Raw genomic sequence first — 71,811 nt, 5'->3', positions numbered from 1 at the left:
ATCTCCTGTCACAAAAATATCTTCAATGTCAGTGTCTCCTTCACAATGCAGCAATGGATCTTCTCTCTTCTTTCTCATCTCCTCAATCCTCCCATTAATTTCTATCTGTTCCCTTCTCCTCATTTCTTGCATCATATCAAAATCCTCCTCTCCCATGTCAAAGTCTTCATATGCTTCATTGTTCATGGCCCTTTCTTCATGATCATCATCAACTGTCGACAAGCTGAATTCCCTTTCCTTTCGATCATTGATGCTCTGTTGAGTGCACACATATGGATTTTGAGACCAACCTTCAGTAGGAAAGATCATTCCTTGATCATCAACGAGAGAACACGGGAGGTGGGTCGAGATCATACACAAATGCGAGGTGTATAATTAATTAAGCATGACGATTCTTTGAGAGGCGGCGGTGCATTCATCTACATTGATAACCTCCTTAGCCACGAGGTTTTTCGCCTGCCCCTCTTTACAATCAAACTCAACACTTGATCTTCACTAAAATGCTCCAACAGTTCATATATCTGTGTGTTGTTCTCAATCAATTGCAAGTCCCCATCCTTTCTACAGTAAATAGAGTCACTGAAACCATAGCCCTTTGTCTCAATCAGCGCAACAAGATTCATCACTGTGATATCGTCACGACCAATCGACCTCTCAATATTGTCCATGTCATCAAAATGAATTCTTATCTCCCAAATCTCAGGATCCAAGCTAGCAAAATGAAAAGGAAAAAATCCCCAACTCGGTAAAACCCCAATTACGCAAACCCTAACCCTAAAATCTAAAATCGCAATACGGGAAACGAAGTAAGACGGATAGATGGGGAGATACGTACTCAACTCCGTCGAGGCCGCTCGTGAATCGTGAACTCGACGCCGGATTGTCCATCCAAACCTGGGCAAGCATGGCCGCCGCCGTCGATGGCCGCGTCGGCCAAAGCTCATCCAGGTCGTCGGCGACGATGCCGGCTTAGTCGCCGCCGCCTCCGGTTGCGTGAATAACTGCTCCGGCCTCCGCCACCTCCGCCTGGATTCGTCGGCTCCTCCATCTCCGGTCGGCGGGCGGGAAATGTGGGGAGAAAGGGGGAAACGAAATCAGGCTGCTCGTCCCCTTCCGACCGACCGCCGCTCCATCTTAACCAGACGATAGTAACGGCGCAGCGAACGGCCGTCTGCCTACGTGGCACCTGACAGTGGGTCCAACGAGGTTAAAACGCTATCAGCTGCCGTTTTGCGCAATCTGTAACTGCTAGCCCAAAAAGTTGTATATTTCTGAAAAAATTACCAAAGTTGGTACTGACCTGTTAACCTAGCCTGAAATGTGGTAGTTTTCTGTAATTTACTCGTGCGTTGGCGCTATTCGATGGGATGCAGGCACAATCATGGACTTCCGAATCTGTGGCACACACAAGGGGATTTTTTAAACGGTGTGTGATCTTCGGCAAGCGTATTCTGTATATTTTATTGGAAACAACGGTCCTCTCTTTCATGGTGTTCTTTCTTCTGTGGTATTTCCTGGTGTAATAATTGGTGGTGGACGACAATTGACTGCCGTGGGGACTAAACAAAAGAGTAGGCGATGATTCGTCGAGTATTACTATTTAGTATGCTCGGGGCAATATTTGATTAGCCTATATAAAGATCCTGGCCTATATATGATTATGACACATATTTTTCCTGGAAAGAAGGTTGAGACCCCTGTCTCTATGTCGACGAGATGCATACAACCTGAGCTTACATCAAAACGATCTGAAGCCACCACACTACCTACAAACTCGATATTAGCCGAAGAAAATGGCATCAAGGCCCTATGCCTTAAAAACATAAAACAACACCCTACCAGGTGGGGGTACTACAGCACAGAGTCACCCTATAAAAAAACAGGAACACTTCTTCAGACAAGCAGGCCCTCACCGAGCACCCGAGCACCTCATTTCCTCCCTTTAGAAGTCATCACCTCCCTCGAACCGCTGAGCCAACTCCGGAACAGAGATCCGCCAAGCTCTTGCTAGGCTGCCATCGACGCCATACGACACCAGACGTCTCCTCTACCCTACGCGAGTCCATCTTGGCACGCTCACCATGCTGCCAGGACTCGTCATCTGCGACGTGATAGATGAAACATCGTTTGATGACTAAACCTTTACATCCAAAACTAGTTCCAAAACGATGCCCTAGTAGGAAAAATGACACTGAAACTGTCGTCGTCGTTTGACCTGGGAGACCTAGATCTACGGTTCTGTTACCCACCAAAACCCACCGACGGGCAATGGCTAAGCAACACGAAGAGCCGAGAGGCTCCCAAGGCCGCTTAGTGGACCCTGGCACCTCGGGTCGTCCCGCAAATCTTCCAGCCACGTCCTGGCGGTCGCTAGGGCGTGCCACCTGACCTAGACCCGATCAGGAAGGTGTTAGAGTGCTTCGATTGTTCCTGCATGGTAGACACGTAAACATTAAATACGATCCCTATCGGCTCTTCAGGTTTCCCTGTGGATCGGCTCAAAGAGCCGATCGCCCCATGGTTCACGTTGGATTTACAATGACATGGGGATCCTGCTTGATCAAAACAAAGCTAAAGCGATCCACGACAGTTTAGGGTTTTCACCGCATAACCGGAACGTCCTACGTGTGATCGGGCCTAGCAGCTACGGAAGATAATGCAAACTACCCCTACGAGAGGCCTAAAAACCAACATAATGTTGATTCCCGGAACATCCCTTGCAGGGACGGTAAACAACATCTAACGCACTACCGGATCGTCCGACCCCAACATAAGGCCTAACTATGCAGATATTAAACTAATCCTTGCAGGGCAAGGAGCAACTACAACGGATCGGATCTACTAAGTAACGAACAAGCAAGATGCTGCCCTTACACCTGGATAGGTGTAAGGGCAGCTAGGTGTCGAGGGACGGCATTGCCACGTAGATATGCACGAGAATGCAAGCCCCTAAACACCTAAGGATAAATAGTACTGCTCTCCATCAACAACGCTTCAGCACGAGCAGTACAAGGTAGACGAATAAACGTATACTGCCTAGATCGCTAGATGCGATCTAGGCAGCATGGTGCTTACCCGGGAGAAACCCTCGAAGAAAGGGGTGGCGATGCGCCTGATTTGTGTTGGTTGAACGATGATTGTCCTCCTTTTCCGATAATCCTAGATACATATTTATAGTCCAAGGGACTTTCTAATTGAGGCGTGCACCTAACCGTGCACGGGCCAGACTCTATCTCTCAATCTAAATTACAATGCGATCTACTATATTACAAATACACGGGCAGCTAAGCCCAAACTCTTAGTGCAAGGCCGCTTCGAAGATACTCCACGTGTACGTCCTTCAAGCCCATCTTCACTTGCGGCCCATCTCCTGATTTGGCCAAAATCGGGTGGTAACACATGCCCCCCTGGTTTTGATAATGATAATTGCAAAACCATCTGTCTCCTTCGAAGGGTCATGTCGTGGCAGAACCGTCGCAGTTTTCTTCACGATGACGTCTTGCCTTCTCAACTCCCCTGCACGATTTGACAGTTTTGGCCCCATGTCCTCGGAAACTGCTTCGACAATTAAATTTCCATCTCCTTTTATTTAACCGCATCGAACAGTTCTCCTCTTCACCCCTCTGCATCAGCACTTCCAAAAACCCTTCTCCGCCGCCATGTCTTCTTCTTCTTCTTCCTCCACTTCGTCGGGTCTCTCCTACGTGTCCTCTCCCATCCGGGAATCAACACCAGAGTGGGGTACGCAGGCGGCGTACGATATCCTCGCCCCAACAGCGTGGGACCAAGAAGACCACGACTTCTCGTACGGTCCGAGGATGACAAGTCCTCAACTGACGGGGAAAGTGACCTCCGCTTCCTCGCCAATGAGGAAGCAGTGGAGGAAAGCGACGACGACCGCCTTTCCTGGGAGGGGGTCACCTCCTCCGAAGAGGTGAAGGAGGAGGAGGACGACGGCTCCTCCGACGAGCCGCTGGCCAAACGCCATTGCCCCTGGCCCGGGAACCTCAGCGACTTCGACAGCGAGGACAACGATGCTGACGAGGAGGATGAGGACAACGAGGGTCCTGCCGGCGGCCGCTACAGCAGCGACGACGAGCCAGTCGGGAGCAGCGCCGATGACGGCGATGGTGACGACGACGATGAGGGCAGCGATGGCCCCTAGATAGGAGCTTATCTTAGGGCCAACAGTAGTAGATAGGGCAATGCACCCCTAACCCTTCCTTTTGAGAGCAATCAGCTCTTTATGTAAGAAATCTTGTTTATCAATGAAGAATTTCCCCAATTTGATTTTGCCGATTCCTTGCCAAGTGATTTAGCCGATTCTCCCTTATATAGATTTTGCCAAGTGATTCCCCAATTTGATGCCTTCAGGAGAACTCTAGGATCATTGCTGCAAATCTCGATCGCCTACAACCTTCGCCGCGATGCTTTGTCTCTTTGTAGCAACAAACTGGCCCAAAGCCTATCAATTATGATGGCTCCCTCCACAAATTTCTCTCACCAGCTCCGACAGTTCCCTTCTGCGATAATTCACCACCTTTCAAACGAGCAGTGATGTAGAGTCAGCGGTGATGCAGAGTCAGCCGATCCCAACGAATCGGCTGCGACGAGCGAGGAAACCTTAAGGGCGAAGCGCCCCCAGAGCTTCAACCCGGGCGAGGATAAAAGTAGACCAGCCAAAGGAGCCATCATCGGCCTACCATTTGTAGTGCAACGTCGGCCCGATTCTAACCAAATCGGCTTTTAAAAGCGAGAGAACCTTCAATGTGAGCTGCCCCCGAGCTTCTTCGGTCCATCGGCGCAATCTGCGGTGAGAACACGGTTTTAGTCCAAGCTGGACGCTCGTCGGCTGTTCTCATGATCCTGGCCTGATCTGCATGTTCATACTGTTCTTCTTTGTTGGCCCGGGCTGCGATCCTCAAACTTGCCGGCAAATACCAACAGCTTAAATGAGAGAGAAGGCCGTCTTGGACGCCCGAACTGATGCTTCTGCTGGTGCTGCCGAGCTTGGAGTCTTGCAGAAGGAGTTGGAAGTCCTTGAAGAGAGGGCCTGAGTCACCAAGCAATCCCAATGAGGGGTTCCTCCCGTAAAGCTTCGCCACGTAACTTGATGACCGCTCCATTAGGCTTCTGCTCCCTTGAGTCGATGGTTGTGCACCGGCTTTGAATTCTTAAGTCGATGTCTATGCATCGGCTGTGCCCAAAAATTTCTGTATTTTCGATTTTTTACGGCCGATTTGTTTACGTATCGGCCCCCATATTTGAGCTGTTCCGCTGGGCATTTGATATCTACTCCGAGCTTCGTATCCTCGTGTCTCATCCATCTATGTGCCCCCCGAGCCGATTCTGTCAAGTAATTGATGGTATCGGCTCTTCGAGCTATCTGTTGGATCAATGCTTGAACACAGACAAAAGTATGTTGAGGATAATTTTGGCTGATTGCGGGAATCGGCCTCCTTTTCCGTTGCACTGCTTGACGATGGTTTGCAACTTCTTGGATTTCCATTGTAGCTACGTGGCATGCTGGAGATAAGATCCTTTGTTTTTCATTTTTTGAGGGCCGATCTCAGGGATCGGCCTTGCCACGTATGTCCAATGTCTTGGACCTGCTACTCTGTTAGGACCACGGATACCATGTTTGTATCAGCCGATGCCTCTGCATCGGCATCGGCCCGATGCTCGTGCATCGGCTTTCGCCTGTTTTGGGCGCCATACTTTCTTTGGCGGGCGCGCCTTCGTCTCCAATGTACTGCTGAATTTTCGCGGCCAGGTCGGGCCGCGCTCTTCTCAACGTGTACGAGTGCGTGCCTCGGCTTCTTCCGGGTTTCGCGGCCGCTGCACCCTACGCTTCGAGAATGGCTGAGTCCATCGAGGCACCACCTTGGTCGGTGATACCTATCTTCTTCTCCATCTGACTCCTCGAAGTCCTCTTCTTGAGATGACTCAGCTCGCTTGTTAATAGGTGGGAGAGGCCCTAGACGTTCGAACACTGAAACTTCGTTTGTCCTTTTCCTTTGCTGTTTGCATCCTGGGCAATTCTCGATTGTTGGCAATCGGCTCATTCTCGAGTCCCGGCAATGTTTGAAGAAGGGACAGGTCCAGTGCTTATCCACGTTGTCTTGCTCCCTTGACCTCCCTCTAGCGCGACGTTCGTACCCGTCGTTGTTCTGTCATGCCGACGATACCTCCTGTTTCTCGCATCGGACCGACGCTATCTTTCATCGTCTTCGTCGTAGCGCCGACGTCGGTCGTCTTGCTGCTCATATTTGTTGAGGAGATGCACGGAGAGTGGGCGCTGATACCGTATGCTTCTCACCTCCTCCTCGGTTAGGTACCGTCTATCATCATCTTGGGGCCGGTCGCGTGGAACGGCCTCCTCTTTATCTTTGCCACGAGAGTGGCTGCTCTCTGCTTTATCTTTGCCATGGCGGATCACAAACCCTGCCATATTGACATCAAAAGAGAACCACTGGCTCCCTTATGGAGTGGCTTAGGTCCACCATGTTGACGTCCGGAAACGGACGCATGTCTACCTTCATGGCAAACTGTCCGAAAGTTAATCGGCCTGATTCTATCGCCATCTGAATTTGTGTGCGCAATACTTTGCAGTCGTTGGTGGCGTGCGTGAACGTATGATGCCATTTGCAGTATGGCCTTTTGTTCATCTCTTGTGCCGTAGGGATCTTGTGGCCTTCATGGAGCTTCAACTGTTTCTCTTTCAGTAGCAGATCGAAGATCTGTTCAGTTTTGCTCACATCAAAGTCCAACCCTCTTGGAGGCCCTGGCGGGTTCACCCATTTGCAGGACACAGGTAGTGGCGTCCGAGTCCACTCGGCTACTGCGACTTCTTGATCTTCCGCAGAATCTTCATCCTCATCAGCGTTGACCAGGGTTATCGCGCGCTTGAACTTGTCCTGGTACAGTTCTGGATGGCGCTCGTTCATATAAGGTCGGTCTATCGACCAGGTGCGTCAACGAGTTGTACTCCACTTGGAACGTCGAGATCTTTGAATGACGGCTGCAAGGCCTGCCACGGCCAGCTCGTTGCTTCTTTCTCGATTAAATGAACCGAATAGCATCGGTTCTTGACGGTTCCGAAACGCTGAATGTACTCGGACACTTGTCTCTCCTCGCCTCTGCCGAACTCGTGCTAGTTCGGCAATACCAGCTTCGGTAGCTTCGAATGATATTGGGTGTGAAACTGTTCCTCCGATTGCTTCCATGATCGTGTCGAATTTGGTTGCAACGAGGTGTACCATCCAAAAGGCTGGACCGGTGAGGGATTGCGAGAAGAACCTCACCCGTAGCTGATCCGATGCCGAAACCATGCCCGGTGGGCCAAGTATCGGCTCACGTGCTCGATGGAGCTAGATCCTTCGACCCACTGAATTTGTTGAAGTCCGGAAGCCGGTACTTAGGTGGTAGTGGGATCGGGTCAAACTCATTGGGGTACGGCTTGGAATAGCCGATTATCTTCTTCTTCGGCAAGATGCCGAACCGATCTCTCGGGGCCGCACCGATCTGATCTGCGGTGGAGGTAGTGGCGGTGAGCTTTCTGGGCTCGGTGCGGTGGTATACTTGGCTAGCCACGCTGTTTCTCAGCTTCCGCTCCCAAACTCCCCGCTGCTGCAGTCGTTCCTCCTGCCGGAACAATGGCTCCTGCTCCGGCAATCCCTCCTGTTGGAGCCTGGATCGCTTGTGTCCAGTTGTTGCAGTCCGGCACAAACGTGCACACGTATCCGTGTGGGATCTCCTTGGGCGGCTCATATAAGAACTGGTAGTCGCCCGGATCACCTCCGACCTTGTAGACAACGTATGCCGGTGAACCTTGTTGCTTTGTGGAGCTGCCATCGCGTACGGCAATGGTGGCACTGGTGTGGAGTTGCACCTCTCCTTGGTGAGTCCCTAGAACAGGTCCTGAAGGGAGTACCGACGCTCCATGATCTCTTGCACCACACGGAGCGCAACGCGCTCCAAAGAATTCACCGAGGCTCTCGGAATGCCGATGCGGTGAATGAGCCACCACGTAGTTGATTTCTGTCGCGAGCTGCGAGTACGTTCATCTGAAGGGAGGGATAAATCCAACCCATCGAGGACACCTTGTGGCGTGAATCCTTTGAACCTGATGCCGTGCGAACGGGTCTTCTCAAATGAGCCGATGAGTTCGGCTTCAACGATGGCCTTCAGCTCATCGTACTTCTTCTTATGATCAGGAGGGAGATCCTCGTATGTGATCTGTTCCTCTGCCATCTCGGATGTCGGTGTTGACGTGGATGTTGCAGAAGATGTCCCACCGAGCGTGCCAGAATGTGTTACCCTCCAAAACCCACCGACGGGCAATGGCTAAGCAACACGAAGAGCCGGGAGGCTCCCAAGGCCGCTTAGTGGACCCCGGCACCTCGCGTCGTCCCGCAAATCTTCCGGCCACGTCTGGCGGTCGCTAGGGCGTGCCACCCGACCTAGACCCGATCAGGAAGGTGTTAGAGTGCTTCGATTGTTCCTGCATGGTAGACACGTAAACATTAAATACGAGCCCTATCGGCTCTTCAGGTTTCCCTTTGGATCGGCTCAAAGAGCCGATCGCCCCATGGTTCACGTTGGATTTACAATGACATGGGGATCCTGCTTGATCAAAACAAAGCTAGAGCGATCCACGACAGTTTAGGGTTTTCACCGCATAACCGGAACGTCCTACGTGTGATCGGGCCTAGCAGCTACGGAAGATAATGCAAACTACCCCTACGAGAGGCCTAAAAACCAACATAACGTTGATTCCCGGAACATCCCTTGCAGGGACGGTAAACAACATCTAACGCACTACCGGATCGTCCGACCCCAACATAAGGCCTAACTATGCAGATATTAAACTAATCCTTGCAGGGCAAGGAGCAACTACAACGGATCGGATCTACTAAGTAACGAACAAGCAAGATGCTGCCCTTACACCTGGATAGGTGTAAGGGCAGCTAGGTGTCGAGGGACGGCATTGCCACGTAGATATGCACGAGAAAGCATCAATGCAAACCCCTAAACACCTAAGGATAAATAGTACTGCTCGCCATCAACAACGCTTCAGCACGAGCAGTACAAGGTAGACGAATAAACGTATACTGCCTAGATCGCTAGATGCGATCTAGGCAACATGGTGCTTACCCGGGAGAAACCCTCGAAGAAAGGGATTTGTGTTGGTTGAACGATGATTGTCCTCCTTTTCCGATAACCCTAGATACATATTTATAGTCCAAGGGACTTTCTAATTGAGGCGTGCACCTAACCGTGCACGGGCCAGACTCTATCTCTCAATCTAAATTACAATGCGATCTACTATATTACAAATACACGGGCAGCTAAGCCCAAACTCTTAGCGCAAGGCCGCTTCGAAGATACTCCACGTGTACGTCCTTCAAGCCCATCTTCACTTGCGGCCCATCTCCTGATTTGGCCAAAATCGAGTGGTAACAGGTTCCCCGAAACATTTGTGTGGGGCTAGAGATTTGCAGCGACGATCCTTTCAACAAAGTAACGACACATGAGGGCGCTGCCATTGCCAGCCTCAACCGAACGGAGCTTCGCCTCATAAAGCTGCAACGTGCGGTAGAAGGAAGCCGTGGAAGGTGCGCCACCAGAGACCAGGCCACACCACCCAATGGATCCATTTACTGCAATGATGTGACTTTATTGAAAAATTCACAAAAATACTATGTTCAATGTAGAACATAGGAAAAGCATGTCATTTCCAAAATGATTAGAAAAATTAAAAAAATATAGTATGTACAATGTAGAACATAGGAAAACCATGTCAATCTCTAAACAATTTTTGTAAAATCCAGTTTATGCAATAGGACTTCGTATGGGAATTATCTTTACTATTATATGTGAGTTCGTACATCGTCAAAAATGTTTGATGTCAAAGATTGGAGACATCTGAACCGTCTAAACTCCAAGCCCGATCCTGGAGCTCCTCCGGCTTCTCGAGTCCGGAAGGCTCCTACAGCCGGTCTTTGGTTCTAGCAGCGCCCCAAGCTCCAAGCGCTAGAAGGTTACAAGCACCGGGCCACCGCGGAAGAAGAAGCAGAACACCATTCCGACCTCCTCCGGGTAAACTTCATTAACGCACCTTTCCGGTTTAAGCTTTCACTTTTGATACCTCTTGCGGCTAACTTCTATCTTCTTTTATCTCTCAGAGCTCCTCTTGAACTCACCAGTGAGCCCGGTATGACCCGGGAGGCTCCCAAAGATACCGGGAAAGCTCAGGATACTCCTCGGCAAAGTCCACCACACTCTGGTGCCGGCAAGACTCCTTCCCCCCTCGGGAACCCACGGAAAGTGCGGGGAACGCGGCCCCTGAACACGAAGATCACTGCGCCGAGGAGGATTTTTCTTCACCTCCTGAATTCGAAGACCCCGGAGCTAGCAACATGGGAGCCGGTTCAGATCAAACCGGGCGGTCGGAACCTTTGGTTCCGCCCGTCCTTGAGAAAACAATTGAAGCACCATCTGCCTCGCCAACCAAGACTTCCTCCTCTACACCACCAATGGCACCTTCTCCGGCCAAGGCCCCAGCTGTGCCGCCGCCGGCCTCTTCCAGGAAGCCTCCTCCTGCTCCTTTCGGCAAGAAGCTCTCCTCCCGGAGGAGCACCGTAGTTACCGCGGAGCAACTTTCCGGTGCCGTCCAGGCCACGGTGGCCCAGCCTGCCAGCTCCCAGAGCCTCACACTCCACGCCGACCGAGCTGTGGTTGCAGTCAGCGAGAAGATCTCGGCGCAAATAGGCCGGATCATTGAGCTGAACCGTGGCGCGACCAACCTGGGCTCGCTTCAGAAGTACGTGGACGAGTGGAATCTCTCGGACATGACTGAAGCAACCCTTGGCCTCGGCAAGGATGGGCAGCTCGCGGTGGACAGCCGCGGTCCCCGGAACATGGTGCAGCACATGTACCGGCTGAAGCTCAGCATGCGCGAGTTTTACAATGCATGGCACGATGTTGACAAGAACGTGCATGTAATTTTCTCATCCGAATTTGAATTTTATCCATATACCGAATTGTTTTCAACTTAGACCTTATAGATATATCCTCATAGTCCCCGAGTTTCGGGCTAAGCACGAGTACTTAGCGCGAAACTGCTCAAAAAGCCGGCATACGTAGTCCCCGAGTTTCGGGTTAAGCACTTAGTACTTAGCGCGAAACTGCTCAAAAAATCGGCATACATAGTCCCCGAGTTTCGGGTTAAGCACGCAGTACTTAGCACGAAACTGCTCAAAAAACCGGCATACATAGTCCTCGAATTTCGGGTTAAGCACTTAGTACTTAGCGCAAAACTGCTCAAAAAATCCGGCATCCCTCACGGTTTCTTTTAACTCTTGCAGGGCGTGTTAGACTCGCGCAAGAAGCTCTTCGAGCAGCTACTGTGGGAGCATCGCGACCTCACGGAGGCCTTCGCCGCACTTCAACTTACCCACAGCCAGTGCCAAGGTTTGCTTTAGCTAACCGGTTTCTTTCATACCGTTTTTGGTTCTGTAGAATTTTACTAAATGGTTTCTTTTGTGCAGCCGCGCTTCCGGAAGCTCCCTCGCAGGACGAGCTCATGAGCCAGATCGCGGCCCTCCAAGGTTCGTTGCCTCTCTCAGTTTCTTTTTCCTTTGTCAATTTTTTCATTTGCTAACTTATTTCGTTCCGATTTTAAGCCGAGAAGGATAAGCTCGCCCTCCAGCACCAGAATGCTCTGAAGGCTCAAAAGAATGAGACTACAAGACTCAAGGAGGAGCTGATCCAGGCCGGGCTGCGGCATGACAGTGCGCTCAAGGAGGTCGTCAAAGCCGGCAAGGCCGAGGTTGAGGAGGCCAAGGAGCAACTGCGCCAGGAGCTCGAGGAGGAGAGGAAGCTACGGGGGCTTGAAAAGGAGTGGAATTAATGATGAACTTGCACTCGTCCAGACCTCGCTTTGCCAGATCATAAAGGTCCTAGATGACAAACCTCGGAGTGAGTACATTTCCCTTTGCTTACAAGCTTTCTTTTCTTGCCGGTTTATTATTACACCGGCTTCCTTTGATCATTCCGCAGAAATCTTCCCGGAGTCTCAGGAACGTGCCGAAGCGGCCGTTGCCGAAGTCCGGGTCGAGAGTCCGGCTTCCGATGCCAGCCCCCCTTGGACCACGGAAGATTACATGACAGCTCTCTCTTCCCGCATCACCCATATGAAGAAGCTCGCGAAGCTACCGGACACCGCTATCAAAGCCTTCAAGTGCCTCTGAACCCGTTCCAGATAGCGTCGGTTCCATTGACTCCCGGCTTCTGGAATCCGGCAAGCGGCTAAGCGAGTGGCGACGCTCTGCTTCGCGGGCTGGTGCTGACACAGCCCTGCGGTTCGTGTGCTCTTGGTACGAGGCTTTGGATCTGGACACCCTCACCACCATGCGTGGCGATGATCCCACTGAAACTGATCCAGCCAAGACTGCCAAGCGCCGCGACCGGGCATATGATTTTTAAGCCGGAGGCTGGGGTATGATTCTTCTTGATGTACCTTTGGTACCCATTGCACTTCCGGACCAAGTCCTCAGCGTCTTCCAGAGCCGTGGGCCAATAGAACCCATGCCGGAATACTTTTGCTACTAATGCCCTTGACGAGGCATGGTGTCCACATTCCCCTTGGTGGATTTTTCGGAGCATTTCTTTTCCTTCTTCCGGCTCCACACAGCGCTGCAGTACTCCTGTTACGCTTCTCTTGTACATCTCACCATTGATGATGGTGTAAGCTTTGGATATCCTTTGGATTCTTCTTCATTCGGCTTCATTAGCTGGCAACCCGCCATTGACTAGGAATTCCTTAATAGGTTTTACCCAGGTTGGTGCTTCTCGAACCACAAAGACCGGCATATCGATCTCCATGCAATCCACCGACATAGTTTTAGAGGGCTTCGACCCTGAAGTCCCCGGGTTACATGGAGCAGTCCCCGAGCTAGAGGGAGCAGTCCCCGGGTTTACTCATCAATTTCCATCGGTAAAATATGTGACTCCGGCACAAAAATTGACTCGGATTCCGGACTTGGTTTAGTTGACGGCTTCCCTAGGTGGGGCAGAACTATTTCGGCAGGTATTTCTTGCCCGGATGAGCCTAGCTTGGACAAAGTGTCAGCTGCCTCGTTTTCCGCCCGCGGGACATGGTGAAACTCACATCCTTCAAAGAATCCGGCGATTTGCTGTACATAGAACCAGTATGATGCCATGTCTGCATCTTTTGTGTCTCAATCTCCGGAACACTGCTGTACCACGAGATCCGAATCAACGTAACATATGATCCGGCGCACTCAGACTTCTTTTGCGACCTTGAGCCCATGGACTAAAGCCTCATATTCAGCGACATTGTTTGATGCCCTGAAATGTATTTGCAGCACATATCTCAGGTTGTCTCAGGACGTGAGAACCACTCCAGCTCCAAGTCCTTCCTTGAGCTTTAATCCATCAAAGTGCATCCTCCAGTATTCTATTTCCGGTAGTGGCGGCTTGTACTGCATCTCGGCCCAGTCTACTAAGAAATCAGCCAATACCTGTGACTTAATCGCGTCTCTCCTTTTGTATTGCGGCACGTATGGTGAAAATTGGATTGCCCATTTTGCAATCCTGCCACACTCTCGTCCTTGTTGCCGATGATCTCTGAGATAGGATCCTCGCATACCACCATCATCGGGTGTTCCTCGAAGTAATGCTTGAGCTTCGTGGCGGCCATGAACATGCCATATGTCATTTTCTGGTAATGTGGGTAGTTTTGTTTAGAGAGGGGAGCACCTCGCTCAGGTAATATACCGACCTCTGCACGGTTTTTCCTTCCTCCTCTCTTTCCACCACAACCACGACACTTACGACCCGGTTTGTCACTGCTATGTAAAGCATCATGGACTCTTTTTCCAAGGGAGATGCCAGAATGCACGGTGGCCAGCATCTTTTTTAGCTCCTTAAATGATGCATCTGCCTGTGAGGTCCAGATGAAAGTGTCCAATATTTTCATTAGCGCATACAAAGGTAAGGCTTTTTCTCTCAACCGGCTTACAAACCGGCTCAAGGACGCCAAGTATCTGGTGAACTTTTGCACGTTGTTAAGACACTACGGTAGCTCCATCCTTTCGATGGCTCGTATCTTAACCGGATTGACCTCTATGCCGCGGCTCGACACCAAGAAACCGAGCAGTTTCCCGGCTGGTACTCCGAAAGTACATTTTGCCGGGTTGAGCTTCATCAGGAATCTTCTTAAGTTATCAAATGTTTGTCTCAGGTCGTCGATCATAGTATCTTTTACTTTAGTTTTTATCACAACATCGTCGACATAGACTTGCATATTTTTACCGATTAGATCGTGAAGGCATTTGCATACAGCGCTGCTATGTTGCGCCGGCATTTCTCAAATCAAAAGGCATAGTGACATAGCAATAAGCCCCGTGCGGGGTAATGAAAAGAGTTTTTATTTGATCTTCCTTTTTCAGGGGAATCTGGCGGAAACCAGAGTAAGCATCCAGAAACGACAACAGTTCACATCCAGCAGTGAAATCGATCACCTGATCAATCCGGGGTAATGGGAGCGGGTCTTTGGGACAGGCCTTGTTCAAATTCGTGTAGTCAATGCACATGCGCCAAGCCTTGGGTGCCTTCGGGTCTTCTTCCTTCTTCTTCTCGACCAGCACTGGGTTTGCCAGCCACTCGGTATGCAGGACCTCGACAATGAAGCCGGATACCAGTAGTTTGGTTACTTCCTCTCCGATGATCTTCCTCCTGTCTTCATCAAAACCGGCATAAAGGTTGTTTCACCGGCTTAGCGTCCTTCCGGACATTCAAGGAGTGCTCAGCCAACTCCCTCGGTACACCCACCAAGTCGTCAGTAGACCAGGCGAAGATGTTCCAATGATCACAGGGGAAGTTGACGAGCGCGCTTTCCTATATTTCACTCAGGCCGGCACCGATACGAACGGTGCGCTCTGGGTAAGCCATATGAGTTGAGGCCATGAACTTAGCCAATGTCGGCCTCCCAAGAAGAGCATGGTAAGGGCTCTCCAGATCCACCACTTCGAACATAATGTTTTCAACACGGCAGTTATCTCGGCCGCCGAACAACACATCAACCCGGACTTTGCCCATCGGGGAGCAGGACAATCCCGGAACTATGCCGTGGAATGTCTTGTGAGTTGGCTCCAGCATATTTTGAGTTATGCCGAGTGTGAGCATGGTACACCGGTACATGATGTTGATGCTGCTGCCATTGTCCACTAGCACTTTGCTGAACTGGACTCGCGATGATGGCATGTGCATGATCGGATCCACCACCAGAGCATATCCGCCCGGATTAGGCATCACTTTCGGGTGATCTTTAACGGACCAAATGATCTCTTGATGTGACCACAACATGTACCTTGGTACATCCGGTATCACGGCGTTCACTTCCATGGAACAGCGATGCACACTTTGCCTGTCTCTTGACTCGTTACGAATACCACACAACACAAATCCGGATCCTGATACACATTCCGGCCTTGCGGCGCTTGTGGTGGCATATGTTGTTAGCCACCTGATGGACTCCTTCTTGCTGCTGCAGCCGATTCTGCTGGTTTTGAACCGGTTGCGCGTTTTCTCCTGTAAGCGGAGGTGACGGAGGCAACACATCCGACCCTTCTTTCATTAGCCTCTTTGTCCAGGAGCAATCCCTGGTTGTGTGATTCGCCGACTTAGTGGGATTCGGCGTGTGCCAGCGGCACGGCTGATCCATGGCGGATTCCACGGTATATTTTGGCTGATCATGCCACAGTTTCTTTTCGCCCCACGGCTGATTTTTGGTTTACTGCCTCTGGCTTCCTCCGGCCTCCGAGTTCTCCTATACCGCGGCAACGTTCTGCGCACCATATCTTCTATCCGGAAAGTCTTCTCTTCTTTTGTTATGATTGTTGTTCCGGTAATCCGGTCGAGGCGGATAACTTTGTGCCGTATCAACCGTAATTGTCGGTTGCAATGGATCTCCCAGTGCGTAGCTATCAGCTATTTTGATCATTTCTGCCAATGTGGTGGGCATATTCCTCTGCAATCTTTGCTAGAGCGGAGAGCCTCTCCGGCATCCATGGCAGAACTAGGCAATTGCTTGAGCTTCTATCACTCCTTCACAGGAATTTCTTGTTGCACTCCACCGGGTTAGGTATTCCCGGTCTGTTTCGCCATCGCGCTGCTGGCACATGGGTAGCTGCTGCGGACGGTTTGGCCTTTTGTAAGTGCTGCTGAAATTGCTCACGAATTCCTCTTCAAAGTCCAACCAACCGTTTATGCTTCCTCTCGGCAAGTTGTTCAACCAGACACACGCAAGTCCTACCAGCACTGGCGGTATGAATCTTACCGCCCAGCGCCGGTTTCCTCCTCCGGCTATGGATCCGCGAGCATACACAGCGGTGATGTAATCCGCGAGCCAGTCTTCCGGCTTAGTGCTTCCATCATATGTTCTTGTATCTCGGGGCAACTGAAAGTTGCGCACCGGTGGTTCCTCCCTCATTATACGGGGACCAAAGCAAGCTGGACTCGGAGGACCCTCGGCTTCAATTATTTCCGACAGATAAACCTTGTTCAACTTATGTCGCGCATCTTGTTCCGGTAGGAATCTATCTCCCACACGGTCTCCCAGATTACTCCGGTGGTAACTCGTTCTCTCTAGAACCGAATCGGCCTCATCATGCCGGCTTGGCGCTGCAGCTGCAGCTCTTTGGTATCTCGGTGGAGCTACCTCTCCAGCGGCATATCCTGCTCTTGTTGGGCGTTAATTTTTCCCAGACTCACCGTTTCCGGCATAGCCATGACCTGCCCCTTGGCTTTTTCTGTCGGCATAGTATTGCCCGGCTTTTTGTTTTCCGGGCAGAACCGGGTCATAAACCGTCATCAGCTGCCCATTTACGACTTTTTCGTTTCTTCTGTCGGGATGAGGGGATGAAGCCTGCCCACGCGACTTTTTCGGAGCTATTCTAGTTTGCGAGGCTCCGACATCTTTTCTGCTGCGAGCAGCTTCTGCATTTTGTTTTTCAGCCATTGCTAGCAACTCTTTCACCCGGGTTTCTTTGTTTCGCCAGGGCATCACCCGACAGAGAATCACAAGCTTCCACCGTAGCTCTAGCGGCTTTCAAAGTTTTATCCGGACTGCTATACTTAGGTTTCTCTACCGGCCCCAAAGATGCCGACACTAACTTACCGGAATGAACTTCCTGGCACAGATCCTGATCTAAGTTGCGACCTCTAAGCCGGTTGCCAACTACTCTAGCGGGATTTGCGCTAGCTGAAGCAAAGCCATGCGCTGCGTTATACTCATGGAGGGTCAGGTTGAGCTCCTGCTGGGCTCGAACGATATCTGCTACGCCGGTAAGCAGCGTCTGCCGCTGCGCCTCCAGGTCAGCTTGAGTGGCCGCGACATCGGCGTTGTGCGCGATTGGTGTGTCCAGCACGCTCATGGCAGCTTGGAGCAGAGTTGCCGCCAGTGGCACGTTAGAGGTGTCGGCGATGATTTCGTCGTGCTCGGTTGGGGGTTTTGACGTGCGCCCAGACTTGGAGGACCCGTTGCCTTCTTCCGCGGCTCCCTTGCCCGCACCAGCTGCGCCAACCATCATGACCTCGACGCTGCCGACAACGCGGTTGGTGCGCGTCCCGCGGGCAGCTGCAGACCTTGGTGGATCCGGCGCCACCAGCACCAGCGATGGTACCGGGGCTCCGGCACGGTGCCGAGGTAGACGCGGTGCGAGCCTAACTCGATGATGCGGCTGTTCTTGGGGGAAGCGGCCGTCATTTAGCGAAGCAGCCGACGTTGTCGTTGACGAAGTCCAGCGAGCCGAGGCGCTGGACGAGGCTAGATACCACACGCTCGTTGGAGACGGTGAAGAACTCCAGCAAACACACCTGCTGGCCCCATGGTGGGCGCCAGCTGTCGTCGTGGTGAATCGACAGATGCCATGGGTAGGCTTAAGATAGGGGTCGAATGTACGCTTGAGGATCCGGGTGAGGGGAAGGATTAGAGGGAGAAGGATATTGAACTGAGGATTGTATTGAGCTCTAGAACTTGGCCAAAGGCCAGAGGTTGAAGACGTACAGGTTACAAGGTGAGAACCTACTGCCCGAGGGTCGATCGTCCCGCACAGGGGTGCCCCTCCTCTCCTTATATAGGGGAGAGGAGGCTTACAAGAGAAGGAACTCTAGGGGTATCTTTGCTGACCTAAGCTACTTTATAAATCTTCTTTGGCTCCAGGGATGACGCTTCTGTCTTTAATCAGAGGGCTGATGACCTCCTCCGGTATCTTTATCGCCAACTTCTCCTTTGATGACATTGTCAAGTCCATGATGGTGCTTGACCTTGGCATGGCAAGCATAAGCACATTGCAATGAAACCTATGTACATTCACATCTACAAGCGACAAGGAGATTGAGTGAATGTACTTACGATTGGGTGGATCGCCAGCGCCCCTGTCTGAGGACGAATAGGAGCAAATCCGGTGGAGGAGGAGGCAGGCTAGCCGGTAAGTATGTCCTCAGGTCCGGCCGTGGTGCAGCGGTCGGGAAGCTGGGCACCAATGGTGCTGACGTCTGGCGCCGAGCACGTGGTTGGGGGAACCCCGGCGGCGGCGGGACAGGAGGCGCACCATAGGGGGCAGGCGGACGAGGCATGCCCCATGGCAACGCCGGCTGCATCGGGGTGGACGCGAACCCCGGCGGGGGCTCCATCTCCCTGCTGGATCCCGGTTCACCGCCCGCCATTGTGGTCGCCCTCGCGGGCGGAAACCCTAGTGGGGATAGGGAAAAAAACCCCGTCCCCGATGGATCCGCCGGTCGAATCCCGGCGGCTCGAAGAGCCAGGATGGCGGCGCTCCGGGTTGCGACGCCGGCGGGCCTCATTCTCGCGAACGGTGATGGTCGATTCATCACTGGCACGCGGCCGGCATCGATCTGCGTCGCGGAGTCGCCGCCTCCGGCCTCGTACTCGCGGACGAGGCGCATTACCGTCTCGGTGGACCTGGTTGCCGACGGCCGTACGGCTGGATCCGTCGGCGCTGGAGACAATGGCGGAGGAGGCGAGGAGGCCATGGTGGCGGTTGATGGGACATGGCGATGTTGTCTGCGCCAGGAGTGAATGGGGAGAGAGAAGACCGAAGCGGTGAGGGGAAGTGGGGAGCGAAGACCAAGGCAACGCGGTGTCTCCCGCGCTTTTCCACTTGTGCAACCGTTGCACGCGGGCGTGCAAAATGGCACGACAACGGGCCTGACCCGGAGAAACTGCCAATTCGGGCATTCCTCCAGGCCTGTCCCAGGGTGCTTTGTGAACCGGTTGGGCCACAACGCAGACCTCTTACAGGCAACCAAACGAGCCGGGTTTTCTGGGCCAATGCAAGCCAAAGTGCTCACAGCCTACCAAACGCGCCATAGGTGCATCGATTTGTAAACTATCTGCGTGCTTGAAACACTGAATGCTCAAATCTGAACGAACATCCCGTCCATGAACAATGGTGCAAAACTTTTGCTAGAAAAAAAGCCAAAAAAATCTTAAATCTGCACACGAGCACATCTTCTAAGTTTACACTTATGAACTGAACAGAATATCCCGCGAACAAAATTTTCCACAACAAAAATCATGCACCTCAGATTTGGAGATTGCAGAAGACAACGGAAATTGGAAAACAAAACCATCAGGGCATCTCCAGCGGGCGCGACGCAAACGGATGCTGAGCGATCGTTTGCGTCTGTGCGGACCGGAGATGCATCTGCACCTTGCTCCAGCGAGGCGACGCATCGTGTCCGGGGCGTCCGCAGCGACGCAAACGCGATGTAAATATGCGGCACGTTTGCGTCTCCGCGGACGCTGCGCGGTCGCGCCAAGCGTCCTCCAGCGGGCGCGACGCAAACGGATGCTGAGCGATCGTTTGCGTCTGTGCGGACCGGAGATGCATCTGCACCTTGCTCCAGCGAGGCGACGCATCGTGTCCGGGGCGTCCGCAGCGACGCAAACGCGATGTAAATATGCGGCACGTTTGCGTCTCCGCGGACGCTGCGCGGTCGCGCCAAGCGTCTGCTCGCTTTTCCACGGGCCCGCTTGACAACGAACCTGGTCTTATCGGTGTCGAATTAGACCACAGGAAGCGCGCGAATGGCAAACACCGGAGTGGCAACCGCTGCGATCAACCTGCCACCGCCGGCATGGATCGCCGAACCGCCACGGAAGAGCAACCGCCGGTCTCTTCGTTATACGCGCGGACATTAATTCCCACACAATATAACCCTGCGTCCACTGTAATTCACGTCCAACCGCCTCGTTCTTTACGCTTCTTCTTCTTCTCCTTCTTCTTCTTCTTCTTCTTCTTCTTCTTCTTCTTCTTCTTCTTCTTCTTCTTCTTCTTCTTCTTCTTCTTCTTCTTCTTCTTCTTCTTCTTCTTCTTCTTCTTCTTCTTCTTCTTCTTCTTCTTCTTCTTCTTCTTCTTCTTCTTCTTCTTCTTCTTCTTCTTCTTCTTCTTCTTCTTCTTCTTCTTCTTCTTCTTCTTCTTCTTCTTCTTCTTCTTCTTCTTCTTCTTCTTCTTCTTCTTCTTCTTCTTCTTCTTCTTCTTCTTCTTCTTCTTCTTCTTCTTCTTCTTCTTCTTCTTCTTCTTCTTCTTCTTCTTCTTCTTCTTCTTCTTCTTCTTCTTCTTCTTCTTCTTCTTCTTCTTCTTCTTCTTCTTCTTCTTCTTCTTCTTCTTCTTCTTCTTCTTCTTCTTCTTCTTCTTCTTCTTCTTCTTCTTCTTCTTCTTCTTCTTCTTCTTCTTCTTCTTCTTCTTCTTCTTCTTCTTCTTCTTCTTCTTCTTCTTCTTCTTCTTCTTCTTCTTCTTCTTCTTCTTCTTCTTCTTCTTCTTCTTCTTCTTCTTCTTCTTCTTCTTCTTCTTCTTCTTCTTCTTCTTCTTCTTCTTCTTCTTCTTCTTCTTCTTCTTCTTCTTCTTCTTCTTCTTCTTCTTCTTCTTCTTCTTCTTCTTCTTCTTCTTCTTCTTCTTCTTCTTCTTCTTCTTCTTCTTCTTCTTCTTCTTCTTCTTCTTCTTCTTCTTCTTCTTCTTCTTCTTCTTCTTCTTCTTCTTCTTCTTCTTCTTCTTCTTCTTCTTCTTCTTCTTCTTCTTCTTCTTCTTCTTCTTCTTCTTCTTCTTCTTCTTCTTCTTCTTCTTCTTCTTCTTCTTCTTCTTCTTCTTCTTCTTCTTCTTCTTCTTCTTCTTCTTCTTCTTCTTCTTCTTCTTCTTCTTCTTCTTCTTCTTCTTCCAACACCGGCGAGCCATGAGCGACTACATCCTGCCGTCCGACTCCGAGAGCGAGGGCAAGCCTCCGGGATGGATGCATTGGTGGGAAACTGATGCCACGCCAAACGACCCGGGCTCCAGGCCAAGCGACCCGGGCTCCAGGCCAAGTGACCCAGCCTCCACGCCGAGTGACGAGGACGAGGACGGAGCCGGCAATGCCACCGATGGCCAGGAGGTGGACGGAGGCGCCGCTGGCAGTGACGCCGAGGACGAGGAGGAGGAGGAGTAGGGGTAGGAGGAGGACTCCGACGCCAGGTTCGACCTGCTGGAGGCGCAGGAGGCGGCAGACGACGAGGCGGCGGCAAGGAAGGAGGCCAGGGCAAGGGCAAGGTCGCTGGCCCGCGCAGCGCGTGGTCGTCGTCCGTTCAATGACGGCAGTGAGTCCGACTACAACTCCTCCACGGACGCGTCGTCCTCCGGTTCCTCTTCCGACGAGGAGGTGACAAGTAAGAGGCGCAGGAATGAGGACGACGAGGCAGGGCCTTCTAACAAGAAGGCCAAAAATTAGTTTTTATATATTTTTAAATTTGTTCTTGTTTGTATGTTAAATATATTTGAACCTATTCGTTTGAAGTATCCGGTAATTTATTCGATTGGAGCAACATGACATCTCAGTACTATTTTTTCACGTTTAAACTTGCTCAATCAACAAAAATTGAAAAGCAGGAGCAAAAAAAAAAGTTTGATGCCCAAAATGCGTCAGACCGCTGGGGGTGGCCTCCGACGCAAATGAACATTTCGCCCCTCGCGGTCATTTTGACGTCTGCCACGCGACGTAAACGGACGCCCGCGGACAATTTCAACGTCCGAAATGCGGTCGCGCCGCTGGAGATGCCCTCGTGGCGCAGACTGAAGAACAACCAAAGCACCCTACAAAAAAAAGGATGGTGCATTTGTGAAGGTTCAAAAATCTCCTTTCCATCATAGACGGTCTCGACGCATAGCCCGAGACCCAAAAATGTCATACTAGTACTATACCTGACAGGGTGATGAAGATGTTTGTGGACATGAAGATTGCAGTTGGAGGCAGGCCTCGAAACCTTCGGGGAGCTCCGTGGACTCATGATCTGGTCGGGTCGATGATTAATCTCTGCAACCGTCATACAGTGTCCAGTGGGGAGTGAGAATACCTGCTGAAAGCCTGATAGTACTGTAAGACAGTACTGTTGGAGTACCTGCATCAGTTCACCACTAGTGTAATACAGTGTTGTGTACAATGTTTGATTTCAGTATTTCACTCACGTAATTCACGAGAGCATAATGCCCTACGTGCACTGCTCTCGTGCTGTAAGATGCGCAGCTGCTAGCAGTTCTATCTGGTTGATCAGAGCTCTGACGGAGCACCAAAGTTCCAAAGTTGAACTTGAACCGTACGTGGCAGGCATGGTGCAACTATTTGTACTTTGCTGCAGCTAGCTTAACTGAAATAGAAACCACGGGAAAGGCAGATGAATTTATGGGTTCTGGCAAATGCTTGAAATGATGAATGAACAACAATATACTAACATGAAGCCGGAGAAGGAGCTCCCCTGGTCGTCCCCCGCGGCGGCCGAAGGGGAGAAACCCTAGCCCCGCCTTCCCGCTCCCCCCTCTCCCCTCCCTCCCCTGCCGCCGCCAGCGTGTGCCGCCGGGCAAAGCCCGCGCGGTGCCGGCGGCGGCGGGCTCTCCCCTACCCGGCGCGTGGAGGGCCGTGCGGGGCGGCTCCGATCCATGGCGGCGGTGCATCTAGGCGGAGGTCGGCGAGGCCTGGCGCGACGGCGGCCGGCGAGCCGCGTCAGGGGCGTCCTCTCGCACATGGAGGCGGCGGTGGTCGCTGCAGCCGCGCGTGGTGGTGCTTGGCGGCCGGGCTCGATCTGGGCCTGTGCGGGCCGAAGTGGGCCGCGGCTTCGGGGCGTGGTGGCGGCGCGTGGAGCTCTGTCTCCGACGTGCTGCGTGGGCGCGGCTGCAGCGGTGGTTGGCCGGCAAGGGTGGCCTCCTCCCCGGGCTCTTGCCGGCCACGGTGACGCCGGTGGTGGCCGGCACTCCTCTTCGGCGACGGTGAGGCCGGTGTGGCTTCTTGCCTTTCTGGTGGTGGACCAAGCCGGCGGTTGCATCTCCGTCCAGCGTCTCCAAGTTCGCCGCTGGCGACATCGGGGGTACGGTGAAGGACCAGGGTGAAAGCCCTGCCCGGTGCATCCGGTGCGGATCACGGCGACGCCTGAGGGTGCCGCTTCCTTCCTGAAGGCGTGATCTTTGGTCCCAACCGTGCCTTCCCTCTCCTCTTGGTGCCAGGGGAAACCCTATGTCCCGTCATTCGGGCAAGGCGGCGGCGGCGCCACGGCGTCGTTCTCTTCTTGAAGACGTTGTCGAGGCTTCATGGGGAGAGGCCGATGTGTATTTGGAGGCGGGGCATTGTGATGCGCTGCGGGTGTTGGCTGCTGGCCAGGGCTGGGGGCGTCGAGGCGCTATGTACGACATGGTGGACGCAACCATCTCTGCTGCTTCTCCAACTCCGAAGGATCCTGCCTTCTCCTCGCCGACTCTTCTAGGCTCATGAGGGGAGGTACGTTGGTCCGGGCTGCCTTGGAGTCGCGAGCGTGCTATGGTGGCGTCTCGCTTGGTTCGTGACGCGGTTCGGTGGCTCCATGCTCCATCTCCTCACCTCTTTTGGTAGGATGTTGGGGGCAGGTAGCTCTCATCGGGTCGTTTGTAGCGGGGTGTTGTAAGCCACTTGGCTATGTATCGTCTTGGGTGTGTGTGGAGTTGTATCGGCCATCGGCCTCTTCTTCTATGTGATTGGTACGTCTTCCAGGACGTATTCTCGAAAAAAAAAACAATATACTAACATGTCACAACGCTGCAATAAAGTTGAATCCGCTGGTGTCCGACAATCAAGGTGCGTGGTATGGGCCGTATGGCGATGTGTGCAGAGATCTGTAACTACACATGCAAATTAGAGTAGGCGCCAACCAAAATCAGCAACAGAGTGGCAAGATCTCCGACCAATCACCCACATATAACTTGTCGAGAATGCAAAACGATATCTCGGCCATCAGTGTGCACGGCAAGATGCGGAAACATGTAGACACAATTCCATCAGTACGGCACAACAAGTTTGTTTGCATCTGCAGCAATCAATGGTACTATTTGGGTGATGCTGGCCTGAACCTGGATCCACGGTCCACAGCCTAGCCAAACAGTGCTTCCTTCGGCTACCAACTACTCCATGTCCTGACGTCTCTATCCTCACGATATCAACATACAGTCGCTCTGCGCCTAATCCAAATAACAGTGGCATGAAGATCTGGATTTATTGGCCGTGCGAGACCTTTCGCTTCAGCTTGCACCAGTGCAAAGTTTAGGCAGCCGAATGGACTTCTCCTTGAAGGTGCAGCGATGGCGATTGCGTTTGCGGCCAAGCTGCGTCACGTCGCTTGGACGTACGCAGATGAGAGAAAAGAGACCCACTGGCTGTCAAATTTCAAATCCGTATGTTCTAAAGTTTAGGTACTAGGACAAAATGAGTGGGAGAAAAAACTGTACTCCTATTTTTCTTTTTTTTTTCGCGGGCACGCGAAAGGCGTGCCATATCTTTATAGAAGAAAGCAACAAGATTTACAAGAGACCAGAAGGGGGATGCGAACATCATCCCTTGGCCAACCCACGCACACCACCCACAGAAAACTAAGGTCCTACTCTCGCAACATGACTCTCCGCTCCACTCCCCTCGCAGCCCTCCAAAGGCTGAACTCCTCAAGAATCATGTCGATGATCTGCTCTGTGGATAGCTGCCTCTCCAAGTTCCCGAACACACGGGCATTCCTTTGCTTCCAGAGTGTCCAGGCGATCAGCAGAACGAAAGTGTCAAAGCCTCTCCTATCCTCTTTCCGCAACCTCTTCCTGGTCTCCGTCCACCATCTCTCCAGATTTGTATTCTCCTGCGGTTCTTGTAGCTGTGATCCTACCCTCCTCAAGCAGCCGAACCAGACCATCTTGGCATACGGACACTGCGCCATAATATGGTCCACAGTATCCTCCTCCTGTAGGCAAGTGGCGCAGGGATCCGAATGATCCTGCAGCCCATGCCTAGCCCTCCGGTCCGATGTCCAAAGCCTACGTCTAATCGCCAACCAACCAAAGATTTTGCATTTAGTGGGAGCAAACGACCTCCAAATCGGCTTAGCCATACTCCAGGAGACCCTTCCTTGGCAGAGCATGTTGTAGGTCGCTTTGGCGGTATAGCCCCCAGACGGCGAGCCTTTCCATAAGATCTGATCCGGCCTGCTGCCATCTCGAGGCACTCTCTCTAGCTCTTCCCAAAGCCGGGTACATTGCATCCATCCCTCAATGGACAGCTCCCCAGAAACGTCAGAAAGCCAGGAATCCTCAACCAAAGCATCACTCGCCTTCCTTGTGTTCTTCCTCCTTGTTGGTACTAGAGCCGCAGCCTCAGGCGCAATCTCCTCCGCATTCCTCCCATTAATCCATCTATCTTTCCAAAAGAGGATACTCTCCCCATCACCCACTCGAAACTGGGCCATACTCTGAAACACATCATTGGCTTCCTGGTCATAGATAGCCGGCAGCCCCTGCCATGGCCTGGAGGGGTCTGTGCGACGCAGCCAACACCAACGCACTCTAAGGGCCAGCCCTTGCAACCTCAAATCCTTAACTCCCAACCCTCCAAACCGTGTTGGCTTGCATATGGTGTCCCATGCGACCAAGCATTGCCCTCCATTGATCTCCTTCTTCCCCGCCCAGAAAAAGGCTCTCATCCACCGATCCAGCTCCTCAAGCACCCAAGCTGGCGCCTCCGCGACCATCAGTTGATGTATAGGCCTCGCGCTAATCACCGATTTAACCAAAACCAGCCTCCCAGATTTCTGGATCATTCCCCTCTGCCAGGCCGGGACGCAATGCATGACCTGATCAATCATCGGCTGCCATTCCGCCTTTGTCAGAGGCCTCAAGGCTAGCTGCATACCAAGATATTTGATGGGGAACCCCACCACCTCGCAACCCAAGGTCTCCGCCACTCTCTCAGCTCCTCCCTCCTGCTCTCTAATCAGCGTGGCTGAAGTTTTCCTGTAGTTTACACAGAGCCCCGAAGCCTCGCCAAAAACTCTCAAAATGGCCTTCACCGCTTCCAACTCTGTGGCCAGCGGCTTGCAGAAGATAACCACATCATCTGCATATACCGAGATCCTCTGGAGCTCTGTGATCCCCGCAAGCCCGGTGAAAAGTTGTCTCTCTGCGGCTTTCTTGATTGCCGCAGTCAGAACCTCCATAGCCGCCACAAACAGCATAGGTGATGTGGGATCGCCCTGTCTGAGTCCTCTCACATGTACAATCCTACCTCCAGGAACTCCATTGACCAACACTCTAGTATTTGCCGTGTTAAGCAGCAAGGACACCCATTTTAAGAACCTCTCTCCAAACCCCATGCGTCGAAGAACCTCAAAAAGGAAACTCCAAGAAATTGAGTCGAAGGCCCTCGTGAGGTCCAACTTGAGGAGCACACCCGGCTGCCTCTGTTGGTTAATTTTCCTAGCCACTTGCCTCACTAGGATGAAGTTATCATGTAGGGACCTTCCTCTAACAAACGCCGATTGGTTGGTGCTCACAACCTCTCCCAACCTGCTCCGAAGCCTATTCGCCATAATCTTGGAGAATAATTTTGCAAAGCTATGCACCAAGCTGATGGGGCGATAGTCCTTGACCTCTGTGGCATCCTGCTTCTTAGGGATTAAAGTGATGAGGGCTCGGTTTAGGCGGGCAAAGCCACGACCATCCCCTACACTCAATTTGAACAAACCGGCCAGGATGTCCCTTTTGATGATCGGCCACGCCCTCTGGTAGAAAGCTCCTGTGAAACCATCCGGTCCCGGCGCCCGGTCCGGGTGCAGGTCCTTAACCACCCTCCAAATCTCCTCTTCAGTGAACATGTCATCCAGATCCTGTAGGTGAGCTGTGGGGATCTCAAGCTCTTCCAGGTCAATCGAGTACTCTCTCGGTTGCACCTTCCCCAGCAGCTGGAAATAAGCCTCGGTGAAAACCTCCACTTTCCTTTCCTGATCCGTCACAATCTCCTCTCCAAACCTCACGGAGGCAATGTGATTCTTCGCCCTTCTCCCATTGGCAACCGCGTGAAAAAGGGATGTGTTGGCGTCCCCCTCTTTCAACCAACGTACTCTCGATCTTTGTCTCGCCATGGTACGCTCAAGCGAAGCAAGCCCAAGCACAGATTGCTTGAGAATTATCCTCAGCCAAACCTCCATAGGGGTCAACCTCCGTCTCTCCTGAGCCACATCAAGGCGTAAGATTAGGGTGTTGGCGATCGCAATGTTAAGCTTGACGTTCCCAACCCGTTTTTGCCCCCATGACTGCAGGCGCTCAGCCGCATTCCTGAACAGCGCGTCCAACCTCCGGAAGGGATCCACAATGTCGGGGTCACAAACCCAGGCCTCCTTAACCGCCTCATCAAAACCCTCCAACTTGAGCCAGAAGCTCTCAAACTTAAACCTTCTCCTAGGTCGAAAAGCCGCATTGAGTGTCAAGTGAAGCGGCGCATGATCCGAGACCGACGAAGATAACCCTTGCAGCACAGAGTCACAGTGCTGCAAGTCCCAGTCTACCGAAACAAGCACCCTATCAATGCGTGTAAGAGTAGCACTCTCCCTTCCATTACTCCAAGTGTAATTTCTCCCATGCATGTAAAGATCCTTCAGCTCATGCGCATGCACAAACGCCCTGAAGCGCTGCATCATGTTCCTATCGAGGTTCTCATTATTCTTCTCGGAGGCATTCAGAATCATATTAAAATCTCCGGCCACCATCCACGGACCCGGGCAAAGCGATCGTCTCTCCATCAACTCATGTAGAAACATGATTTTGTCCTCCACTCCTTGTGGCCCATACACTGTAGTGAGCCACCATTTAGACTCGTCCCTAGCCGTGACCTCGCCAGTGATGGCATATGTGTCGTAGCTCACATTGGCGATTTGGACCACCGAAGTGTCCCATGCCATAATCACTCCTCCTCTAGTCTCATCCGCCGGCAAAAACACGAAGCCATCAAAAGATGGCCCCAGACATTGGGAGATGTAGAACTCATCCACCTCCCCTGCCTTAGTCTCCGAGATACACACAATGCTCACATGCAAACTCCCCAAAAACTCCCGAATAGCACTCCTTTTCGCTGGATCATTCGTGCCGCGAACGTTCCAGAACAGCAACTCCAGATTACAATCCATATAAGAAAAAAAGGTACAAACTCCACTCCCACTAACACCTAGTGCGCCGCTAGCACAACTCTACAACCCTCCTGCAGGTCAAAGCTCTGGGGCACCATCTTCCCAAAGATGGACGCCATGACCCTCACGTGTCGCTCACCGAGGGGGGAATCAAAGATCTCGTTGAAGCTAGCAAGGTGCTCCTCGTCCACGGACAACTCCTCCGGGCAGATGCCCAACGCCTTAAGTAGCACCGTCTCTGCTGCCGAGGCTTTGGGCGCCTTCTTCTCCTTCTCAAGCACCGTCATCGCTGCACTCCTAGTCAGGCGCCTGGGCGTGAACGGCTGCGCCTCAGCACGCAGACTAGACGAACTCTCCACCTCCCTGAGTAGAGGTGGGGCCAGCTTCTTGAGGATAGAAGCGCAGAACGTCTTGATGCGACCAAGCGCAAGTCTCTCCTGCTGCAAAGCCAACTCCGCGACGGTCTCCTGACTACCCACCTCAGGCACGCCCTCCTCAGAAACTGGCTCAACTCGAGCGCGACGCGGAACCATCTGCATGTCGCTGTTTGGCCCCGTGTAGGACGTACAGGGGGAAACCACAAGATCGCTGTCCATAGGTTCCAGCATGTCGCAACGATGCCCACTTTCCTTCTCCACCAGGATTCTGTCCCTCTCAGAAACGGACACCTGGAAGTAACCCTCCAAACTTCTGGTACAAGAAGCACTTGACGATGTTGCCGATTTTACCAGTGGCGTGCAAGTTTCTGCAGCCAGTGGCGTGCAAACCTCCTTCGCGGGAACCTCCTCCAGAACAGCTTCCGTCTCGCAGTGCAACGCACTCATCGTGGGTCCCAGCGTGGCGTCACCGAGCCCACCACGCCTGGCCGCCAAGCACATCTCCTCACACCCGTCCAACTCCTCAGCCTCCAGGCCCACACCGTCCCCACCGCGCGCAGCAGCAGGAGCCTCCACAGGCAGACCGACAGGATCAGTCTTGGGATCAGCCGCCGCAGTTGGCAGCGGGACCAACGTGTCCTGCCAGACCGGCGCATGCACCGCCTGATCAGTCTCCATCGGCGGGTCCACCAAACGAATATCCTCCGCACCTTCGTCCGCAGAGACCAACTTGTCCACCTCCACGCCGCACGATGGCGCAGCTCCACTCGATCCAACGGTTCCTAGCGCGCTCGCCGCTTTTTCAAACGGCTCCAGAATCTGCGCCCCGACAGGATGCACAGGTACGAACCCTGGACCCCCGGCCGCCGCAAAGCTGGACTCGACCACGCTCTCCGTTTGAACAGCCCAGGGCCCAGGAGACGCCAACGGCGGTAGGCCCCACAGCGACCCAAACGCCACTGGCGAACTGCCATCTGTCCCGCACCGCCTATGGGAGGAAAATCCTCCAGGCCCACCACGAAAGTCAGGGACCCCTCGCGTCCAAGGCAGCAATCTTCTCCGGCGACGGCCTGCCTCTCCGCCGCCGCCGCCTCCCGGCCCCTCCTGCGAACCATTGCCATGGCTACCGGCAGCGCCTCCTCCCTGCGCCCCAGTCCTGGCCACTGTCTCCAACGGCATCGGCTCCTCCACCGCAACAACATGGATGAGCACACGGTACTGCAACGTCTTTATCTCAGGCGAAGAAGCCCCTGCCTGGGTACTGTCAGCCCCCGGGAGCTCCCTCGCCGGCGGCCTATCCCCTTCCCTCAACGGCTCCGGCACCGCAAGCATGCGCTCGACCGGGATGGCGTCCACCTGGGAGGTCCAAGCCGACAACTTGAAAAGAGCGAGGTCCGCCCTCGAGCGCGTCTCCGGCGCCACCTCCTCCACCGCACATGTTTTCCCAAGCAGGTCCTCAACCACTCCCACATCCCAAGCATGCGGCGGCACTCCCTCCAGGATTAAGAACACCTTGGAGCCCAAAGGGACCTGCTTGGCCTGCGCCTGTCGGTTCCAAGGTCGAAGAACGAGCGGCGCTCCCGCCACCAGCACAGACGGCAAGGCCGCCACATGGCGACGCAGCTCCGCCGACTCGAAGACGATCAAGAAATCCTCAGGAGCGTGAACGTGCACCGAGAACGCCGCCGCCGGGATGCCCCGCCACCGCAAGGCCGCCGAAACTTGCTCCGTCGAGACCGCCGGCCTCCGTCCTCCGACAGAGGCCACCATGGCGAATCGGAGCCTCCGCTCCAATTCACACATAGCTGCGGTTCTCCTCACAACGCAAAGCGCAGGCGCCTCGCGCACCCTCAAGCTCGGCGGAGCGCACTCGGAATCGACGCACAGCGGCGGCCATGCATCCATCGGGGGGAGACTCAGAGGGAGAGGAGCGATGAGAGCAGCCGGCGGAGGCGGCGGCGGCGGGGGTGGTGGTGGAGGCGGAGCGGCCGCCGAAGGCGGCGTGGGCGGTCGCTGCGGGGGAGCCGGTGCGGCCGCGCGTCCAGGCTCCCTGCCAGGACCCCTCCGGGCCCCAACAGTATCGCCTCTTGCCGGCGAACGGCGGCGCGCCAGCTTAGCCAGAGCCAGACTCCGGAGCTCCTCCTCAGATGAGGGGCTCCGAGGCCGCTTGCACTCCCTCGCCGGATGTCCCCGGAGCCAGCACCGAACGCATACCTCCTCATTGACGCAGTCCCACTTCCGGTGGCCTGGCTCGTAGCAGCGGAAGCAAAGCCCCTCCATCTCCGGCGCAACCGCGCCACGGCCAGCGTCGGCGCCACTCCGCGCCTCGACACGGCGCCGCCACATGGTTTTCTTCGACGGTCGCGGCTGCTCCCAGACGAGACGATCTTGCACGCGGCCCCTGCCCGCCGCCGGCGCCTGCAGCACCGCCTCCGCCTGCTGCACGTCGGCGCTGTTCCCAGACGAGGCGGAGGAGATCCCCAAGCCGGAAACGTGATCGTTCCCAGCCGAGGACGCGGAGGAGCTCCCCGCATCTTTCCACTTCCGCGAGAACCCCGGCGGGTGCGACGCCGACGCCGAGGACTCCATGGCCAGACGGGAGAGGAAGAGAGGAAGAAAGGAAGGGAAGGGGCCGGAGACCAGGGGGTCGCCGGCGAAGCGCAGCCTGCGGCGGCGGAGAGGCTCTCACCTACCTACCTTGTCGCATGTGTCCCGCGCACTTAACTAGAGATTACTTAATGAAACTCTGCTCTACTTGTACAGTCCTATTTTTCTTTCCAGATATATAGATTTGGCATTGTGTGCCATGTCGCCCACCTCGATCGTGCATCATCACCATGCGGTGCTCAAATGCTGTGTGATCTTCAGCAAGCGCGTTGTTCATGATTTGAAGGAAACAACGCTGCTCTTTTTTTTGACGTTTCTATGCCATTTCTTGCGGTATTGTTCAATTGTTGGTGGATGACAAGCGTCTGATCTGGGGACTAAACAAAGGTGTCGCTAATACGATATGTGATTATGGAATAATAAAATTGATTTATTGATTGCATACTATTTTGTCTGGTCATGGAAATATTTGATTTATTGATTAGTGTATAAGTGTATACAATATGTGATTATGGAATAACAAAATTGTGTGTTGCTTCACAAAGCAAGTCTTTTTAACCTAGTAGTTCACGTAGATACAAAATAAAGAGTAGCATCTGACCTTGTTGAAGTATATATTACCAATCTTTCTCCAACATTTTGGCCTTTTTTATGGCTCTGGTCTCCTCGTATGTCCAGCCTTACCATGAGGGGTGTGTTAAAAAAAATATCTTACCAGCCTTTTTTCAACAATTCATACTTTTGAAGAAGCTAGATAATGCATCAATTTAGTATGGTATAAGATCCTAGAGGTAACAAGTTCAAGACCCGCGTAACACACCATTAATACAAAAATAGTTGCGGCACATGGCACTTGATGTCATCCTTCGTTTAGACGTCGCAGCAGAGACAAGGAAGCTCATTGTCGAGGAGGAGGGATTGAGAAAAAATCTCAAGCGGAAATTCATTGCCATGCCGGTGGGCGAGTGTGATTGGAAAAGGCAAGCTTTCAACATTGACAACCTTAAATTAGAAGCAGATGCCAACGCTTGGTTCTTTCATATTCAAATAAATTTTCGGGGGGGGGGGGGGGGGAACGTCATCCATATGCTAGAGGATAACAAGGATATTTTTTTGACAGAAAAGAATAACAAGGGTTGGGTAACAAACCACACCTAAAAGAACAACATTGTTTCAATTTATAGGAATTTGGAGTTATGTCAATGCAAGATTCTGTCTTATAGGCCTCTTCTATTGCGCCACATCGAGCGTAGCGGTCGACACTTCAAGCCTAATCAATTGGCGTTGGATTGGGCTAGCTAGCTGGTCCATTCCATCCTGGAGCTTGTTCTGGCCTGTAACACGGCTGCTTTAGTACATCCCTGCGAATCTCGGCCCGTCAAACGCACGTAGCACCCGTTGCACACACGCAAATCCACAAGTCAATTTCACATCATCAGCAACCGCAAAAATCACTTTCAATAATGGAAAAAAGAAAAGGAAACAGCAAAAATGTCGGTGATGGATTGATTAGTCGTCACTCGTCACGCGGCTTGGGGCGACAAACTGACGCCGATTGCTTGTCGAACAGAACAGACTTACAGCCGAAGCAGAGCCGAGCTGATCACTGATCAGATGAACTGACTAACACGACGTAGTTTCTTTCCCGTAGAACAGAAACACAAACCGTGTGTTATGACCCTGAAAGTGACAAGCGATCGACGTGGGCCTTGAGTGAGTCCAGCTATACGGCACCAGTGTAATTAAACAGTACATGTTCGCACAAAAAAAGATTATTAAACAGTACATGAGCGACCGAACGTTTCATCCATGTCATCAGGTCAGCCGAGACAAGGAAACCGTGATGCGTTGCAGGTTTGCGATTTCAGTTTGTTTTTCACACATGCATTCATCAGGCACTGGTGGATCCAGGATTTGCTCGCCGGAGGTACCCCACTTTATGCATGTTATCATTGGAGATGTTAAATCAATCTATCGAGGACAAGCAATGGGGAGAAGAGATGAGTTCCTTACTGGAAGACACAAACATCTTTCTAAACTATGGCTTGTGCATGCCAACTTCATTTTTCCAACATTTCGGTCAGGTAGACTTTACATATAAACCGACCAAAGTGATGCTATATGTTCATTGTTTTCTGTATGATTTTCATACGACACATAACCGCAGATGCATATGCATCAATGCACTTGATTTTCCTCGGAGAAGAGATATTTAAATTTGATGAAAAGAAAATTTGGAACATACGACCAAAGTGATGCAATTGTGCAATTAAATTTGAATGTACATAGGGAAAATTTGGAACATATGTATTGGTTATTTCTATTACCTTATCCTGCAATTTAATTTAGTCACAAAACATCATTTTGTTTAATTTTGTGCAATAAAGGATTAAAATCAAAGTAAAGTGTAAAATCTTATTCTAAGAATACACTTTTGATGATAGATTTATAGTAGTAGCATGTTTATATTTGTCTCTATTTTAGCATCCTTAAATATCTTGGTAGACATTCTACAACATATGAGTTTAACTAGTACCATGACCAGCATAGACAATTAATTTGGAAAGTGCAAAGTTACTCTTAGGAAAATGAAAAGAAAAAAGGAAGGGAAACCTCTCAAAACATGATTTTGCCGCTATATTAATATAGCAACGCACCATACAACCAACGATAGATCAAAAAAAAAAAACTGGAGCAGCAGCAAATACATGCCCAAAAGCAAAGAAAATAAGAAACAAAATGGAGCGTAAGGCGGATCGACTAAGCGACATTAACCATAACTGCCGCGCCCTCCAAATATGTTCCACCCATGTTCCTAGCTTTGAAGCGTCAAGTATCAAGCAACACCTTCAAGAAGGGAGGCGACATCGACAACACTATTACTCGGACTAGCGCACAAGTCCTAGGGTCCCCCCGCCAAATCGAATGAAATGGACCAAGGGTAGCCACAACGCTCTCCAGGAAGGAATGACGTCGCCAGAAGGTGGTATCGTGTCGGTGTCGGTCGAGCCGACAAGGAATTCACCCGTAACTCATCCACAGTCCTCAGATCCCTGCGAGGACGAAGCCCCACCACCACCGAACTCACCGCCTACAAGCACGCACCACCACGGCCAAGAAGCAACCATCGTCGTCTCCCAGATGCAACCTTCACGAGACATGCAAGACGGGATTAAAAGGCATAGCTTGAATCGGGGCGAGCAACGCCACGATTGCACTTGAGGGAACAACCTCCACCGCAAAAGGCGGTAGCCGACGAGACATGGCAACAGACAAACAAATCCAAAATGGATCTAATCGGGCCCAGCGGCCTCGTAGAGCCCCCGGGGAGGCACACTAGTCCTAGGAGGGTCCTGCCAGGCCTCGAGTGGGCTTGTAAAGCCTGCCGCCACTCACAAAGGACTGGTGGCAGGACGTGCATAGCAAGCACGTCAAACGTGATCCTCTCGGACGACGCGCATCATGGGGGACATGTGGCCTCTTAGTTTTCCTCGACGGTGGAGGCACCACGCAACGGTGTGGAAGCTCATTTGTGTCGTGTTGTGGTGCGCGACATCCCCACCTGTGTGTCATATGTGCGATGGAGAGTGACATGTGCCTGGCCAAACCTCCACGCTGGCCACAACCTCGCCCCCACCAGTGGATCCTTGCGCCAACCACATCCTACCTCGGAGGTCCTGTATTTTCATTACGGGTCTCGATGTATAAGGCACCTTGTTTGTAGCAATTACGCTCAAAACCGTTAAACGTCCAATTATTCACAAGTCAGCCTGTTTGAAGGAGGGCTGCTAGAGATGTTCCAAGGTTCGGATTTGAGACTTTTCAGTTGCGGATTGGACTACAAATTCATGGTCTCCTTGATTCATACGGTTCCAAAAATATATATGCCAGGAACACCGAAATCGCACGAACAAAACGTGATGCACGATAGGATAATTGATGTTTCTTCAAGGGATTTTTAAGTTGATGGAAACTAAAATTTAATAACTGTTAGGATTTCAGTCTACATAGAATACAAACTAAAGATTTTAGTTTTCACAAGGGATCCTATGAAGATCGTTCGAATTCCACTGCGTTGAGCGGTATATAGTGTCTTCGCATTTTGGGTAGAGGAGTTGCTAGTTGCTGATGGAGCATAGGCCCATAGTTATATGAGGACGGCTTCCCTGTTGGGCCACATGGAGCCAATGGCTAGACACTACGAGCTTGTCAATTAGCGCCAGTAGGGTATTAGCAGGCCCATTCGCTCGTCGATTTTGTTCACGCTTGCACCTCAGGCTCGACACTTGTTTTTTTTTTTTTTTTTTTTTTGAGAAAACTCGACACTGCTAAATGCTAATCCGTCGCTGCTCCGCTGCGAGTCCAAGCCTAGCAATTGTTTTTGTCTTGTTTTGTTTTTGCGAAAGCACGTAGCAGCTGCTGCAGGCACGCAAATCCGCAGGTCAATTTCACTTTGTCAGCAACAGCAAAAAATGTCGGTGATGGATTAGTAGTTAGTCGTCACGCGGCTTGGCGCGACGAATTGACGCCGATTGCTTGTGGACACTGGAGACGAACAGACTTGCAGACTTACAGCTGAAGCAGAGCTCGGCTGATCAGCTCGTGTTCCGAAGACGCTGAAAGAGACAGGCGATCGACCTGGGCTTTGAGTGAGTCCAAAAAGACGGCACCAGTGTAATTTTTTTTTGAGAGAGGCACCAGTGTAATTAAACAGGGCATGAGCGAACGTTTCTATCAAGTCCGCCGAGACAAGTACTCCTTCATGCGGCCAATCCGATCAGCGCCGTGTTGCGTTGCATGGTAGGGATTTCCGTTTGTTTTTCTGGTAGCAAGCAACAAGCCGCTGGATTGAACTGAGCCTATTCCCTCCGTCAGACAAGTTTCATAAGACGGAGTGCTTCAAAATTGTACAATTGTGTTAGTATGCTAGACGTTGTCACTTCAAAATTTTAAGATTATTCACTGGGAGTACAATTGTGTTAGTATGCTAGACGTTTTCACATAACTTGGCGCAAGGGGGCAGCTTCAAGGGAGAATATAGCCATTCTCTTATGGTGAAGATGCATATTCGCCTATGGGCAGCTTCAAAGGAGAATATAGCCATTCTCCTATGGTGAAGATGCATGTACAGTCTAAGAGCATCTCCATGGTGCACATAAAGGTTGATAAGGGACATCGATTACTGGTTGAAGCTGTGCACATAAATGTTGATAAGGGACATCGATTACCGATTTAAGCAGCGCAAATGCTCATGTGGACCGGCGAACCCGTTCAAGAAAAGGATGGCAGAGATTTTGGAGGGCAAGGTTTGTGTTTCGATAAGGACGCCTTTCATAAATGCATGATGCCATCGTATTGGCTGACATGGTTAACTTTTCTACGCAGAAAGTCTATTTATTATTTGCCGGCTTGGCCTCTTGTTATGTAGTTTGTGATTTCCAAGCTTCAATATTCATCTTCATTTCGTTTTTTGTTTTAAGTATTATTGTGTGGTATACAAAGTAAGCTTTGGCTTCTGCATTCTATTTTCCAGAAATTTCGCTAGGACTTGACGCCCCCAAATCAGGTGCTGCCGCCACCAACAAGAACTCCGGGGCTGCTGAAGCTTGTTGCCATGCACAGGAATGTGAGAACTCAGTTTTTTTCCAAGAGGAAAAGAGATCTCGGTATACAGTACTGTAGCAAAATGGGTGAAATTTAATGGATGACAGTTAAAAAATTGAAGTTCAGCGATGTATCGTGTTTTTTTAAATTAGCGATGTATCGTGTTTGATGAGAGCCATACGGAATTGCAGTATTCTAATAAAACTCTTGGCCATATTATGTGATTTTTTTTGGAAAGATTGTAGATTTGATTAGTTGAGACGCGCGTGCGCGTGCATAGCTACTAGTACGCCTAAACGCAACACGAGTAATTGTAAAAAAAAAAAGTCGCACGAACAGAACCCCTGGTCAGCTGGTGCCTACCTGACCTGGCTAACCATGTGCGTACACATGAATCTTTAGCTAATTAAACTATCCATCCATAGGGCAGTTGCGGTGTAACGAGTTAGACCACAGTTGCAGGCTTCAGATGAAGTGTGCGTATATGAAAAGAGGAAATTGTAAGATACATCCATCTCTTCTTTGATATTAGTCCATTAAACGAACATGAGTTTTACGATTATTGGGTCCGTGGGTTGTACTTGTTGTTTATCATCCCAGTGCATGTGGTTGAGTCAAACACAAATCTATACGAACCTACGACATACTACTTCAAAATTTGGTGTTTTCTACACAAAACCTCTAGAGTTGTTGTTCGGCTAAAAAACCTCTCTAAATTGGGGTGGTTTGCGAAAATTCCTGAAAAATGAAGGAAAAAAAAAGTGTGGAACTGAAATACATGCCGCGAGTAAGATATTCAGATATCGCACAAGAGCAGAGCAATGCGTTCGGGTTGCCGCGGCGCCCCACCACGTTGAGTTTGTCCGTTTGTTTTGTTGCCACTTCCTGATCACGTGCTCGTGGAATGCCCAACGTGGGATGTGATTATCACATGTTGCGTTGTCCTGCATCGCTGCGTGCAATGCAGCGCTTAACGGTAAAAACTGATGGTGCTCTGTTTGACGGCACCCATGTGGTCTGCCAAATAATTTGTTTGCTGATGTAGGGTGTAATACTGCTCCTTCCCGTCGTAAAAATAAGTACTATCTTAAATTTATGTAGATTTCTATGTATGTACACTGACGGCCCTGCCTGCTGCGATCACTGTTGACAGTGTTTTTTATTTTGAGGGAAATGCTGACAGCGCTTCCTACTGCATCTTGTTGTTTGGCTGCATCCACGATGGGAATGGTGCCTGTATTGAAACAGTTGGGGTCGCTAGCCTGCCATTGGGGTCTTGGCACCCAGTTTCCCCAGCGTCAGTTGGAAGCGTTCCAGATTCAGAGATGGCTGACCTGGCTCGAGTTGGACGCTTCCGTCAACTGCTGGGCAAACGACCATTACTCGTTTGTCTGGGCGTGCTGGGCGTCAAGGACGCGCACCTGATCCGAACAAAACAAACGCTGGCGCCACCGGCACAATCACGCTACTAGTGGCTCGCTTTTTCACCCGCACTGAAAAGGCCTAGGCATTTTGCTGTTTCGGACGAGTTAAAAAGCGGGCAAACTTTTTCGTTTCGTGTGTGCTACTCTCGCCTTGGCATGCGAATTTCATCACGACAAGTCGCATCCTCGACAATGTTGTTTATCGCAGTTGGATTCAGTCGAAGCGAAAGGAGTCGTACAATTACCGCAATCGCGCTAATCTAACTGAAGCACAAGGCATCATTACCAGGGAATTCCGACGAACACTGGCATCATAACAGTAAACTAATAATGGACAAATCTGAATATATATGGTGAACATATCAACACAGATGGAAGGAATAGCAGGATCCCAAAGTATAACGGATAAAGTACTGTATGATAGTACTAGTAATAAAAAGAACCAAGCGAACAGGTAATGGATCGATCGATAATATGTGCATGCTAATCGAATGCTACAGCAGATAGTACTCTAGATAGGTAAACCACCGACCGAAAATCTCTGAACATGAGGCCCCAACCAACGAATCGAAAATCGAGAGGCAGATCCCCAACAAATCAATCAATCAGCAGCAGCAAAGGGAGCCTGGAATCAGAACCAGACTTTGCAGTCGACGGGCTTGAAGGCGGGCGGGGATGCGGCGCCGGGAGCCGGGAGGGAGAGCGGGCAGCTGATCCTGGCCCTGGGCCCGCGCACCTTGAAGGCCCAGACCTTGACCCGGAGCCTGGCGTTGAGCTTGACCTCGACATCGAAGGCGCCGGCGGACTGCTGCGTCCTGAAGTTGGCGGCGGTGACGTCCCCCTCGAGCACCTGCTGCCCCCCGAACACCGGCGCGAGCTGCCTCGACTCCTCGGTGCCCTGGTAGAAGGGGTCGAGCGGCGCGAACCCGAAGCGCTGGCCCTCGTACAGGGCCAGGGCCTCGACGTTGTCGTAGTAGAGGCCGACCCGCTTGTTGGGGTTGCGGACGGTCATGGCGACGGTGAGGTTGTAGGCGAGCGCGGAGGCCGGGGTGAGGGTGAAGGTGGCGAGGGCGGCGGAGTCGACGGTGGCGGCGATCATGTGGGGGCGGAAGATGAAGTAGAGGACGAGGGCGAGGACCCCGGCGATGACGAGGAGGGTGATGAGGATGCTGCAGAGGCAGCTGAAGAGGCCGCAGGCCAGGCACTTGAAGGGGCAGCACAGGCACGACGTGCAGCGGCTGGCGGCGCCCATCGTCGGAGTCCTTGGGTGGGTGCTGGCTGTGGAGGTTCGGCGGATTCCGGTGACGGCGGCGAGGAGATGGGGAGCGAGATTTGTTTTTCGGTGGGGTGGATGCAATTGGTGGATTTGTGGTGGCGGGTGGGTGGGTTATAAGTAGGGGCGAACAGGGGGATTAACTGGACGCGGTTGTGTAAGCGCGTGGTGGCGAGATTAATTGACTCTTCTTCTTCTTCTCCTGATGGAAACGGCGCGTGTGGTTTTGGGATGGAAATCAATCGTTGGTGATGTGATTTGGGGAAGGTTTAGGGGTGGAAGAAAGATCAATAGTGGAAGGCGCGGGGAAGAAGGGGTAGTGGAGGCGTGGGATTGACGGCCACTTGCGTGGTCGTTGGTGGAGTTGTAGCCGTTGTGGCTTGGCATGGGTGGGACGAAGCCAACAAACACACGGTTGATTGGTTTGACTCGCCCGCCTGGCAGTTTCTTTAATTTCGTACCACCCAGCTCGATTTGGTTGGCTGCTTGCCGTTCCGTCCTTCCTGACCTGCAACCTGCGCCTGATTTCCTGCCAAATGTTGCCTCCTCCAACCAAAAATGTTTGCATCCTCAACATTAGTACTATACTAAACCTGAACGTTAAAGTTATCCCATGTTTTTTGGACATTTTTTTACCGTGTTTCTGCCGCTGACACGTGTTAGTTCCTACTAAATTAACCAGCTATGTGCGTTTTGGGGGCTGCCTTGATTTTTGGGACTATTTTTTGCCCTCTCCGTCCTTGATTTCGTGTGTGATGTCGGGTAACCGTGCTGTTACTGTTCTTCCACTGTGTGGTGGGCCTTGCCTCGCACGCGCAAGGGAGCCACCGACGCTTCACTCTTTCTCCTCGCACGCGCAAGGCTGCTCTTTCCTCCGCTCTCTTTTCTGCCGCCGGGTTTTCCGTCCCCCCCCCCTTCTCCGGCTTGCCTGCAATGGTGAGGGGTCCGACCGCCGATCTGCGCACCAGTCCTCCCTTCCCATGGTGTCCTCTCTGCTGCAGGGGGTTGGCCCAAGAACCGTCGGCTGCTGCTCATCCACCTGCTGGTGCTCCGGCTCGCGGCCGCATCGATCGTTCTTTATTCGTCCGCGGTGGCGGCGTTCTTGCGTCGCGCGGCCGGGGCCGCTCCTGTTCGGCTTTTGCGGGTGCTGCTGCCTCGGCTGCCGGTGTTCGTGCGCCCCGCTGTCGGGGCTCTTCTCAATCGACATCTGCGGAGGGGTTGGCCCAAGAACCGTCGGCTGTCGCTCATCCGCCTGCCGGTGCTCCGGCTCGCGGCTACGGCCGCATCGATCGATCTTTCTCCGTCCGCGGCGACGTTTTCGCGTCGCGCGGCCGGGGCCGCTGCCTCGGCTGCCGGTGTTCCTTCTCCCCGCCGCTGGGGCTCTTCTCAATCGGCAGCTGCGGATGATGCTGGCTCTGCTAATGGATGCGACGCTCGTGTTGCCGGTATGCCTGCTGCCCGTTACCTTTACCTGTTGTTCTGCTAGGCTACTTCTACCTCCTCCTTCCCCTGTTCATTTATCTGTTTTTTTTTGTTTGCCCTAAATTGTTTGTTTGTTGTTTCCGTATATGTAGGTGACCGTGCGGTGGATTCTCCTCTGCTTTCTTCCGCTGCTTCGGCCCGTTGTCGTCGGGAGATTAGGATGGGCAAGCGTCCTGTAGATGGTTTGCTACCTGCTTTTTCTCCTTTGTTTTCTTCCTCCTTCCTTTTCGTATGTTAACTATGTGCTTTTCTGTTCCAGGGGAATCTGATGTCAGGTTGCCCATGCCTGTGTCTTCTTCGTCCCCTCTTCGCCCTATGGCGTCGCGCTGTGTTCGGCCTCCTCCCGTTGGCTCTTTTTCGGGCTGTACTAGAAGAACCCCACGCGCGTTGCTGCACGTATTTTTCCACATAATGGTTTTTTTTTATTTTCGGTTTTGCATGGGTGTGGATATACGACTAAAACACGTTAGTTATGTTCTTCCGGCAGGTTTCATGGTTCATTGCAGCTGTCGAATCTTTTTTTACGTAATCAGAAGAGTATAACTCAGTTTTATCTACAAAGTAATCATATATTCCCTTTGTTAAAAAAAATCTACAAAGTAATCATTTGGTGCTAAGGAGATGAAAACTCCACGAAAATGAATTTTAGAACAACAGATTTGCCCAACTTTGATTGGAAACGGCAGGCCTTTAACTCAACTTTCTCCAAGGTTGGTTAGGGGTGTCCGCCGTGTTTCGGATCACACTTACGACTGGCAGATTGATTCATCGGATTTCTGCTCTGCATTCCCTTCACTGCTCCATCACCAACTGTTAGAAATAACAAAACTTCTTGAATTACGCACTGTCGATTTCAAGGACATGCATGGCAGAAAAATGAGAGATGTATATAAATATAGTCTCTACTTGATGCGCAGCAAGCATGCTGGACACACTGGAGGTCAGTGCGAGAGGTAAAGATTAACCATCTTCTCATATCAAGCATCTTACAAAGTTCTGGCAGAGCAGTTTTTCTTCTGGAAATATCATGTAGGCTTTCTAACAGAATAAAGTTTATTTCAACAGTGAAGCCCCTAAGCATGCTGGACACACTGGAGGTCAGTGCGAGAGGTAAAGATTAACCAGCTTCTCATATCAAGCATCTTACAAAGTTCTGGTAGAGAAGTTTTTCTTCTGGAAATATCATGTAGGCTTTCCAACAGAATAAAGTTTATTTCAACAGTGAAGACCCTAGTTTGGCTTTAAACTAAACTGTTGTATGATACAACCTTGATATTAACTACTCTGTAATATTATCATTCGGATTGCCAAAACAATAATGCAATATGAGAAATCATTCTAGAATTCAAGCATATCTAAAAAGGGTATAAACTGGATGGTTTGTGAGCATTGTGTTTCACCATTTGCCGCTTCTTGAATCTTCTTATTCAGCTGCACACACCTTTGTCTCTGATTGAGCACAAACAGGAGGCTTTACCTATTGGCTGCGAGCTGACTTCCATGAAACACCCATCTACCAATTTTGTTTGGACGGTCCCAAAGAGCTGGAAGGGAGTATACTTAATGATCGCCCAAATGGAATAAAATTGACATCAGAATATTAATTTTGTTGGTTTGTGCATTTCTTATTGTTCCCCAGACTTTGTTTCCTCTTATGATTATCATCACACATTGGCATGCTCTCTCTGGCGTCATTGTCAAGTAACATGTTCTCCAATATACGTGCAGCCATCCATCTCTCTGCACAGTTTGATCCCCGGTGGTTTTCATTCTGTTGCCTTGATCCAGCATGCCACTGAGCAACAGAAAAATAGATTTACGGATTTCAGAGATGTAACAGATATCAAAAATTAGTATAGAATATTCAGCTTGAGCACTAATTTTCATCTACACGCTCTGTTTCAAATTATAAGAACGTATGTTCTAAATTATAAGAAGTTCTGGTATTTTGTGAATCATGTGTATATAGACACGTTTTACTGTGTCCGCTCACTCATTTTAGTTTGTATTTCATCTATATTGAAATGTCCAAAACATGAGAACAACGCATCGATCTGTTGGCATGCAGTGTGAGAGAGTACGCTGCCCACCCGGGTCCGAATCTTACAATTGACGGGTGCTCACAGTTGTTTATCATATAAAAGAATGTCAGCACAAGGCTAGTTCTAGCCAGTCTTATTTTTGAAAAAATGCAAAACATCTTATAATTTGGAACAGAGGTAGTACATTTTAAATTTATTTTTTAATGCCTGAGTTTGAACAAAGATTTAACACCCCACATCAGCACATGTGTTTTAAGACTCTAATAACTTTGGTTGCATATATAACATTTATATGCCCACACTGCTAGCTGTAGCAGTCTAAACAAAGTCCCCAAAAGGGTTTTCAGCACGTAGTGGCTGTAACAAAAAGAAAAATTGGAGCTAATAGTTTGTTCAAAAAATGGCATGCCATCAGATCAAGAGACGTCAATAAACCTAGATCATTTGTTTCTCTTCAGAATTTGCACTTGTCCCATTCAAAATTAACTGAACAATATATCACGTGAATAAAAATAATAAACTATAGAACGAACAATTTCCCGACAACACAAAACTGGAAAACGTGATAGGCCAGTCTAATATGTCTGATGACTATAGATTCTTCAAGCATGTTGATTAGCCCTATGCTCCAACACCAAGAAGAATTATGTTCACCAAATCACAAATTAAATGCTTATATAAGTGGGGACTTATATCATTTCCACTCCTAAGGAGTCACAAATCACTAAGGTATGTTTAAATTATAATCGCATACTTGAACCTGAAACGGAAAGATAAAAGTTGTGGAGCTGTTAAGTGTATCCATCAAGGTTGCGGCCACATCACTGCTCGCCCCTCGGCACCAGTGACAAGGTAATAACGCGGAACAAAATCATAATATTTGGCCCACAAACTAAAAGTCGGATGTACTTCTTCTTCTCTACATAAAATAGGCTATTACCGTGATTAGAAAAAACAATAAACGAAATATTTTGAGTAATATCGCACTGAAATTTCCTTTTGTTGTATTTGTCTCACCCACATACCAAGCTCCTTCTCTCTGTATCACTCTAATGAACATATAACATCACCACCAAATGCAATATCCAGCAAAACAAGCAACACCAACCTCTTCTCAATCTCGCTATAACAATCTCCATCATCTTTTCCATGGCTCCACGTTGAAACAAATAACACATTCTCAATCTCTCTCACTTCCTATCAGCAACATGTAAAATGGCAGCCGTCTCTTATCAATTCCTCTCACTCCCGCTAAGCAATTAGCAGCAAGCAGAAACATCACGCCTCTCCCAAGCAGCTGAGGCAAGTAACAAAGGCGTCTTCTGCTCTCCCCAACACTTCTTCCTCCCTTACCCGCCACCTCTCATCAATTTCTATCACTTGCTCCTAGGAATTAGCAGGAAGTAGAAGCACCATGCCTCTCCCAAGCAGAGGCAGTAAGCAGTGATGATTTTGCAAACAACATGGACGAAGAATGAAAGGAAAATCCCACTATGGCAATTGTATTTGTTATATTATTATTATATGTATACATATGCTCCAGGCACTTGAACCTTCTTGCATCACAACGAGACAGATAGAAGCAGTACTAAGAGCAATAACGCGATAAACTAATCTAATTTCTATTACTCATAGTTGTGCCAAATAATATCCTGCTATGTGCAAATCAGTAGCCTCTCCATCCCTTTCCATTTCTCTAGTTCCATTTCTGTAGTCTTTTTTTTTCTCATAGAAGGGTTTTCTCCCTAAGATCTGTTGATAGTGATGTACATGTATTCTTTTGTCTAGCCCAGACCAAAATATATAAATTCCAAGATTCATATATGTTTCTATTTTGCGCAAATAAGATCATTGACCTCTGGAACAGACTAAATTAGCTGATTGCCTGTACATGTCATCTGCAATAGATCAAACAGGGTCATACCTCAGCTGCACCATCTGCAAAACTTCACTATGGCCTACAGTCAGGTCAAAATTCAAAGTCCCAGTACTGACGACGTGGGCTTAGCCCAGTGGTTGGGGTCGGAGTGGCGCACCCCAACCACCGGAGTTCGATCCCTGTCAGGGACGAATTTCGGAATTGTCACGCCAAGTCCCGCTTCTACTATATCAAAAAGTGTCTAGTTCCTCCTAGACACGATTTCATTTTTTTTTAAAGTCCCAGTACTAAACTTGTTTCTTTATGCAGCCAAAACTGAGGCAAGAGGTTTGTAGATAGGAGCACACACCAACACATTGATTCAGTGCAAAGAGGCCAATACTCTATAAATAAATTCGGATTAGCCATGCCTAATCAGTGGGTACTAAAAGTCACCAACTGTTATGCCAAAGCATAAGTCAATGCAATGCCACAGTATGAAACATTGAGGGGCAATTCTCTAATTTTGTTGAAAAAGGTCGTGGTCTTAGTCAGCTTATGAAGATAATCACCACTGCCTAAATTTTCCCACCAAGCTAGGTGAATGCAATGTGAGATGGTCCTGGTAGTCAAGTTGTACCTCAATATGAGCTTGTCCCACTCATGGAGCCCTTGTTTTTTGAGATTGTCCACTGTGCAGCTGGGCAGGAAGGTCTTGAAGCCGGCCTCCCTTGCCTCGTTCAACATCACACTGTGGAAGGGGTCACTGGCGCCTCTCCGATCTCCACGAGCTCGCGCTAGTCGAATAATTCAAACCTGCCATTTCCAAAAGGAACAGCAAACACGCATGAGCATTATATCAGGCCACGAATCAAAAAAAAATTATGTGGAAGGAATTGAGGGTCTGGCTCACCCGTGCCCCTATCAATGGTGGGCGTAGCAAGGGTTTGGCAGGATCGAGCGATTTGCGAAGAGAGAGAGGGAGAGGATGCAGACCTAGTCGAGATTGACATGATCGAGCGAGTCTAGCGAGCATGGGAGGTGATGAATGTCCATGTCTAGCGCCGATGCACGCCGTCGCAATTCCGCTGCTGTCGACTCCCCAATCTCCAGCACGTCGCCGTCCCCCGCCTGTCGCTGCATCGTCGCCGGAGAGGGAGAAGTGGATCTAGATAGGGCGGTGGGTGTTGTGGTGGACTCGTGCGTGGTAAATCTGAGATACGCAGCAGGATTTGGAAGGAGGCGAAGCGAAAATGAAACCAACTCTTATGATTGCTGACCGACGCCCAAACCGACGCAGCGAAGACAAAACCTCTCACGTATGCCCTTGCAGGTGGGCCCGCGATCAACCACATAGCCTCGGAACCCTGGGAGCTTAGGGCATCTCCAACCGGGCGACCCATCCCGCGCCCGCGCGTCCGGATGGGTCGAAACGGACAAAACCGCGGCCCAGCGCGCGGACCCATCCCTAAAACGGATGGCCGCGGCGTCCGGGACGACCCAAACCCGGCCCAAATCTTGGACGAGTTTGCGTGGCCGCGGACGCGAAAGGCTGATCGCTCGCGTCCTCCCTTGTCCGCCCCTGGCCCGCCTGTCTGCCTCGCAAAACAGAAAACACTCCACTGTACTCCCAAAACCTAGAGATGGCCGAGCGAGCGGCTGCCGCCGCCGCCGCCACCGCCGCCGCCGCCGCCGTCGGAGGGAGGCACCCGCGGCCGTTGCCGGCTCTGCCGTGGAGCGGCTCTGAGCGGCGGTGGCCGAGCTCCCCACACCGGGCCGCCGACGAAGAAGGCGAAGGCCGACCTCGCCCGGAGCGAGAAGCTCGAGAGCGGGGAAGAGGGCCGCCCGCGCGCGGGCGCCGGACCAACGGAAGAGAAGCCGCTGCCGAGGTGGAGCGGCGGCGGGCGGCGAAGCGGCTTCTCCAACTCCGGACGGAGCGAAGAGCACTCTCCTTCAAGAGCGGCGAGGCCATGCTATTTACGGTCGCCGAGCGCTCGGCCGGCACATGATCATCCCCGGCACCGGCGCGGCCTCGGTGGGGAGCTCGGCCTCCTCCGTGACCCGGCCCCTTCCTCCAAGGTCAACCGCCCCACCGACCGCCCCTGTTTGGGCACGAAATGGGGGCGCATGGGCGGCGGGCGTACCGGTCACGGGATGGGTCACCGGAGGTGGCGGAGTCCATGGCGGGGCCGTCACCTTCGTCCATTGACCTGAGCCGGTGCGCCGGCGAACTCCAAAGGCCCGAAGAACACGGGAGCAGCTGCGGCGTCCGGTGCACGCAACCTGTTCGACGATATGTCGGCCGCGCGCGCGAGTCACCGATCCACCGTGCGAGGCCCCTCTGTCTTTCGCGCGAGACAATGCCGACGACCACTGCCATATCCTTCGACACGGCGAGGCTCCGCAGCCACCTCCCATTGACACACGGGAGGGCACAAGCGCACTGTCCGGCAGCATAAACATTGAGGAGGAGCCGTTGTTCGGTGAGGGTCTCACACAAGCCGCAGCTGCACAAGCTCGAGGTCGCCGGGTAAGCAAACGAACCGCCAACTACACGGAGAAGGAGGACAAGGTGCTCGTCGATGGATGGTTGACCATCGGGCAAGATGCGTTGACGGGTGCCGAGCGGAAGGGGTCCGCGATGCGGCGCCGGATCTATGAATACTTCCATGAACATCGCAAATATGGACGGGAGCCATTTGAGAGCGACCGCCGCGAAATATCGCTCCAAAAGAGGTGGGGAGCAATTCAAACGGAATGCAACAAGTTCCACGCGGCGTATGAGCACGCGAGGCGGCTCCCCGTTAGTGGCATGGGTGTGAAGGACTTGGTATGATTCATAACCTCAACTTATTCATCCGATGTTTGCACATATGTTTATCGTTGTTGTCTCGCTTTGCTCTAGGTGTGGCGAGCTTTGGAATTCTACAAAGCCAACAATGGAGAGAAGACCTTTGCCTTCCCTCATTGTTGGAAGGAACTCCACGGCACCCCCAAGTTCCGGGAGGGGTACGAGGGCTACATGGCGACCTTGATCGGCAACAATCCCGCCAAAGATGCCACGGTCATTGACCTTGATGGTGGGCAGCCTTGCGGTAGCTCCGCTTCTCGTGCAAGTCGTCCACGCGGCCACAAGGCAACCAAAGCCGACATGAAGCGTGATGCGTCGTCCATGCTATTGTATGACACTTTGAAGGAGATGCATGCGGACGAGAGAGGTGTCCACGGACAAGAGGGATGAGAGGAGGCGCCGGGAGAAAGAAGAGGACGAGGAAGAAATTCTTTGATGTCCGGCAGAAGAAGCTTGAGATTGAAGAGGTCAAGGCCAAGACCAAAGCTAAAGAGCTTGAGCTCAAGAGAGAGAACTTGAGCTCATAGCAATGGCAAGGGCCAAAGAGGTGGAGCTGAAGGCGAAGGAAGTTGAGCTCAAACGCCAAGCCGAGGACAACCTCATCATGAACGCCGACTTGACCAACATGAGCGAGGCGAAGAGAGCTTGGTTCGAGAAGAGACAGAAGGAGATCCTCGAGCGCCCAAATTGAGTTAGACAATCTCAATTGTAATTTTTATATTTTTCTCAAACTATGGCACATTTTATTTGATTTATCATGGTACATTTGATAATATTTTATGGTATTTGATAATATTTTATGTTTATTATATATTATTCTATGTTTACGAGATATTATTATATATCAAAGCTGGATGCTGTGGCCAGAGGACCTATTTTCCAAAGAAATAGGCCAAATGGCCAAATGGGTGGCCGCTGCGTTGGGCGCAGCACGCGACCCAAACGGACGCGCGGACGCGGGGCTCCGTCCGCGCGTCCGCTCGGGCACGCAAACGGCCTAAAACGGACGGCCCAGCGCATCTGTTTGGGTCGCCCGGTTGGAGATGTCCTTACAGCGTGTTTGGCTACGCAGGGGATGGGGAATGGGAGTTCTAGGTGGGAGTTGGCTGAGGGATTATAGATGGGAAATAGACTTTAATTCCCATTCCCTTGTTTGGCCTGCATGAGATTTGTGCTGGGACTTGTGTGGGCTTCCTCTATTTATGCTTGAGAAAAAAAGCATTTTTTGCCACTTGAGACTAATTAAACACGATCAGAGTTCTTGTGATATACTTTAAATATGTGAATTATAAACACCATCAGACTGTAAAACAAATAGAGATTCATAGCTGCACCTTTTTTTAGGGAGATTCATAACTGCACCTTCAATTTGAGTCGTCCCTTGAATAAGACATGGATTGGCAGATGCTTACAAGCACACACAGTGTATATTTTTTTGAACTGGGTACAGGCAGTGTGTAATGTACAGAAGGAGTAAACCGCACATTAGATGGAACGATTTGCATAGGTTTTTTCAAGAAACTGAGATTGCAATAGGATGAACAGCATACCTAGGTGTTGTTTGGACTTGGCGTTTCCTCTGCCTAGATCTAACCAATTCATGGGAGAAAGATAAAGGACACGGTTGGAGCTCTTATTTAGATGATTTTCCCGCGGATTAGCAAAGATTTTCGTGGGGTTTTCCGCTCCTTCCATCGCGGGAGATGCACAAGTCGACACGAGAGAAGAAAAAAAAGTGCAAGCTCACCATCTCGTCTCAATTACCAGCCACCCAGGGAAGAGATACGTGGGAGTTGGGCTCCTCAATTCCCTTGCCCCTTCCGTGCTGAACTCCCAATCCCTCCAACCATACAAGGGCTTTTTACTCCCACACCCCCTCAACTCCCATTCCCAAAGCCCAACTCCCTCCAACCAAACACGCTGTTAGAGCTCTCCTAAGATTGCAGCCGCACGTGCCGTATGGTCTCGGGCCTGCGTGTTCGTTGGTCACGCCGTTTCGTCCCTGGGACCGTGGTGCAGCTGGGTGTCGGGGCGTTGGACCTGGCCTGGGGATGGGCCAACGCTGGAGTGACTGCCGCCGGCCACCGCATCCTCCTCTGCTTTGTCCCGTGTTAGGACGGCTGGGCGCCGAAGTGATCGACCTGGTTGTTTGCCGCCGCCCTCTCCTTCTTTTCGTCCTATGGTTGGTTCTTCTTTATGGTTTGCTCTCAATCTCCGCGGCTCTGTAGATTGCATCACACATATCAGCTGCTCCGTGGATTGAATCAGGTATCTTCTTCTTCAGTTTTTTATTTATGTTCATTGCTCCTATTTTCAGTTTCACTATTTCTAAGTTCTTGGTATTAGGCCATAATCATCTTTTCCATGGAAGAGTTGAGGCTTCTGGTGATCTTAGCAGCCCAGGCGACATCAGAATGTTATGGAGCTTTAGTTCCTCAGGAAAATATGGAACCCTCTCTGCTTTACAAATTTTGGTTTTCTTGGAAAATTGCTTGCTTATTAGCCCACACTTGCTCATTGAAACAATCAGAAGATAAAATAAAATGATGTACGAGTTAATTGGTTTTTTTTTTGAAAGAGAGGCAAAAGCTTTGCCCCATCCCCATTCATTAATTAAGAAGAGGGTGCTCGGTTTTAGGAGAAAACCGGATGAAAACCTACGTCAACTGGGCCAAACCCACACAACCAACACATCCGGAGAAATCACAAAGCAACACTAACAAACACTCGAACACGAGACTCCAACGCGACAGGCCACGCCATTGGGGGCACCCATCAACCAATTGCGGATCCAGGAAAGGCAACAACCAGTTACGGCTTAACGAGCTTTGTAGGCAAGTACTCAGTACTCCCTTCATTATAAATTAATTGTGGCTATGCATGTATCTAGACGCGTGATATGTATATAAACAAAGTAGAGTTAATAAGTTTTAAATGGAGGAAGTATTTTTTTCAATCAACGTTTTGTCCAGCCAGACTACACTCATTTTCATTTGCAGTATAAGGGAAATGCTAAGTTTATTACAAAACAGTTAAATGAAATACTGAAACAATGGGCATCGAGTTGGTGTGGTGCTAGGAAAACCGAGACAAACATCACAGACCATGCAAACACTGAATCCAAACCAATTCACTCAAAGAAAGCAACCAACTTTCCATGCTCCAGTGATCATAAGCAACGAACCAACATCACCAGTTGTAGACTCAGCCATATTCGAATCAAATTAATATGAGAGAGTGTTCGGTGGCAAACCCTAAATGACATAATGTTGTGAACAAGGTTGGTTCCGTAAATTATTGGGCCTATGGCGACCAAAAATAAAAAGCATCATTTATTTATATCGAACTTTTTAACTTTTGCATTTAGAAACGGTTATATCAACATATAATCTTAAACAATATTGCTTTCTATTAGGTTAAAAATTGAACATGCCATAATACACCATCAAGGTAGAATCGTTTCCACCATGTAAATTCAAAATCTAATGTGGAAAGTGCACTGAATCCAAAGCATTTGCTACTCCAACGGAACTTATACGGGTTGTTTCCTCGAGACACTATTTATTTAAGTTTTTTTTGGTTTAATCGTATTTTCTTGATAAAAAGAGAACATAATTGCATATCTTGGAGATTAAATCTTGCTGTTTCTTTAGGTGCCTCTTGCATGTGTGTTTTAGTTTCCTTAAATATCATGAGCTACGTTGAGCCGGTATCTGGGTTCTAGAATACATGATTGCCTTGCAAATAGAAGAGATACATATCAATGAACCAAATGGAAAATTGCAGAATCTGCCAAATATCTACGAAGTAGAGTGCCGCTGCTGAGAAAACGTTCCCGTGGTAGCTTCTCAGAGCGAAGGAAAATTAAAGTTGCCGGTGCAATTTTGCAATCAATAATCAATAATGCTACACGTACGGACGGAAGGGGCTACGGAAACTCTACGCACTGACGAGTCATCGGACGTGGAACCCAGCGTGCAATAGAAACCGTTCCGGTGAGAGAAAAATGGGAGGGGAAAAAGGGAAATTTCTAACGCAGCGCAAATCCCCAATCCCCATCTCTTGGCGAGCGGCGACTGAGAGAAGGTTCTCCTCGTCGTCGGTGGCGGGTCCACCTCTTCGTCGGCGTCGGCGGCGCGGCTAGAGGCAGGCGACGGCTCAGGTACCTTTGGTCGCAGGCGGCGGCGCGGCAGGCTGCCGGACGCAAGCGGCAGCACGCTGGCACGGCTAGCTGTTGGTCGCAAGTGGCGGCGCAGCTACCTCTCAGCCGCAGAAGGCCTCGCGGAAAGCTATTCGTCCGGGAAGTGGCAACCCGCACAACATCGTTCTACCATCGACATGACAAGCGAGTCCCGCCCGTAGACTCTCTCTTTGCAGTCTTGGAGCCATCTCATGTGTGTATCTATGCACTATGCAGTATGAATGAGCATATATGCCTCTATGCATCAGAGCGTGGTGAATGTGGTGAGAAGAACAAAGCTAATCTCTGTTCAATGTTTGCTTACTACAGGGCTTTTGGCTTAAATCAATTTTCCTTATCTCATAGGACATTCGGATATGCAGGTATACTGAAGAAGCCAGAGCATTGCAGGTCTGAATCTTGCCGTGATGCAACTAAACAATCCTATAATCTTGGAGCTGGATAGCACAACCTTGTCTTCGGCTGTAAATAACAAGTGATGGAATTTCTGAAGAATTTAGGACATCTACAAAAAGATAAAAAATCTGAAGACAAAACAGCAGTCCATAACTTGGTAGTTCTGGGAGAACTAGGAACATTGGTGTTTGCTTTGGCCAGTATACCAGGAACTCACCGAACTGGTTGTAACCGGCACATTGTAAACTCTGGTCTTGTGAAGCAATAAACTAATGTACAGGGCTTTTAAGTTATTGATATTTTTAAGGAGTGTAAAGCTTGTCCTTCCAAATTGTATGTTATGATCTAGAATCATGAATAAGAAACATGTTCACCGGGAACTTCGTTCATACACTGTTATTATGTCATCATTTGTTGAGAATGACAAATTAAAAGTATAATGCTGAGAGATACTAAGGTTGTGCTGTTGTGCTTGAGCCAATAAGAGCATACTAGAAGCATTCCCACAAAAAAATGGGGCAAAATAATGCAGAACAACAGAGTTGTCAACAAAATATGTTCAACTCTCAACAATACATAAACGTTGCAACTCCAGATATGGAGAGAGAAAATGAAAACAAATAGATGGATGGACTCCTTAAATTACAGTAGACATGTGCAAAAAGGACTACACAACTCATGTCTCACTATGATCCATCATATCATTGAGACCTCCAGTTCCATCAAAATGTAACTGCGGAGATTTAGATAGAGCAGCAGAACTTTGTTGAACTTGAAACAGCATGCTTGTATATTTTCCTACAATTGGAGGCATAACAAAGGCCGAGGAACCTCCAGATGGTAAGGTAGCTATCATGGTTGCATTTATGTTGCTAATGCCAAAGTCACACGATTCCTGCATCAAACAAATTCACAAGGTGAATTGGATGTCGAAGTACTTATTAGAAATAAGAGAAGAAAAACAAAGATACCTGAATTGCTCCGTATGGTACTGCAGCTGTCATGGTTGGATTCATGTCGCCAGTACTAGTTCCCAAGTTAAAGGATCGCTGCGACAAAAAAAATCATAAAATGATTTGGATGTCGAAGTATTTATTAGAAATAGATAGGTGAGAAACAAACTACCTCAAATGATCCATACGGTAGTGGATGTGTTATGCTTGGATTTATGCTGCTAGAACTAATGCCCACATCAAAAGATTCATGTTCCGAATGAAGTCACAAATGACACGGATGCTCAACTATGTACTAAAAAGAATGATATGAGAAACAAATATACTTGAATTGTGCTACTACAAGCTCGTCTATCCAAATAAGCACTTTGTTGAATCTGTTTCAGAGGACATAACCATTATTTTAAAAATATAGATGGTACACAGAGAATACTGTTGAAAATTTAGGAAACAAAAATTTACGAATAAGCTTATCAACCTTAGATTCTTTTCTCAATGAAGGAGGACGTCCAACACATCTAACAGCTATTGGACTTAATATGGTTTTATTTGTTGTCTCCCCATTAGAAGGTGCACCTTCCTGTATACCATGTTCTTCATTATTAATTTCACAACTTGAGTTATCAGATGGTTGAATTTTCAGAGCGTGGATCTGTTCAATCAAAGAATTGCATGAATCCTCTGACATGGCACCTAACTATGCAACTGAGAAGAAAATATTGCACAACTTGTCAAAACGTTTTGCAACAGGAGTTGTCTTCCATGCCACCATATGTGCACCGGATAAAGTTGTGTGGATGTACTGTGAAGGAACCTGTTTGATTTTCTTGTGTGTCAACACACATAACATGCCTACAGATAATACCCCTGAACTCAAAATGGCGACATGCACACTTAACTTCGAACTCTTCCGCATTGAGATATACATGGTACACATAATCTTTTCTCCATCCTTCATCTTTATCAATTAAAACATCCTCGATTAATCTGTATGTTTCTACTTCACCTTCTTTCTGTACGAAGTTCCGATCACAGTACAACATGTGTGTTAGCTCCTCTTGAAACTCTTTGAACTTTGAATTTGTATACACTGATTGAAACTGTTTCTCGATGTCAAAATGTGTGATACAAGGTATGGTTGAATTGAATGAATTAAAATCTGCAAGTATCTCCTTTTCAACTTTATCACGAAGAGCATTCTCATATTGGCTACAAAAATGATTTAGTGTTGTCTTAGCGTTAACATAACCATCAAAGAAGGCATGCATACTCTCACTCCGTTGTGTAGTGGACATGCCTGCCCAAAAAACATCTTTCACAAATGCTGGAACCCAACGGTGTCGATTGTCATAGAGCCCTTTAAGCCATTCATTATCAGCAATATTATACCTCTCAAGCATACGCATCCAAGAATTTTCAAAATCTGTAATTGTTAACGAATCATAAACTGATTTGCCAATTGCGGTCTTGATGTACTCATATTCCTCGTATCCACCTAACTTCTCGGGTAGCTTCTTCATTATATGCCACAAGCACCATCTATATCGAGCATCAGAAAAAACTATTTCCACGGCATTCTGAATTGCTTTTGCTTGATCGGTCACAATAGCTCTTGGTTGACGATTTGACATACATGCCAACCTGCTTTAAATAACCAAACAAATGTTTCAGTGTCTAAATTTGATAATAAAGCACATCCTAGCAACACAGATTGTCCATGATGATTCACTCCAACAAAAGAAGCAAAAGGCATATCGTATTTGTTAACCAAGTAAGTGGTGTCAAAAGTTATGACATCATCAAAGGAGTCATACACTGCTCTACTTCTAGCATCAGCCCAAAAGACATTCCTAAGTCTTGATTCATCATCAACATCCATGACACTAAAAAGTTCGGGTTGTCTGATTGCATTTTCGTAAAATAGTTACGAACAGCCTCTGCATCACCACTTCCTAGTTTCAATCTTCTTGTTTTCTCTAAATAATTGCGACATTCTTTCTCACCAAAGGTAAGTTTATCGTGACCATCCGCTGCCACAACAAGAGAATTGAAATTCTTGTTTACTCGTATTCCAGCCCGGTCATTCAACTCAAGCCTTCGCTTAACATGGTAGTCCAAAATTTTGCTGCATCTGAATAACCGAGATTTATGTGGACTTAATGTATGATTATGATCCAAAATGACCATCGAAATATGCAACTTTCCATCCGTACCACGAACAATATTAACTTTAGCTTTACATCCTAAGCCAGCTGTTGGATTTGGCTTCAACATATTTCTTGAGTTGGACTCGGTCTTACCATGACGAGAGCAACTAAGTGTAAGGTACCTTAGTTCTCCATTCTCGTCTTTGTTTGAGCTTCTTTTTGTCACACCAAACCCTTTTGCTTTACCATAATTCTTGTAGTACTCTCGCACATTATTCTCAGTATCAAAGGTCGTCCCCACTTCAGGATCTTCAAGTAACACATCTGCTTGAGCTTCACCATGGTTCTCTTCATGTTCCACATTGCTTTTCTTTTGTTGCTCGATGCAATCATCATCGCTTGAAATAGACATGTCTGTTGATTCTTGAACACTAGCAGTTCGATCATCCATACCTACAAATCACGAAGTATTTAATTATCAGGTTTCTTCTCTATTAGTATGTAATGAGATACAAAAAAAGAATGATAATAAAAAGTATTACACATGATGTACTTTTGTTGGTCTGCATACAAGTTCTAATCTAAACCATATGACTGGTATGTAGGCCTATATCACTGCAATATCTCTCTCTCCCCATAAATAGTCTATATGATCCGATCTCTTGGCCACCATACATGCTAGATAGGAATAAGAATTAAGCATGCAACCATGTTACATTGAGATGACATTTTCTTATTTTTGTTTGCTGCAACTATTCTGCACCCTCGGCTAGGATCGCTGACCTAATTAACCTTAGGCTGTAGCAAAAGTCAAGAAGGGTTAATTGGATTGATCTGAACGAGAGCAAACCTGTGTGCGATGCTCGCCTTCCGTGAGTCGGCACTTGCGGGCTGGTCCGCGAGCCGATCGGCCGGCTGCACGACGGCGAGGTCTATCAGCAGGTTTAGGAAGATGGCGAGCTACCGACGCGCGGCCTGGACGTTCATGACGGCACGATGGAGGCAGCTCGGCCTTGTGCCCTGGTCGATCTGAACGAAAGGAAAACCTACGTGCAGCTGTGCAGTTGCAGGTTTTGGTGCATAATTAGCGGGATTTTTAGCGGCAGTTAGCGGGGCGCCCTGTTTTTTTTTCTCTCGTTCAGCATCCACGCCCACGTCGGATTCCATCCTTGTCATCGCGTAAATCATCCGTAGCTCTTCGTAGGTGTAGCATTATTGTTTTGCAATGGGCCTTGACAAGTTCTATTTTTTTCTATTCTTTTCCGGAAAAAGGGTAGCCGTTGCTGCCGATGTGGGGCTGTCATGGCGCCACCGTCACGTTCGCGCCCCATCTCTGTCTCTTTTTTTTTTTGTGTGGATCGCTATCAACTTCACCGGGCTTCAAATATCCGAGGCGGCAAAAATCTGTCCATGCAGCAATTAGCACAAGGGTTAGCTTAAATTTTCAACGTTTTTGCTCCGGAAAAAAAAATCGCTCTCGTGCAACACGGTTTGCTTACCGGCTTGGAGTTATGCACTGTATATATTCATCTCGGCTGACTTGATGATATATCGTTGAAACCTTCGTTGGCTGCTCCGCTGCTAGCTTAACACCGGTGCCCATGTTTGTCAAGTCACTCCAGCCCACGTCGCTACCATGTCACTTTCAGTCAAAGTGTTAGGCTGGTGCCAATGCACCGCCCCGCTCCCACCCCGCCACGTCAGCTTTTCTCTCACTCTCACCCCACTCTCACTCCACTCTCACCCCACCTCGTCAATCGCATTGCTATAGTCCCCACTCTCACTTCTCTCTCCTCCACATCATCATTTCTTTTCCACATTAAGTTATTTCACTCGATTTTGTTTAGACATTCAAAATAATGCAAGAAATTATTTTATTCAACTTAAAATGTTACCGATTACATCATAAAATAGTGCCAGCTCTATTTAAATTGTTGTGCAAAAAGCCCCTCAAAATTTGGCTCAAAACACCCTAAAATGCCAAAATTTGGCTCAAAACACCCTAAAATGCCAAATCCTACCAATTTTTCCTAAGTCCAGGGGTTTTCTGCAAAAATCCCTTTGTCTTCTACCTCCCGCCCCGCCTCTCGCCCACCCCGCCATCGCTGCCGCCCCGCTCCCGCCTCCCTCCCGCCTCGCTCTCGCCGCCAACGCGGGCGCCAGCCGGGCGGGAGCGGGCGCTAGCGCCGGGCGCCCCCGCCGGCGCCCCTCCCTCTCGTCCCGCCCGCCTCCAGCCCCTCTCCCGCCCCGCCCCGGGCGGTATCGCCCTCACTGGCGCCCGCGTTGGCACCAGCCTTAACACCAGATGCCACACACGGTTTGTGTTTCAATTCGAAGAGAAACCTCGTCGTGCGAGGTGATTAGGCGTGCCGGCTTGGCTCTGCTTCAGTCTTCAGCTGTATCTACGGCTTGGAGGAAAGCAATTCGTCGCGCCAAGCCGCGTGACGACCAGCGCGGTTTACTAATCCCGTAATCCGTTCATCACCGACATTTTTTTCGCTGCTGTTGACCATGTGAAAATGACTTGCGGCGTTGCGTGTGTGTTGCTAGGTGCGTTTGACGGGCTGGACCGGGCATCAGAGCTGGGATGAGAGCAGCCACGGTCGTAGCCCATTCGTCCATGGAGGCTTGATCGGGCCTTGGAAATTGGTGCAGACGCGTATCTCAAATAAAGCTGAGTAAATTAATTTAAAATAGAGGAAAAAAATATTTTAATCAAATCTTTTTTCAACCGGGCTACACCAATTTCCATTAACAGCTTAACCGAAATGCAAAGTTTCTTACACGGCAATTAAAAGGAAGATACGAAGAAAAAGGCAGCCATTTTTGTGCAGTAATAGGAAATCAGCTGTGAATTCTACACAAATTCTCATTAATAGCATAACGTCAATGCAAAGTTTGTTACACAGCAGTTAAAAGAAGGAAACCAAGGAGAAACCTTCTCCGATTGCTCCATGTCGAAACATTTTTACGAGGCAAAAAATTGACTATCACCTAAACAACTTGGAGTATCTAATGTTCCAAAGACAACAGAAACCAAAGATCATGCAAACACCAAACTCAACCCAATGCATCTTCAGAAAACAAAAACTTGACATACTCTAGTGATACTATGCAACTAAAAAGCAGCATCAGTTGTAGACTCAATCATCTTCGAAGCAAATTAAATCAAGTAATTGTCTAGTAGCAATCCTCCTAAAGACGCCACCCTTCAAAAAGGTTGGTTCATTAAATTAATGGGCCCATGACGACTTATAATATAAATCATGGTTTATTTATATTGAACTTGTTTAACTTTTGTACTTAAAAATCATTATTTTCAACATATAATCTTAGCCGATAGCTAAGAATTAGCCAAGCCACAATACAACATCAAGATATAATCGTTTTCACTATGTAATTATAAATTCTAATGTGGAAATTGCACTAAACGCATATGTTACATCGGAGTTTATGTTAGTCGTTTCCTTGCGGCACTATTATTTTCTAAATTATTTTGTTTAATTCTATTTTTTCACATAAAAAGAACAAGATTGCATGTCTTTGTAGTAGATTAAATATTGCCACTTATACGAACTCAAGTATATGTAGGTACGCATGTGTGTTTAAGTTTTCTTAAATATCACGAGATACGTTAAGGTTGTATCGGTCCTATTATAGGTGTTTGTATTAATAGACGAGATGCAAAACAATGAACAAAGTAAAGAATTCTAGAATCTACAAAATATCTACAAAGTAGCTTGCTAGAGTGACGTTGTCAGCTTGGTTATCAAGGTTTTCTACCGTTTCGCACCCCATGCAAAGCTGCAACTCGTAAAGTACTTGTTCATGCAGTAATTATAGCAGCAGGGGGCAGGGTTAGCTTAGGGTTTGGTTAGTTTTTGCTCGTGGAGAAAGAAACAGATATCGCTCTCGTGCAGCACGGTTTGCTGACCGGCTTGGCCAGTTCACGCCTCCTCTGCTTAACCTTGGGTGCCATGTTCCTCGACTCACTCAAGCCCATGTCGCTCGTATGTCAGTTTCAATCAACACGGTTTGTGTTTCTGTGCTGCGTAGTGTAAGGTAAGAGGTGATCAACCGTGCCTGTTCATCTCGGCAAGCAATCGGCGTCAATTCGTCGTGCGCGAACCTGGCGTGACAACCAACCAGATAATCCATATCCATCTGTCACCGACATTTTTGCTGTTGTTGGCCATGTGAAAATTACTAGTCGCGTTGCGTGTCTGTAATGGTTTGATACGTGCGTCTGATGGCCGGGCCTTGCAGCAGATCTTGATGAGAGGAGAGAAACGCAGAACGGAGTGAGGATTATCCCATGTACGAATGGGCCAACAAGTACAGTAGAAACGGGCAAATCCTGCTTGACGACTAACGTGTTGGTTATCGTCCCGACACGTAGAGCGGGAGTGGTGTTCATAGTAGCTAGATAAGTTACAAACCAATGAATTATCTACTCGTAGATGAGTTACTTATTATGTTTTTATGAATTTCTAGTCTGTTGTCAATGGCCAGCCAGAGTGCTGCTTGACTTAAAAGCCAAGAATTTGGAGTTTATTTTCGAGGTTTATGACTTTGCGGCAATGTTCTTATAGTAGCTTTGTATGGATTTTGTACTAATTAGGGTATGGATTTTGTACACATATGGCAGTCATTGTATATGGGGCAATGACATCGAGCTTACCAAGATATAAGTCAAGTGGCTTAAGGTGCGCTAGCCTCGCCATGAGTAAGAACCCCACGAACCACGTCCATAGACTCAACAAAGCACTCTATAGCCTTAAACAAGCTCATCCTGCGTGGTATGAGCACTTGAGAGAACTTCTAGAAGACCATGAATTCGAGGTGGGGAGAATCGATCCCACTCTTTTTACTAAGAGGGTTAATGGTGAGCTCTTTATATGCCAACTCTATATGGACAATATCATTTTTGGATCGACTAACAATGCATTTAATTAGTAATTTGCCAAGTTGATGAAGGAAAATTTGAGATGTCAATGATGGGCGAACTCAAGTTCTTTGAGATCCAGAAACTCCGAAATGGCACCTTCTTCAACCAAGCCAAGTACATCCGAGATATGCTCAAGTGCTTTAACATGCTTGGGGCCAATGGCCTTGAAGACTCAACTCAATCTCGACTCCAACGGCAAGCCGATGGACCATAAGTTTTATCGCTCCATGATAGGTTCACTTCTTTATCTTTGTGCATAACATCATAATACCATGCTTAGTGTTGGTGTTTGCGCATGGTACCAAGCCTCTCTGAAAGAGATTCATCTTATGGTCATCAAACGAATCTTCCGATATTTGATTGATATCCCAAATTTCTACTTGGGGTAACAAAAGGACACAAATTTCTCATCGTATGGAATCACGGATTTCGATTGGGCAAAATATGAACATGCTTACAAAATTTTAACAATTTTTAAATAAGAACAATTTTCAAAATGTGGACCTTTTAAAGCTGGGAAATTTTTCAAGAAATATATATTTGCCAAAATCTGAATTTTAAAAAATCTGAAATTTGTTCAAAATTTGGAAAAATATTACCAAAAAGTTATTTTTAAAATATGAACATTTTTTAATATGAATATATTTCAAAATTCTAAAATGTTTTTCAAAATCTAAACATCTTTGTTTTTCCAAAAAAAATTGAAATTTTTAGAAAAATCACAGTGACTAGCGAGTGACCAAACTAGGCCGGTCGAACCAAATCAGCCTTTTGACTTTGGTTTTGAGTTTGCTATTCGCCGTTTTGTCCGATCCCTATTTGAGGCCCTCTCATAGAGATTGGACAATCATCGTCAGATGGGCCTAACCTAGGAACACGTAGCTTTTGTTTGACAATCAATACCATATATATTTATAGCAAACAGTACATGGTACATGAGGTAAAATAAAGTCTAAAATAAACGAGCAAATCTTCGAGATATTTAAACTCTTCTTTCATGACACAATTTGTAGATACCAAAACCACAGATCTGTAAGTACCAACGAAGACTCTCCTATAATTATAATTTGAGACGCAATGGCTAGGCTACGTGCATGCGCGTAGTTATTAATATAGTTCATCAACATCAACAAAAGTACCAACACTAGTATTCCAGGTAAAAGTAACCAAACATTCTGGTGGACGTCGTTGGAGAACCAAGAGTATGAATCACAATAGCCGAGAACATAGCAACGAGAACAAATATTTCGAGGACAATCCTCCTCAGGACAATCTTTAGAAAAGATGAAAAACGATGTGTCGAAGCTAGATCTCAAGTCATATATCTAGATAAATTTGATCTTCTAACATCACCATTGACAATGAGAAGGAGATTTCGACATCGAACATGAGTATGCATGCATCTAACCCAGTCTAATGGAGACTTGCCGCAACTTATTATTTTCCTCGCTTACTTTTTTATTTTCTTTACCCCTCTTTTAATCCTATTCTCTTCTTTTTTTACATAATCATGACATGCATGTGTATATATAAACTCCCTCTCTTATTCCTTTTGGCCAAAAAACATTTTTGTTGGAATGTTCAGCTAACTGGAATGCATGCATGCATGTATTATCATGGTGAAAGCCTCGTCCAATGTCCTTAACACAATGTCCTTTAGCGAGGAATCCCCAAAATTAATGGTGAAAGCCTCATCCACAAGTTAGGTCCGGCGCCCCTCTCTTAGAATAGCAACCAGCCTCCTTCCTTTATCGTTTCGTTCTTTAGCGAAACTTCAAGAAAGCAGCTGAGATACTAAAGTCAGAGTCGAAATTGCTTTATCATCGGGGTACAAAGATGTGTACCTCACTCTAGTGCTCTACTATCTACCGGAGCATCGACTACCATGTGGCACATTTCTTCTCCCTTGTTCCAACATAGCACGCTGCCCTCAGCTTTAATACCAGTTTTGATCTTCAGAACAATTTCATATCTGGACTGCTTGACACTTTCATATCATCATTTTTCGGTATGGTGAAAAGGGCCCTAATACATGTGGTCCGAGCAAGTAGATAGCTAGCACGATATTATCATGCATGGACGGATGGATGGACATATGGAGCCAACTATAAGCATCTCTATCTTGTCATATTATATCGATCACAACTGCACCGGAACGACATTGCAAAGGGTGCAGGTGCGGCAGAAAGGGACTCGCAACAGAAAGTTTTCAGAAAGCACACACTGCCCGCAATGCTCTTTACCATCTACCACAACCAGCCTCACCGTGTCTGGTACCAACATACCAAAGCATCCACGGATCCACCAACCATGCATACATATGCACACGCGGGCGTGTTAACTGATCGTGTAAAATCGCGCGAACGCGAAGTAATGCTAGTAGTACCATCATTTACAAGCAATGCTGCATTGCAACTAGTACTGTACCTGTGAGAAAATCTGGACTTTAACCGATCTGGGTTCAGAGACTTAAGCCACCATCCGTTCCTGCCTACTACCTCGGGACCGAAAAGATTGACGCAAGCTCCTGCCAAAAACGTACACGCACATGCCTCCCTCCGCGTCGATTAAATCCGACCGGAGGGAGTACTAGCTAAGTTCTGATTTCAAGTTCGCGGCCGTGGTGTTGCGACTTTGGCTTTCCTGCAAAGACGCGCCGTGCCCGTGCGATAACGTACGTCACTACCTCACGTCCCAGTATTGCCGGCAGTTTCCTTACGACACTTTACAAATATGCCACTGATGCTAGTAATTAGTGGCACTTTTTAGTTAGTGCCTCAAATTACTATCTAACTACAGGCATTTTTAGAAGGTGCCATCAATGTTTCGTTATTACCGGTATTTTGCAAAGTGCCGGCATTATTTTTTGCGGTACTTTTTGGAAAGTGCCTGTAATTGTTGCTGATTGCTGGCATTTATCAAAAGTGCCGTCATTTTCTCTCATAATTGAAGGGCATAATTGCAAAACTCGAACTGACCTCCCCGGCCATGTCTCATTTTCCTCTCCCGTAATCACCCGTCGACAACAAGCGGTCCGCATGGAGCATCGTCGACTAGACCACATCGAGGCCGAGGCCCGCACCGTCACCGGCGCCGCGCTTCTTCAAGTCAAGGCACATGTAATCCTAGGGTGGAGGGTTCTCGCCGAAGCGGCTACGCGTGATGCTGCTGGGCGTGGAGAGGCGGCGCAAGGACGCCGGCGCCGGGGACGACGACGGCGGGGGGGAGCAGGAGGAAGAGTACGGCGCGGTGCCCATGGCCTCCGTCAGATCCGACTCCGGCGCGCGCAGTGAGCATCTCCATTTCCCGTCCCTCCCCCATTGCTGCCGATGCCCGCCTGCATTGCTCGATTTGGGCCATTTTGTCTCTGAATTTAGGGTCTCATTTCGCTGTACCTGCAATGATGATTTTTTTATTTGTTTACGCATTTATTATTACTACACATTCTTCATCTCTGGCTGTTAAGCCTGAGGTTGGTGCTCTACTTTGTAAATGAGAAAACATATAGTGTTTTTGGTGCTTGAATTAGTAGCATGAGATGCCGATTAAGCTGAATTAAGATTGATAGACAAGTTGTTGCCTGAAACTTGAGCTTCTTTCTTTATTTCGGAGTGTGAAAACTGGGGCATTGTTTTGATTCAGGAGGAGACACCATATCCGAAGAATACAAGGACGTGGACATGGTGAGCATCATGTCAGGATCATCGTCCTCGTTAGATACCGGCAGCGGACACCGATCGCGAGACGCCTACTCTATGGGCTCGAGGTTCAGTGTGCCCGAGGAGGACTTGTGTGACTCTGAGAGCGTGGCATCCAACTTTGAGTTCCACAAGGAACGAGGGGCCTCCGCTCGGTCGGCGCCTGCAGCGGCGGTTCTGCCGTTCTCGAAGCACCCGCCCTCGAAGTGGGACGATGCCCAGAAATGGATCGCCAGCCCGACGACAAACCGTCCTAGTAGGGCCAGCAATGGAGCTTTCCCAAGGAAGATGGAGAAGAGTGGTTTTGGTGGTGGGAGGCTGCCGGCAACAAAGGTTGTGCTGGAGGCAGTGGAAGAGGTAGATACTAAGAGGATAGACCCGAGCCAAGAGAAGAGGGAGATAGGGTGGCAGAAAGCGGTGAACTGGGCCACACCTGATCCCTATCCGGAAGTGGAGCCTTGCGCGAATTCTACACTTGCTGCGGAAAGTATGATAGTTGATTCACTTGGTAAGTAGTGAACTCTTTAATGTCGCCATATCCTAGATCTTGCACTTCTCATAAAGTAGTTGGTGGTGCAGTATGCCATCTGATTAATTATTCCATCAGGGATCATTATTTGAGTGGAGCATTATAACTTGGAGGGCTCCACATATTATCTAGCTATGTCAAGATTCTTCCAGTATTATTCAAAATGATAATTTTTCATTTGACAATGCACAAAGCTTTGTTGGTAATCCAGTAGTTAAGTTGAAAGACAATGCATGCATAGACAAATGCAGATAGTTCACTTGTTTGTTTGCTTGTTTATATAGACCCTGCAGGTGATGCAAGAATATTTCCTTGCCAGATTTTGTGTAGCATAGTTTCATCAATCGTCCATGACTCACCATAACTGATACATAGGACACCACTGGTGCCTGAAGAATCAATACTAGTAATATTAGTTGACAAATGCACATTCTGGTTGCAGATTCAGCTGGCGTTGGTGTGCTGGTACTAGGATTGGCAGTCCGTTATCCACCCAGGCTAGAACTCCTGCATCCCTCAACCATATTCACATCACAGGTTAGATGAACGAGTCTGTTATTCCTTTGGATGATACCAAAATATCATCCTCAAAAGAATTTAGATATTATTGTTCACTTCACCTTTTCCCTTGAGTGAAGTTATTCCTTATAATATCAATCTGACTAGTTTTGCTCCTTTCTATGATTGCATTGGACTAGTTTAGTAGATCTTCAGAGTTCCACTTCATGCATGATTTACCATTGAACTTCTCTGGTGATTAGCTTCTATCTTGGTCTGTTGGTCTTCAATCTAAATTGTCGTTGATGAACTATATGGATTAAGTATAGAATTGCATGACCAAAGCAACTACCTTACAGAACAATTTGGTTTGGCGTGTTCAGCTCCCTTTTCTACATGCAGCCTGTCAAAGCTTAGAAGTCGTCATGGATTGTTGCACTTTCAAGCAAATATTTATTATTTAATGCATCCTACTTAGAAGCTCCGTGAACTGTTGTCATGCCCAGTTGTCACAACATCTAGGACAATGGTTAAAATATATGTTTCCCCGCTTAGCAGCTATGTTGCTTAAGATCACTTCAATTACTGATGTTGCATATCCTGGAAGTTGCAGACTAGAGATGATTCCTTTTTATGCTTGTTTTTGTCTACTTGTACTGGAGATGGAGAATTGGGACATAGTATCTTTCCTGTGAAATGAAATTCTTATGCCATGAAAAATTAAACTCAAAATCATTTGATGTTTGTTGGTTAACATGCATTTGATTCCTTCTTCCTTTTTCATCTAATCCCACCATACCACCTTTGCCGTTTACTCCACTTTATTGTTCTACAACATCAGTTGTTGTTTCAGGCTGATAATTCTCGGTGGCTGCGGTGGTGCTAGTGCTGGTGATGCTGTTCAGGTGATCTTGCTATGGTCTCCCACACTTGGAAGAAGCGGCGACATCTGCAATGTTTGCATCGTCGCTGAATCGTCATTCGCATGGAGATAGTTCCCAGCCTCGAGATCCAGGTAGGCAACCTGACACGCCCGCCTCTCCCCTGTGGCTCACTTCTTCTACACCGACTAGAACTCCATTTGTTTCTCTCGTGCTTGCTACTCACTTGTGTTGTTTTCATAATTCACATATTGTCCATGATTGTCTATACAAGTTTTATAGACTGGTAGAAATTGTACAGAAATTAGCACTTTCCTGAACAGAAGCACATGTTTCTTTTATGGCATGATACATGAAAATACGGTACAACTTGTTACTACTGTCCTGAATCTTGCTTTTTTACTCATGACGTTTCATTTGTTTTCTGCACCCGTGTACATGTATATTTTCAACAGGAGCGTTAATTTTAGTCTTGTTAAAATTATAAAATGAGAGTGTCGTTTCTATTGTGTACTTCAGTGTATGCGCTAACTAATAAAGAAGCTTTGCACACTCATGACAATCTGTGTGATAATCGTATGTGGGAAATCTTAATGTTCAGGTTTATCCGTCCTCCTCCGTCGAAGCAGGCTGGCTCAGCTCCTCCCTGCCCTCCGATGCGGCCCATGGTGAGACCTCTCATCCCTGCATCTTCAGATAGTGGGTTCGGCTAGTGGATTTCTGTTCATGTTCAGAACCTTGCGTGTATATCAGAGGTGCTGGTTTTTTCACTAGTTGTACAGATACAAACTAGCAACTGGCCTAATGGTTGAATGCGCTAGAAAGAATAGGAACAGCTATGGATATGAAAAATAGATGTGATGCCAATGGACGATTTAGATTGTCTAGGCAAACATCTAGGAAGGGGAAGCGTCTTGATATTTTTTGTTCATTAGGATGCTAGTATTGGCTTAAATCCTGTCTCTCTCCCTTAGTCTGAATTTCTCGTTTCCGTGTCGCTTGTTTGACACTGTCAGTTTCATCAGACAAGTTAGGAGTTAGTCGTTTTTCCTGTTTTGCTAGCTAACTCTCAGGTTGTTTGTAGACTGTATATCATGCTGCTTTTTTCTCCTGACTATATGAACTTGATTGGTGCATCTCTTTTCACCCCTAGCCTCTACACTTTCTCTGGCTTTCACCTATTCTTGCATATTTTTGTATGCAACACTTGTGATCACTTAACTAATAATACTACCTCTGTCTATAAATAGATGTCTTAGATTTGTCAAATACTAGATGTATCTAGTAACTAAATAGTGTCTAGATACATCAAAATTTAACAAACTAAAGGCATCTATTTATGGACGGAGGGAGTAGTAATATCTAGCCTTACCATAATGTGCTAGTTGTGCAATCCACGTCTGTAGTTTTTAGTTCTGAAAGAGCCCTTCAACTTTCCATCAGTAAAAGTGCATCATAGACAGTTCCAAGTTCATTAATATGCAATTGACATATGCACCTGCCGTCTGTGCATGTGCCAATATTAGGATATTCACTTGAATTCATGTAGTCTGGAGAAAAAAGCAGCATGATATACAGACTACAAACAACCTGAGAGCTAGCTAGGAAGACAATAGACAAAGAAAGCGCTGAGGCGTTTGCCAACAGCCTTATTCTCGGTTTCTTTTTCAAAGAGGCTAGTAGCTGCGCTAGAGCAATTTGTGTATAGGTTGTTCACTTGAATTCGAATATCGCATCTTGAATTATATGGCAGTCATATAATATGGCAGTCATATATCTTGGGTACAAAGGGTACTTGTGTATTTTTATTAGCTCAGTGATTTAAGTTTCGTGTGCGGTGCAGAGTGACAAAAGAGAGCAGTGACTGAGATTTGTGGAGTCCAGTCCACTAAATTCTTATGCTTCGAAGGAGACATATGGCTTTAAAAACACCATGCTTTTAAAATATGGTTAGTGTTCACATCTTTTTTGTCACAACTTGCAAACTTTCTAATGTTTTTCCCTAAGCTGTGGCCCATAAACAAATGAAGCAAATTGTAGGTTTCAATCTCAGGTTACAGTCTCTGGTTTTAAGTTGAGATTGTGTGTGGTACCAAACTGAAACAATTATTTCTTATTCCAAAGATGTTAGTAGTATTATAATACCTTGTTCATCTATCCATGAAGGATATGTTAGGCTTTATTTACAGTTGAGGTGAATGGATGTTAAGCCTGCTTAATCTTAAACATATATTATCTTGTAACCAAAATTAAATAGCAACATATCTGTTTAATCTTTTCTGGTGGCAATTACTGGTTCTGCTTTGTTCATGTAGAGCAACAAATCTCTGAATATTGTTTGCCTATGTGTCCATAATTGTTGTATGCATACTTGCATTATTGGAAGCTTTACTCTGTTTTTTTGTCAGGATAAGTTACTGGAAGTGCTGGGACTGGAAGTATACCTGCATCTTTTTTGTGAGGAACATTATCTTTTTGGTGAGGATCATTGTCTTTTTTTTGGAGCAGTACAGTTCAGGTCCTGTAAGTTAGATGCTTGGACTCCATGCACGGGGTTAAAGATCCTGTAATTAGATTCTGTAATTTAGATGCTACATGGAAATGTTCGTTCTAGACCATGTTGACACCATGTTGCTTGCAAATGTTGCAATGAGACCATGTTGACACAATGTTGCTTGCAAATATTGGTCGCATCATGTAATTTAGATGCCTGGTTATAATTTTAATGCATGATCATGTCGCTGTGTTGGATCAAAATGCCAAGCAATATAAAGGTACTATGATTATTGCCTTGTTTTGAATTTGGCAATTTTGAAAAATGCCTGCAAAGAATTAATGGCAGTCCTCAATAGTGCCTACAAACATAATTAAAAACATTGTTGAAAACAGCCTCCAAATGTAATAGAAGGCATCTTTCAAAAGTGCCGGCAAAAATATTACGAAGGCATCTTCAAAAGTGCCGGCAAAAATATTCGAAGGCATCTTCAAAAGTGCCGGCAAAAATATTCGAAGGCATCTTCAAAAGTGCCGGTAAAAAGATTCAACGGCATCTTTTAAAAATGCCGCTAAAAAGATTTCGCGGCATCTTTCAAAAGTGCCGAAAATAGTAACTAGTGGCATTTCTGGAAGTGCCTGAAAAGACAATTAATGGCATTTTCTGAAAAGTCGTAAATGACCTCACCATTTGGATTAAATACTGGCATTTTTTCTGCCTCTAAAAACTATTGCCGGCACTTTTGGTAGAATTAGCGGCACTTTTAAGTGCCGGCAATCTGTGTACCTAGCGTAGGTGATGAAGAATACACGTATCTTCGACAGAATTGTGAATGACCTTGAGGTCAATCACAAAGTACGTCGCGCGATTGAGGTCTAAGAGATAATATAGCGGCTGCGTCACAATCAGCGCGCATGTGCGTGTGCGCCGGTGACGTGCCCGGCCTGGTTTCCAGCCAAGCGCACAAATCCAGCTACACACCTTGTCATTGGTGCACTCATCACTAATTAAGCCACATAGGACTAGGCAGGAGAATTTCGTGATCAGAGATTTAATTCTTGGTCCCTTCAGAATAACACTTTGAGCTAACAGCTAGTTTGATATCCGATGGAGACGTTCTGTACCTCTCAAAGCACAAGCAAAAAACGATCGCCTGTTGCCTGGTTCCATCGGAAAAATCGAAAGAAAGCTTTGGAGTAACTAAACCGACACTCTTGCTTATGAACATATAGCTAGCTACTCAAATGGAGCAGTAATAACGAAGCCTTAGTCACGAGCTTCAGAGATATACACTTAACGCTTACTCCATATTAGTCCTTTTCTCCCATAAATTCCCTTCCACTCCAAGCTAGACTCGAACCAACCAAGTTGCTAACGAACAAGAAAAGCAATCGAAGCTTCAGACCTTGGGTAATATTCATTTCTCTACTAACCGACCATCCGTTCCGCCGAGAAGAACGACAATTGACTAATTGAGTCAAAAGAGGAGAAAGAAACTTAGTACAAAACGAAGCAAGAATCTACCGACATGAAGAATCAATTTCCTCTAGACACTTGGACCAACCGAACGAACTCGAAATCATTCAGACGTCAACGTTGCAGGCCGCCGCCTGCTGGAACCGGAAGTACTCGGTGCCGCCGCCGGTGGTGGCGCCGTAGCTGCCCTTCCCCTCGTTCACCCTGATGAGCGCGGGGCAGTTCACCTCCAGATGGTAATGCCCGGAGATCCAGCTGGTGCCCACCTTCCACCTGACCAGCCCCTCGACGCGGATGTCGATGAGCACGTACCCGGCGGTCTCGTCCTGGGCCAGCGAGACGGCGAGCTCGGGCGACAGCTCGACGTTGTCCATGGACCTCAAATACGGCGACCACACGGACTGGTCGCGGTGGCCCTGGTACTCGACGGGGAGCCGGGTGGGCACGGTGATGGGCGCGCCCTTGTACTGCGCGTACACGTCGGCGGAGTCGTAGTAGACGCCGACACGGGCGTTGGGGTTGCGCGCCGCCACGGTGGCCTGCATGGTGGTGAAGAGGTACGCGGAGGCGGGGGGCGTGACGTTGAGGCAGAGCACGGCGAGGTCCTGCAGGTAGAACTGGGGCTTGTGGGGGTGCAGGACGAGGTAGACGATCAGGATGACGAAGAGGGCGAAGAGGACGAAGGCGATCGCCGCCGTGCGGAGCTTGCGGTACAGCTTCTCGCGGTGGCACTGGCAGGCGGAGCTGACGCCCTTGTGGCCTCCGCAGTCCTTGATCGTCATGATCGGTCGATGGTGATCACCCTGATCGACTCAGCAGGGTGTGATGGGTGCTGCACGATGCAGGGTGATGTAGCTCTGAGGCTGTGATATTCTTCTAGCTGTGAGACGAGACACAAGGGTAGAAGAGAAGGCTGAGGGTTATAGGGGGCGCGCGTATATATATATCAGGGATTGGCAGGAGATTGTCGATTGATTGTGGGGTTATGAGTTGGAGAAGATCAGCATTGGTCAGTGTGAAGGACTGACAAGTGTGAAGGACCAGCAGAGCAGAGCGCAGATTGCATGGTGGTGTGTGGTGTTAGTTGGCACAGAGTAATTTTCCTTTGAACCATGTGAACTGATACATATTGATCGACCGATGATGACAGTAATTAGTAGTCGAATTGCAAGCCTCACAGAAATAGTTGGTTAATCAATGGTGATGGTCTGGTGGAGGAATGGGGCTGGCGGTGGCCGGTGCGGTGAGTGGTAGGTTCCAAAGGCAGCAATGATTTGCAAGGCCAAGGTGGAGAAGTGCAGATTAGGGACAGAAAAGGAGCGCCTTTAGTTCCTCCGATACGATACAAAAAGTTAGAGAAAAGCAATGAAGGAAAAGTGGGCTTTGTTGCGCAAGTGTGTGATGCGATCATGCGAGGCCGCGCATTCGTTCGCACTATGGAATACGGGGGTTCGAGGGGAGCATTCTACTAGTATTACCGAAGAGTCGTTATCGATCAAGATTTCTTCTTAGTCGCGTGAATTGATGTCCTTGCC

General features: G+C 48.7%; 2 protein-coding genes, 1 long non-coding RNA gene and 1 pseudogene across 4 annotated transcripts; all 4 read right to left on the bottom strand.

The window, feature by feature from the left end:
- Positions 1-38,869: 38,869 nt before the first annotated feature.
- Positions 38,870-39,878, bottom strand: LOC124676156 (NDR1/HIN1-like protein 2). The gene has a single exon (XM_047212231.1). It carries the CDS (start codon positions 39,799-39,801, stop codon positions 39,181-39,183), a length of 621 nt encoding a protein of 206 aa, XP_047068187.1. The 5' UTR covers positions 39,802-39,878; the 3' UTR covers positions 38,870-39,180.
- A 3,058-nt stretch (positions 39,879-42,936) lies between these two features.
- Positions 42,937-46,406, bottom strand: LOC124679124. Of its 2 annotated transcripts, none has more exons than XR_006994820.1 (3): positions 46,118-46,406; positions 45,845-46,020; positions 42,937-43,099 (listed from the first exon to the last, which is right to left on the bottom strand). It is a non-coding gene; the product is annotated as an uncharacterized LOC124679124 (long non-coding RNA). The 2 variants fall into 2 exon arrangements; XR_006994821.1 differs by having other exon boundaries at positions 46,201-46,406.
- A 6,922-nt stretch (positions 46,407-53,328) lies between these two features.
- LOC124671048 lies at positions 53,329-56,205 on the bottom strand (annotated as a pseudogene).
- A 14,081-nt stretch (positions 56,206-70,286) lies between these two features.
- LOC124669887 (NDR1/HIN1-like protein 1) lies at positions 70,287-71,058 on the bottom strand. Its single transcript, XM_047206421.1, has one exon. It carries the CDS (start codon positions 71,056-71,058, stop codon positions 70,384-70,386), a length of 675 nt encoding a protein of 224 aa, XP_047062377.1. The 3' UTR covers positions 70,287-70,383.
- Positions 71,059-71,811: the final 753 nt, after the last annotated feature.

This window comes from Lolium rigidum, chromosome 7, assembly GCF_022539505.1.
Source record: "Lolium rigidum isolate FL_2022 chromosome 7, APGP_CSIRO_Lrig_0.1, whole genome shotgun sequence".
Lineage (NCBI taxonomy): Eukaryota > Viridiplantae > Streptophyta > Magnoliopsida > Poales > Poaceae > Lolium > Lolium rigidum.
Note: the sequence above shows the minus strand (reverse complement) of the source record. Positions and strands in the feature narration are given on the sequence as shown.

Coding starts and splice junctions, on each gene's coding strand:
- LOC124676156 (XM_047212231.1), bottom strand. CDS start 39,801: ATGGGCGCCGCCAGCCGCTGCACGTCGTGCCTGTGCTGCCCCTTCAAG.
- LOC124669887 (XM_047206421.1), bottom strand. CDS start 71,058: ATGACGATCAAGGACTGCGGAGGCCACAAGGGCGTCAGCTCCGCCTGC.